Source organism: Canis aureus, chromosome 8 (genome assembly GCF_053574225.1).
Source record: "Canis aureus isolate CA01 chromosome 8, VMU_Caureus_v.1.0, whole genome shotgun sequence".
NCBI classification, from domain to species: Eukaryota; Metazoa; Chordata; class Mammalia; order Carnivora; family Canidae; genus Canis; species Canis aureus.
Window position 1 is genome coordinate 30,567,088 of NC_135618.1, and position 72,089 is coordinate 30,639,176.

Genomic DNA, 72,089 nt, shown 5'->3' on the forward strand with positions numbered 1-72,089 from the left:
AACCACTGAGCCACCCAGACATCCCTATCTCTCTATTTTTTTAAACCATTCTCTTTTTTTTTTTTTTTTAAACCATTCTCTTTTTAAAGATAATTTGTAGAGTTCCAATTATGAGCTTCAGTCTGGAGATACAGTGGTGAGAAAAAAAAACTAATATGTTTCCTAAAAGTCTTATGGGGAAGATAGACATTACACAAATAATCATCAACTAAATGCAAAAGTGACAACAAATACAAATTCAATATACTGACTCTATGCCAGATTAAGTCATATAATACAAAAAGTATATATGGAAGACATTTTTTCCATTTTACAGATCAGAAAATTGAGACAGAAAGGTCATATAATTTCCCCTAAGTCACACAGCAGAGCAGGAATATAAACCCAGGCTGTTTTACTCTCAAATCTGTGCTTTTAATTGCCTCTGAATATAAAATTGAAACTTGGATATATACAAGCAAGATAAATACATGATTGGAAAATATTTATTAATTCAAAAAAGTATTTGCTGATCTCCTACAATGTACCAGATACTATTTTTGGCCTGTAGATGAAGAAGTGAACAAGAAAAAGATAAGACAAATATACTTAACCTCGTAAAGCTTGTATCATAAACACACACATCCATGGACACACTCACATATATAAGCATAATGTTTAGGCTGTTATATGCTCAAAATTTAATACATCAGGATAAGTGATTACTGATGTGAAGGTAAGGAGGTACACTATTTCCAGAGCAGTAATGAAAATCTTCTCTGAGGAAAGGATATCCAAATAGATGTTGAATAAATGTGAGGCATATGAGCATCTAGCAGAATGCTAGAAGGGGAAAGAGCAAACACAAAGGCCACTAGGAAGGATTCTATTTTTCATTCTGTGCCTCTGCCCCACCACCCCTATCTTCCACTGCAGCAAGAATGATTAAAGGGGAGTATGTATAAGAAACAAAGTAATAGGATTATATGAGATTACAGAAGTACCTTAAAAGGCTTTAGAGGACAAGATAAGGACTTCGTTTTCCAAGAGTGATGGGAAACCAATTGAAATGTTCAAACAGGGAAGTAACATGATCAAATTTGTATCTTTTAAAGACCACACTAAAAAAAATAATAATAAATAAAGACCACACTAGTTACTATGAGGAGAATAGACTATAGGGTTTATACAGTGGAAATGAAGATATTATTCAGGAGGCTATTGCAACCTTCCAGACAAAACATAATGATGAAATCTAATAATCAGCACCTGGCTGGCTCAGTCAGTGGAGCATGTGACTCTTAAACCAGGGTTGTGATTTTGAACCCCACATAGGGGGGAGAGATTACTTAAAAATAAAATATTTAAAAATTTGTTTAAATATCTAATAATCAAATCAAACTTATAAATAACTATAATACAAAGGAAACTATAAGTGGCATAATAGAAGGTACAAAATATATAGGTCATCAAAGTTTGTATTTGCATGAAGACCAAGAAAGTCATCACCAAGGGGCTGAGAGATGCAGCATATTTAAGTATACAGAGAAGATTATGTGAATGTGTTTGTTTTTTTTTTAAAGAGTAAATACTTCAACTTTCCAATAGCATAAAGTGAATGTAAGGGTAAAACATGAATTAGAGTCAAATAAAGGAGTAACTCAAGAGATTAGGGAGATAAAATTAGTCTCTATTTTCTCTGCTTTCTTACACAGCTTCCTGTAACAGCTCAGTTACATGCTAGTTTCCATTTGTAATGTAGTTGGTCTGTCTTTTTAAATTCATTGAGGGTGTTAGGCACAGAAAATGATGTTCAAAAATGATTAATGAATCTGCTCAAAGACCACGAAAGTATACCACATCTATAATCTGACAAACAGGTTTATTTGCTGCCATAGAAATTTCATATTAGCAGAACTGTGGGTCATTTTACCATAACAAAGGTAGAGCCAGTGGGTGGTCTTCCTTGTTAGTTTGGGGGCAAGGTGGAGTTTAACTAATTTAAAAAAATACTTTTATTTATCTTAATTCCAGTATAATTAACATATGATGTTATATTAGTTTCAGGAATACAATATAATGATTCAACAATTTTATACATTACTCAGTGCTCATTTCCGTATGTATACTCTTCATCCTTTTCATCCATTTCACCTATCCCACTACCCACCTCCCCTTTGGTAACCATCAGTTTTCTATATTTAAGAATCTATTATTTCATCTTTCTTTCTTTGTTCCTTTGTTTTGTTTCTTAAATTCCACATAGGCACGAAATCACGTGGTCTTTGTCTTTCTCTGACGGATTTATTTCACTTAGCATTATACCCTATGGGTCCACTCATGTTGTTGCAAATGGAATATATCATTCTTTTTTGTGGTTAACATACCATTTTGTGTATATGCGTGTGCGCATGTGTGTGCGTGTATATATATATATATATATCTGATATATATGTGTCTGCGTGTGTGTATATATATTTTTTTATTCATTCATCTTTTCATCATCCTTTTTTTTAAATAATAAATTTTTTATTGGTGTTCAATTTGCCAACATACAGAATAACACCCAGTGCTCATCCCATCAAGTGCCCCTCTCAGTGCCCGTCACCCATTCACCCCTACCTCCCACCCTCCTCCCTTTCCACCACCCCTAGTTCGTTTCCCAGAGTTAGGAGTCTTTATGTTCTGTCTCCCTTTCTGATATTTCCTACCCATTTCTTCTCCCTTCCTTTCTATTCCCTTTCACTATTATTTATATTACCCAAATGAATGAGAACTTATAATGTTTGTCCTTCTCCGACTGACTCATTTCACTCAGCATAATACCCTCCAATTCCATCCACATTGAAGCAAATGGTGGGTATTTGTCATTTCTAATGGCTGAGGAATATTCCATTGTATACATAAACCACATCTTCTTTATCCATTCATCTTTCGATGGACCCCGAGGCTCCTTCCACAGTTTGGCTATTGTGGACATTGCTGCTAGAAACATTGGGGTGCAGGTGTCCCGGCATTTCACTGCATCTGTATCTTTGGGGTAAATCCCCAGCAGTGAAATTGCTGGGTCGTAGGGCAGGTCTATTTTTAACTCTTTGAGGAACCTCCACACAGTTTTCCAGAGTGGCTGCACCAGTTCACATTCCCACCAACAGTGTAAGAGGGTTCCCTTTTCTCCACATCCTCTCCAACATTTGTGGTTTCCTGCCTCGTTAATTTTCCCCATTCTCACTGATGTGAGGTGGGATCTCATTGTGGTTTTGATTTGTATTTCCCTGATGGCAAGTGATGCAGAGCATTTTCTCATGTGCATGTTGGCCATGTCTATGTCTTCCTCTGTGAGATTTCTGTTCATGTCTTTTGCCCATTTCATGATTGTTTCTTTAGTGTTGAGTTTAATAAGTTCTTTATAGATCTTGGAAACTAGCCCTTTATCTGATGGGTCATTTGCAAATATCTTCTCCCATTCTGTAGGTTGTCTTTTAGTTTTGTTGACTGTATCCTTTGCTGTGCAAAAGCTTCTTATCTTGATGAAGTCCCAATAGTTCATTTTTGCTTTTGTTTCTTTTGCCTTCGTGGATGTATCTTGCAAGAAGTTACTGTGGCTGAGTTCAAAAAGGGTGTTGCCTGTGTTCTTCTCTAGGATTTTGATGGAATCTTGTCTCACATTTAGATCTTTCATCCATTTTGAGTTTATCTTTGTGTATGGTGAAAGAGAGTGGTCTAGTTTCATTCTTCTGCATGTGGATGTCCAATTTCCCCAGCACCATTTATTGAAGAGACTGTATTTCTTCCAGTGGATAGTCTTTCCTCCTTTATCGAATATTAGTTGACCATAAAGTTGAGTGTCCACTTCTGGATTCTCTATTCTGTTCCATTGATCTATGTGTCTGTTTTTGTGCCAGTACCACACTGTCTTGATGACCACAGCTTTGTAGTACAACCTGAAATCTGGCACTGTGATGCCTCCAGCTATGGTTTTCTTTTTTAAAATTCCCCTGGCTATTCATCCTTTTATTTTGTGAGTCCCTTGCTGCATTCTTTTAGAGAAATATTCATTAGTAAAAACTCCTTTTGTGTTTCCTACCTTCATGTTGTCATTTTTAGGTGGTCTTTCCTTTCTACTCCAATAGCCCTCTTCAAATATTTCTTGCAGGGCTGGTTTAGTGGTCAAGAATTCTTTTAAGTTTTGTTTGTCTGGGAAACTATATCTCTCCTATTCTGAATGCCTTGCTGGATAGAATATTCTTTTCCCCCTTCAATATTTTGGATATATCATGCTGCTCCTTTCTGGCTGCAAAGTTTCTGTTGAAAAATCTGCTGATAGCCTTATGAGGTTTCCTCTGTATGTAACTATCTTCTTTTGTCTTGCTTCTTCTAATATTTGTTCTTTATCATTATATTTGGCCTTTTTAATTACAGTATGCCTTGGTGTGGATCTGCTTTTGTTGATTTTGTTGGGTGTTCTCTGTATCTCCTGGATCTGGATATCTGTTTCCTTCCTCAGATTAAGAAAGTTTTATTCCTTCAAGTAAATTCTCTGGTCTCCTTTTCTCTCTCTTCTTCTTCTAGGACTCCTATAATATGAATTTTAATGTCTGATGAAGTCACTGAATTCCCTAAATTTATTCTCATTTTGCATAATTCTTTTTTCTCTCTTTTGTTCAGCTTCATTGTTTTCCATTACTATCTTCTAGGGCATTAACTCTTTCCTCTACTTCTTCCAGCCTGCTGCTAATTCCATCAAGCATGTTTCTCGTTTAGTTTATTGAGGTCTTGATCTCTGTAATACTTTTCCTTACCTGTGTTAATGTTCTCACTCATCTCCTTCACTCTTTTCTCCAATCCAGTGAGTACTCTTATGATCATTGCTTTAAGTTCTCCAACAGGTGTGTTACTTATATCTGATGTTTCAGTTAGATCTCTGGCCATGGCCTTATCCTATTCTTCCAATGGGACAAGTTCCTCTGCCTTCTCATTTTGTCTAAGCCTCTGTGCCTGTGCCTATGTTAGGGAAGTCAGCCATAGCTCATTTTTGAGGGTAGCGGGTTTATGAGGATGAGGTCTTATAGTATGCTGCTGCATAGTGTCTGTCCCCTGTTCCCCACGCTTTGGCACTTTCAGAAATACAGCCAGTTCTGCTGCATGCACTTTGCTTTTCTATCATGGCTGCTTTATCCTTCAAGCCAATCATCTGCAGAGGTTTTCTGTCTGTTGTAGGCAATGTTTGGTCCCTGGCCTGAATGTGGCATGTTTTAACTGGGTGTGTTCTAGTCTGCTTGTAAAATGAGAACTGCCACTGGAAGCAAGATCCTATAAACTCCTGGACTCAGAGATGCTATGTTGTCAGGGGTTTTGGCTAGTTTTCTAGGAGAGGGGGTCCTCAGCACTGGGACTGAAGCATTCATGACTGGGAAGGGTGGTTCTTGCAGAGCATGGGGTGCATAAGCAAATTAGGTAAGGAAGCCAGCACTGTACTGGTTCCTGTTCCTGGCTCTGTGTTTATGCTGAGGGACAGGGAGAGGAAAATGGTGCTTGCCAATTCCTTTGTTCCCAGAGGGTTCTCTTTGTGAATGCTGCTTCTTTGGGAAATGCTCCAAGATAAACAACTAACCTCCCCACTCTTCCCCAGGCACTCTTCAGATGCCTGTTTCTATGCTATATGTCTGTGGCCTGTTTGCTTGCCTTCTCTCCAAGAGAAGCCCCAGTGTTCTCGGAGGTCTCCCAGGGCCAAGCATGCTAACCTTTAAAATTCCAGGCTTTAAGCCCCACTGATTGCAGGAACTTAAAAAATTCGGACTCTCTCACTTTCCAAGCCAAATGCTACAGGGATTCATTTTTCTCATGTGCTCCTGAGTGTTAGTCTATCTCTTGACCTTCTCCACAACCATGGCTCCCTCCCACTACAGTGGCCACGATACATTTCTCTCCTAAGCCACATCTTTGTTCTTTCTCTTTCTTCAATGTGGCTTCTTTTCTATCTTTAGTTGTGGATTTTGTTCTGCCAATCTTCAGATCAACTTCTGGAGTACTTAGGATGGTTTGGTAGTTATCTAGTTGTATTTGTGGGATAAGGCCAGCCTAAAGTCCTCCTACTGCCAGAAGGAGGCAGAATAAGTCTGCTGCCATCTTCCCCCTCCAAAACATATTCTTATTATAAGACTAATATATGTTATAATATATAGTCTTACTATGTATAGAAATTAAATTTTAAAATCTTGTAATACATAAAAATTATATATTCACATGGAGAAGATAGATACTAGTTTTGAGGAATTGACTCCTGTGATTATGGAGGCTGAAAAGTCCCACAGTTTTTCTTCTGTCAGCTGGAGATCTAGGAAAGCTGGTGATATAAATCAGACCAAATCTGAAAGCCTGAGAACCAGGGGAGCTGATGGCATAAATCCTAGTAAAGATCAGAGGTGAGATATTTCAGCTTAACAGTGAGATAAGAAAAAAGAGGTAGACTTTTCCTTCATCCATCTTTTATTTTACCTAGGCCCTCAAAGGATTGTGTGATCCCCATCTATATTAGATTAGACAAACTACTTTATTGAGTCCACCAAATCAAATGCTAATCTCATATAATACCACTTTCAGAGACAAACCAAGAAATAATGTTTAATCTGGGCATCCTGCAGCCAGTCAAGTTGATACATAAAATGAACCATCAGAGTGTATTTTTAATCATTATAGAATTAGCTTTGCTATAGTTAAAAAATATTAACCCTAAACTATTAGTGCATTTAACATAATAAAAGTTATTTCTTAATTATGCAAAGTTTGATGGGTATCCAGTAATTTTGTAATGCAGTTGTTATTGACATGGTAACTAGGTATTTTGTTATGTTTACCTGTCTGCCTATGTTTGCCTTATCTCTATAATCTCATTATGTGACCTCCATGATCACTGCTTTCACATCTACTCTTCCATGCTATAGTCTGGAATTGACACGTTACTTTCAGTAACAGCCCACTGACCAGAATGAATTACATAGTCCCACCTAAGAACAAGGGAGTTGGGAAATGAAGAACACATAGAATAACTGTTGAGCCTGATTGTGTCTGCCCAGGGGTCAAGGACAAAAGTAGCATAGCCATGAGGCTACTCCAATTTCACAAAGTTCATGGTGGCTTTGACAGAGTGGTAACAGTGAAGATGGAGAAAAATGGTTCAATTTATTATATATTTTAAAGGTAAAATCAGTATTTGCTGAATGAGGACTCACGGAATATAAAAGATAAAATCAAAATGGAGTTAGAAAAAGCTTCAGAGGGATCCCTGGGTGGCGCAGCGGTTTAGCACCTGCCTTTGGCCCAGGGCGCGATCTTGGAGACCCGGGATCGAGTCCCACGTCAGGCTCCCGGTGCATGGAGCCTGCTTCTCCCTCTGCCTATATCTCTGCCTCTCTCTCTCTCTCTCTCTCTATCATAAATAAAAAAAAAAGAAAAGAAAAGAAAAGAAAAAGCTTCAGAGACTTAAAGAATATCAAGAGCTCAGTTTTAAACATGCTATGATTGAAATTATTATAGAACATGGAGGAGGTGTCAAAGTAAGCACTTAGATTTATGGTTTCAAGTTGTATGGAGAAGAGGTACAGGCTAGAGATATAAATTAGGAGTCATCAATATATGCATGTTTTTTAAAGCCATGAAACTTGTTGATATTGCCTGTAGGATGAGTAGAGTAAGAAGAAAAGATTGAATCCTGAGAAATTCCTACATTTGGAGGTCAAAATGAGGAGGAATCAGCAAAAGAAACAAAGATAGTGACCAGAATGGAGGGAAAACATAGAAAGTGTGGTACCCAGCAGTTTTTCCAGAACATCTAGTCACCCAAACAACAGGATCCTTTGAATTGGGATCCAGAAAGGCTTCTATAACCTGTTAACAGGCTTGAGCATAAGATATGAGAGATTTAACAATAGTCAGTCATACTAGCATGAGACAACAAGGGATCAGTAGAAGGTTGTACACCAATAGATACTGGTCTGCCTATGACTATCTCACATGGTATGAGATTATACTTCCCAAATGGGGAACTTCTAACAGTCAGTAAGACCATGGGCAATACCTTAGAACAGGGAAGTCCAATAGTTTTGGCAAGTTTAGAAATGTTCAGTTTGAGGATCCCATTAATTCTCTCAACCTTGTCTGATGATTGAAGTGATAGGGATAGTGATAATTCCAAAAAGTTTTCAAGGTTTTCATTAAGGTTTATATGATTTTCCCAGTAAAGCACAGGTGTCTTGATCACTGGAGATCATGGAAAGTATACTAAGTAGGAAACACATTTTCTAACAGTTTTTTGCCACTGTGAGGACATTAATCTTAGAGTAAGGGAAATCTTCAACCCATCCAGAAAACACACATATAAGAATATTGAAAAAGGATGCCTAGGTGGCTTAGTTGGTTAAGCATCTGCCTTTGGCTCAGGTCATTATCTCAGGATCTTGGGATCGAGCCCCATATCAGTCTTCCTGCTCAGCGGGGACCCAGCTTCTCCCTCTCCCTCTGCCTGCTTCTCGCCCTGCCTGTGCTCTCTCTCTGTTAAATAAATAAAAAAATACAATCTTCTAAAATATTAAATTAAAAAAAAAAGAATAAGAACATAGTGGTAACCCATATTAAGTGACAGTTGAATGAAGTCCATCCAACTGGAGGTGATCAAAGGGTCCAGAGGGAGGTGTGAAGCCTCTTGAAAAATAAAACAAAATGGTTTATCCAGGATTATGAATGTGAAATGGTTTATCCAGGATTATGAACGTGATGAGTCAGACATTGTTGGTAGACTATGTTTGCAATTTTATAAAAGTTTTCCCAACAATGTTTATTAATAATTTGAGTCATCTTGAATGCACAAGAGTATATGCAGATGTGTAAACACCAAAAATAAGCCTTGCCTGAGAGCCAGAAAGAACTGCACAGCCATCCTGGGTTTCCCATGGCCCTAACTGTTCATTTAATTTATAATTATTGTTTCTTGTTTCTTTGATTTAGAAGCAGACTGTTGCCATGTGACAAGGACATCAGGATGGCAAAAGTCTGGCACCAAGGGGTCATTTGCTGCAGAAGTAGAATAGATTTCATCCATATGTTCCACAATCTTTACAGATTCTGTTGCTGCTGCCTTTGCATGAAAGGCAGCTAAAGCATTTCCCTGATACTCAGATTTAGTCCTTTTAGTATGAGCCTCAATCTTGATGAAAACAACTTCAGAAGATAAAAGAATAATATAAAGTAATAATGTTATATCAAGTCACATGTGTCTAGGAATTTCACATAATTTCTAGAACTCTTACATACCGATACAAACACAAGGAAGGCATGGTATTAGTTCTTATTTGACAATATTTTCCATATAATTTACCATATCAAGTAAGTGTAATTTGTTTAACAAAACCTTTGGAATGTTAAAGGAAACTTCATCTAGGACAAAAAAAAGACTATTTAGAATTTGATTTTGGTAAGTTCGTCAAAATCACACACAAAGAAAATTTTAAAGTGCTTGTCTGAACAGTATCATAGATTATTATGAAACAATAATTATCTATTAGCAAAATTTAGCTCTTTTAATATTAAGAAGACTCTGTTTTCCTAGGTAATCAAAGAACTAATAAAAACAGCAGACATAGGAAATTATTTTTTAAAACAAAATCTTTGTTTTCTTAAAAGGTAAAGAAATTTTCATAATCTGTTATCAAAAGCAGACCAAAAGTCCAACACTTTGGAATGGGGCTCGATCCCAAGGACCCCGAGATCATGACCTGAGCCAAAATCAAGAGCCAGAGACTTAACTGACTGAGCCATCCAGGAGCCCCTGTCTGTTTTTCCTCTTTAGACAACCAGGCTCATTTTAGAACAAAATTACTTTCTTTTCTATCAACAAAAAAATGCATCTTGATTTCTCATACTTTCTCTTATTGAAAATACATGCTACTTTCTCGGTATAAGGATATGTTTCATTTATTATTTCTAGTAGTTTTAATCACACATATTAAAATTCTTAACCCTTAAAACCTTAATTTGTAGTGAAAATTTTAAGTTAGCAATTGTGAACCATTATACCTGAGAGTTGTAAGTAAGAAACAAGTGGGACCAGGTAGGAAAAGACAGGTAGGGGGTTACGTGACAAGCTCACAGAAATCCCAGAAATGCTGAAGTATACAGAAACCAGAAATCAGGGAATATAATCAGACAGCCTCGTTAAACATTACTGATGAGATATTCAAAGAAGTAATCATGGTGCTTTCAGTGGTGACATCAAGAAGATTTAAGTTCCCTGATCCATTTTCTATGGATCATTTTCTATGGATCCATTTTCTATGACCATTAAAGCCCTAGTGGCAACCCATTTGGGGGCCCTCTCACTCCAGTGGGCTTTCTTTGGGTTCTCATCTTCACTTATAAACTATCACTACACCCTTTTATGTCCCTTCATAAAAGGGACATGATTCATTTTTCAACTCCTAGAGACAAGAAAACTGCAACCCTGTAACACCAGCATTCTTTAGATTGGCAAATTTATGAATACATTTCATAATTTCTAGAAGCAGGTGCCTTTTTCAATAGAGCACTAACACATCCAAATATCTTTTAGTTTCTATGTAAGAAGAGTGGAAAATAGATAAATCTATCTTCAGTAATTAATGTTCCATTATTATCTTATTAGAAAATGATCCTGAAATTCAATGAATTTAACTTAACTCATCACTTAGCAAAACCTTAAGGTTTCAAGTTACTAAGATTTGGGGAAACTATTTTTTAAATGTACCTAAATTTTACTTATTCAATCTACTTGTTCTTAACAATTCTGTTTAGATTATGCATAAAAACTTCATGAGACACCAAAGTCAACTATAATTCTAAATTAGTTTTGCTGACAAACTGAAAATGATATTACATGAATTTAATTAGTAAATAAATTTAACTAGTAGAATAAATGTTGTTTACCAGAATTATATTCAATGCTGATAACTCTAAAGACATGCTTGTTTTAATTAAACCAATGAATTTATTAAACTCACTAATTTACTGAAGATAATCCCAGATCACAAGAACTTAAAAAACATTTAGGTTACTTTCTATTATATTTCTGAGAACTTTTAGGAATACTAATTTATGTAAAGTGCCTGTTTAAGCCAATTAAGCAGAGCTTTTTGAAATTAATTTTGGCAATACTATCTGGAGGTAGAAAATACCACACATCTACAACATAGATATAGATACACGTGAAATGTATGTTCAGATGCAACAGAGATTTTATAGCTTCTGTTTTAAAATTATTGCCATGAAATTGGTGCAAAATTCACTAGTTATAAAAGCTGGATCTAAGTTTGTTTTTCGGGTAAATGGAATAAGCTAAAATTACCTGTTTAGATGGCTAAAGATTTTTGTAGTATTTGTGGAGAAGACACCTAAGATTTGTTATTTATCCTTAACAAATCAAGTTCTAAATAATCTTTTTGTTTTTACTTTTTTCCTAATAAGAACTATCTCCCCAAAATTTGCTTTTTAAAAAGATGGTCTAGATAAAAGTTTTGGAGAAGACCTTGGGTAAAACATTTATAATTCAAAGGAAAAAATAAAGCAAGATCCTCTTAGAATGTTTGTTCCCTTTGTTCCCTTGTGGCCAGAGGTTTTACAAGTTTTACTTAGAATCTTTTTGAGATAAATAAGGGTGGTTTGGGGATAGGTAAAAAGAATCAGTGCACTGCAAATCGCTTCTGGACTCACACCATTGGTCCTATAAACACTAGATTTGTAAAACAAAGGCAACTATTTCAAATTCCTCAAACAATTAGTTTGGTTGCTACCAATGATATCACAGGACTGATGTACCCATCCACCTATGTTAGAATATCTTCTTTCCTTTTGGTTACATTTAGCCTATGGGAGAATGCCTAAAAAACTTTCTGTCAGGCTCTGAAGATCAGCTTCCACTTTGTCCAAATTTCTGATCATAGTTATTAAATCCTTCCAAGTATCTTGTTAGGTTTCAGCCCTGGCCAATCAATATTTCTGGCAGTATTAAACAACCTCATGGACCTATGAGGTGTCCTCAAAGAGGGTGCAAAGATTGTATCTTCACAAGATCTAGAGTTACTGTCAAAGATAGAGAAAGAACCAATAACCTGCACGTCCCAGGCAGGCAAAAAGACAAGTCAAATTCTTAGGATGCAAAAAGTAGATAAACAAAAAGGGAATAGCTATCCTGGGAGAGAAAGAATCAATAACCGATTGGCCTGGATTTGGAAAGAGAGAGACAGTGTGAAATTTTATTTTCCTCTGTTGACTGGGCTCAGGAGGCAATCTTTTTACAAAAAATTTTGAAGATCCTCCCTGGGTTTAAAAAAATCTTAATGATAGCCCTTAGTTTGGTCTTTGACTAAAGAGTAAAAGATACCTGAAGATTACCTGTAGCATTGAGTGGTCTTAATTTAAAAGGCAACTGTTTAATAGTCTCCTCAGAATGGATACAAATATTAAAATATTTTAGGTACCTTTTCTCTCTTTAATTTTTTATTAACCTTTTGCAATGAACCTTCCACTGAAATGATTTTGGAAGTTTGAAAACTTTTGAGGACTTCTGTGTGCAAATTAAAATAAGTATCCCGTTCTACTTAATTTGGGAACCATTAATTACATGTATTCTTCTTTTCTTTTTTAAGATTTTATTTATTTATTCATGAGAGACACACAGATAGAGAGGGTGAGAGAGAGGCAGAGACACAAGGTAGAGGGAGAAGCAGGCTCCATGCAGGGAGCCTGACATGGGACTCCATCCCAAGTCTCCAGGATCACACCCTAGGCTAAAGGCAACACTAAACTGCTGAGCCACTGGGGCTGCCCTACATGTATTCTTCTTAAACGTTTCTTACCTAATTGTAGCATTCCCCAAAATGGCCATTATAATTTCTGGTTGTTTTTAGTAAAATTGTTCCATCTTGCTAGATATCTCTAACTACCAAAACTATAGTTCTGAGTCACAAAATAAGCAGGTGTGCCAGAGGCAGTGTGCTCAACTCCCTAAAGTATCCTATTTCTTTTAGCTGGGCCTTTTAGCTACGTCTTTTGGAGGCAAACTAATATATATAAGAAAGATAGGCCAAGGGGTTGATATTTGTAGGGTTTTATAGTGTACCTCATTGCATGTAAATTTTCTTGAAGTTGGCAAGTAACCTACCATCAGTCTAAACCATTCCATAACCAACTTATCCTAACATGGGAGTTTCTTGAGGTGGCAAAACCTTTAAATGCTCAACCCATGCCCACCAGTGTTTGCAGCTTTATTTCTGGTTTCTAAGATTCCATTAGCAACTAGTTTTCATTTAAAATACCAAGACCTCACATTAAATGCAGTCCTGCTCAAATCAGACCCAGTTCAATCCCAGACCCATTCTGGTTCTTAGATCCAGTCTGATCCTGAACTCAGTCTGGTTCTTAAGTCCGACCCAGTCCAGCTCTGGCTAGTTTAACATGGACTAAGCCAACAAACCCCAATAATAAAGACTGCAGACTGGAACTAGAGAAGGGATTCCAATATGGAATGGTAGTCTAAACTGAGGACTGACTGATGACCTGTTAGTGCTTCCTCTTAGTCTAGAGTGATCTGTTAAACCTGGACAAAAAAGCCAATTAGATCAGAAGCTCAAATGCAAAGCGTACAGAGTTCAAACTGAGAGGAACTCACCAACGGGCTTTGGAAACAGCTAGAAAGACCATGAATTAAAAAGGGTTCACAAGATGCTGTGCTTGTGTTTCTCACTCTCCCTGAATGTTGATGGAGATTTACTTCAGATCCCGTTGCTGCCACCAAATCTGTTAAAGAACAAAAATTCAATTGTTAAATTTAAAGATTCAATTGGTTTTAGTAAGTGATTCATAAACCAGGGAGTATCCAATCTAGCAAGTGGAGGGGAGCTCCAAGAAATAGTACAAAATAAAATGTTTTCATGGGAAGGAGAGTGGAGCAAGTTATTAGTAAAAGAAAAGAAAGGATTTTCCCTGGCAAGGTCACCTTCCCTTATGGGGGAATGGTAGGAGGGCTTATTAGGTAGCTTACCTCATCTTTATTTGGGGGCTGGAAAGGGCCCATCTGACAGATTACTTCACTGATCCTTAACAGGAAATTCCTGACTAATTAAGATTTTATGTCCAGGGGAGCTTGAAACTGTAATTCGGTTACATATTAAGCCTTGTTTCAGTGACTTGACCCAGTGATGTCATTTTGGGCCTGCAGGATTTTTTTCTTTTTAACAAATCTAAAGAAAATATGGGGGAATAAAAGGGAGACAACAAATACAAACCACTATTTCTAGGAGTTTTGCTATAAACAGAAAGAGATGGAGTGGTAGCTGGAGAGGAAGTGGAAACAAAAGCTTTTTTAAATCTGTATACTTGGTGCTATAAAATGTTGAGGTTTGGGAGAAAATGGTCAAGAAAGAATTCTTGAAATGTCCTTGGTGCAAAAAGGTGTTATTATAGTAGGAGGACAGAATCTGAGGGCAGAAAAGAGTTGCATTGGGAATGTAAAGAGTGATTGATTATATAAGACTTTTTATTCTATGGAGAGGAGGGTGATATTAGGGCTCCAGGAAATTGAGTCTATAGGTTTTTGGAGATCACTTTTTTCTTGTAAATCATTAAGACAATGCAAACTAATGGAGTCTCCTGTCCTGCATGACTGTGATCTCTATGAGCTAACCACTCGTTTTTTAATCTTTCCTTAGTTCTAGGCCAGCCAGGGGTGCCTGAGGAATGTCACACATCTTCCATAGGGGTGGGATTGGGTGGTTGGGTGTTAGCTTGTGCTTTGCCCTCATTTTGCCTTTTGCTCCTTCAATATGGGGGTAGAGATAAAGGAAGTTTCAAAAGGGACTTTTATATGTTAAAGAAGACTTATAGGGTTCTGGAGGTTGAGAGATTATCAAGCTAAGGTTGCCTTTTGCCTCTAGCAAAGTATTAACATTAAGGTAGTTGATTATCTGGAGGAAGGTCACTTTGCTTGTTCCAAGAATCTGCCAATGGCTATAGGTCACAAAGAAGTTTAATTTTTTTTCTATATTTCTTTTGCCTTTTCCCCCCCATATTATTCACTTTGCTTTTTTAAAAATCAAAATGATAGTAGCATATATACTAAATTGATTCAGTAGAGTACATGAGAAGGCAAGGGATCTACTTCTGAAGTGAGAGGTTGCCTTAACCAAGGAGCACAAATTCAAGTATAATTGATGGGTATGGAAGTCTTCAATTTTTTTCAGTTAGAATAAGAAACAAGGTTATTATTTAAAAGTAAAGGTGGAAAGAAGGTTCAAAGGGGACAGAAGAGAAAAAAATGAAGTTGAAAATTTACCAAAATCAGTCCAAAGAGAAAGTGAGCTAGAATAAAAAAAGAGAAATTGTATGTTTTGTAAACCAAGGGAAGATGATGTTTCAAAAAGAATGTGGTCAAAGGTCTCAAGTACTACTGAAAAGCTAAAATGAGAACTGAAAAAGTCCAATCAATTTAGCGATTTGGAGGTAATTGTTAATCCTAGCAAGAATTATTTTATGGACTGATGGGATCAGGAGCCCCAGATGGAAATATATTCTGGATTGAGCAGAAGGTAAAGAAATAAGGATAACTTACTTCTCTTGATGTAGGAAAGATGTTGAGGTTCAGAGTGAACAGCCAAGAAGTCTTGAGACATCTTTGGAGCAAAAAGGTGGTTTTGTTAAAGCACAGAAATAGGACCCATGGACAGAAAGAGCTGCACTGGAGTCATGAGGATTGGCCGATTACATACTTTCAAATCGAGAGGGGGTTACGGACAGTGTAAGTCTCTGAGGAATTTTGGAAGCAAGGTTTCCAGGACCTTGAGGGGACCAGCTATGGTTAAAAAAGGTCATTTATTACTGTCTAATATAACCTGAGTCATGAGACCCTTTAGATGTATATCCATGAGTCATGCTTAGGGGATGACTGCCAAAAAATATCTTGGTAGGCACAGATAAAGGACACTTCCAGAGGTATTTTTAAAAATATTTTATTTACTTATTTGAGAGAGAGAGAGAGAGAGAGAGCATGAGCAAGAGGCTAAGCACGGAGCCCAATATGGGGCTCAATTCCAGGACACTGAGATCATAAAGGCAGATACTCAACTGACTGAGCCACACAGCCGCCCCTCCAAAGGTATTTTTTATGTTTAAGTAGACTTCTAGGATTCTGGAGATAGGCAAAGGTTGCCTTTTAACCTTAGCAAAGTATTAATATTGAGGCAGCTAAGTTCATACAGGAATGTTAGCCTGTTTCAAGGGTTTATTAATAGGCTGGCTTTAAGTAGTAATGGAATTTAATTTTTCTTTTGCCTTTGCTTCCCATATCAAATCTTTAAAAGTTTGCTGTGAAGGAAGAGAATGCTTTAGCTAAAAATTAGGAAAAGAATTCATAGAACTAAATTGCAAAAAAAATATACAATAATAATTAAAAATGAGCAGAAAATCTAAGTAGACATTTTTCCAAAGAAGACGTACTGATGGCTAGCAGATAAACAAAAAAGATGCTCAACATTACTAAACTTCAGAGAAATGCAAATCAAAACCACAATGAAATATCACTCACACTTTTTAGAATGGCTATTATCAACAAACAAACAAGAAATAACAAATGTTAGCATGGATGTAAAGAAAATGGGACCCCTGTGCAATGTTGGCAGAAAAGTATACTGGTAGAGCCCCTATGGAAAACAGTATGGGGGCTCCTCAAACAATTAAAGATAGAACTACTATATGATCCAGTAATTCTACTCTGGGTATTTAGCTGAAGAAAACTAACTCAAAAAGATATGTGTATCCTCAAATCCACTGCAGCAGTATTTACAATAGCCAAGATATAGGCTAAACAACCTATGTATCCCTGAATGAATGAATGAATGAATGAATGAGTATAATGAAATATTTTGAATTATTTTTCAGAAATAAAAATTTGTGGCAAAACAGATGGCTCTCGAGGGCATTTTGCTAAGTGAAATAAGTCAAACAGAGAAAGACAAATGCCATCTGATCTCACTTATATGGGACTCAAAAACAAAAGAAAGCAAAACCAAGCTCACAGATACAGAGAATAGATTGATGGTTGCCAGAGGCAAGTATGGAAGATGGGAGAAACTGGTCAAGGGTGTCAAAGACATAAACTTCTAGCAATAAAATCAATAAATCCTGGAGATATAATGTATTGCATGGTGACTATAGTTAAAAGTTGCTATGAGAGTAGATCTCAAAAGTTTTATTCATAAGAAAAAAGTCTTGTAACTATGTATGATGAATGTAAACTAGATTTATTGTGGTGAACATTTTGCAGTGTATACAAACATATCATTATGCTGTATATCTGAAACTAATACAATGTTCTATATCAATTGTATCTTAAGTAAAAAAAAAAAAAAAGAAAAAGAAAACTCAGAAAAATAAAAGGAGTAAATTCCTTTCTCAGATTGGTTCTTCAAGGCATTCCAGAAATAGTAGAAACAGGGCCCAGGAGTTCTTCTGGCTTCATAAGAAAAAATAGGGAACTCAAAAATTGAAAGGAATGTCCAAATAGACACATGGCTAAGTGAGGTAAACTAGAGATATCAACTAAAGGCCAAAGAGGGGAAAGCTACTCTTGCCTGAAAGGGTATGCAGTGATAGAGGGGGAATTGATGAATATGAGCCCCCAAGAAACCACATTAGTAGAGGCTTCCATCACCAGAATCAAAATCAGAGTGAGATAAAGAACCAACATTTGGTCAATGAAGAAAGATACTCCCAGCCTCTAACTTTCTCTCCTACTCTGCAGTGAAGAAAATCAAAACTAAAACATTATATGCTAGTAGAGCCACAGTTTTGAGACTATGTGCTGAGGTATCCCAGGTGTCCCAGCTATCCCACAGGGGTGCTGTGGAATTTTTTTTTAATAGGGTTTGAACTCATGACCCCAAGATCAAGACTGAGCCAGCCAGATGCCCTGCTATGGAGTATTTTATATATTCAAGGGAAACAGCAATCCTATCTGCCAGACACTACATGAAACCCCAGCTTGAAATAGTTTTGGATTTAAAAATTTTTGCAAAGCTGGGTTTTGTTTTGTTTTTTTTTTTTCCTGTTGTTTTGATAAAGAACAAATGCCTCTTGAGAATCTGGGTGGAACAGGAAGCAAGGAGGCACTAAGGGATGCTGTTAAGAAAGCAAAACAAAACAACACTACTAAGACAATAAATGCACCATTACCTAAGGAAGTTTGGGAACCTCTGTGGTATCCCAGGCATCCCAAGAAAAGACAGTGAGAAATGTGCAACACAGAGCAGACCACACTCACTTCTACTCAAAGGTGGGAGAAATGAAAGCAAATTAATCTCTCTCCTCTTAGGTGAAGCCTGATATGTGAAGAGGGTAAAAATTGAGGCCTGAACGTAATCCGGAGTCAACATTTCGAGCCCCCCAGGACTATTAACTGGAAATGACTAAGAAATCATAAAATCTATTGACAAGACAAGGGTAAGACAGATTTAAGTCAGTACAACTGAAAGTAATTAAGTGGAGAGAGAAAATTCTGTCCCTTTACTATCCCGATGAGTTGTGATGTCTCAATCATAGTAGAGAAGGACCCTTAAATTTATTTTGATGGCCTATGAAACAATTCTTGACCAAAAGAGGCAGTTATAAATATTAAAGTTAATCCATTCCCACATTCATTCGCTGAACATATATTTATATGTCTATTATATGCTAATCATTTTACTGATGGTAAAAGACATGGACAAAAGCCCACAGAGGATAGTGTTTAGCGTAGCATGCCTTCTCCAATCAGTTTATCCCTCTATCCTGTCTCTGCTTTTTTTCCTTCAAAGAATATATTAATCTCTAAAGGAATTTACTCACTTACTTACAGGTTACGGTCTATCTAGACTGTCAGGGCCAAGAGAGAAAGGATTATTATCTTGGTCTTCCCCTCTCCTCCATCTCTCCACATTGGGATGCTTCATAAATCAATACTGGGTCCCTGTCTCCCTGCCTATAATACCTCTTATCTTTGAATATAAGTATTATATGTGTTGATGCTATACGTGTATCCTGTTGATACTACCAAATGTACATCCAGTTGCCTTCTTGAAACACAGACACTGAATAGGTATTTTAGCTCTAATACATACTCCTCCCTTTCCTACCCTTCACTGCAGTCCCTAATCTGGCTCCCTAGTGCCTCTTCTCATGCCCAACAGAGCATCATCATCCACCCAGACGGTGACAGTCTGAGAGGCTCAAGCCAAAACCCCAGAATTATCCTTAATTACTTTTTTTCACCTACAAGTCTATCAATTCTACTTCCAAAATGTATCTCAATTCCAATTTCTTTTCTCTATATCCACAGTTACTAAACTATTCCAAGCAATGTTTTTTGGCCAGACTACTGTAGTAGTCCAACTGTCTTCTGGCTTCTACTCTGTTTTTTGCAACTGTAACCAAAGAGAAATGTTCATGTCCAAAATTTAATCATCACACACACACACACACACACACACACGCCTATTAGAAAAATCTGTCCGTTTCCAATTACTCTCCAGATAATCAAGGCTCCAAACAAACCTACAGGGCCATCAGGGTCTGGCTTTACCTGACCTTTGGGGGTTTTCCCATGTTTTTATCTGTTTCTATTAATGTCTGTCCCTCCTTTGCTTCTCAAACAAGGCGCCACGAAAGCAGAAGTTTGACACAATGTTTACTGTAGCATCTTCAACATCTAATTAGGAAGAAAACCCAAAGCGCGGGCCGAGGCCCCGGGGTCTGCGGGCCGTGGCTACCCGAGCGCGAAGAGCCGAGGCCGAGGGGGCCTCCCCGGGCCCGCAGGCCCTCACTGTACCGGGCGGGGCCGGCTGCGCCTGCAGCTCCGGGGCGATCTCGGCTTCACCGCGGGCGGACACGAGGCGCAGGGCGGGCGGCGGCGCCGGCCGGTCCCGCTAGCAGCTCGGACGTCCGCCTGCCGCCTGCCGGCCGTGCGGCTCCAGGTCTCGGAGCGTCAGTATCCTCAGCGCTAAGACGGGGCCACGTCGGCGTCCTTTAAGGTTTCATGAGAATCAAGTATGTGAAGATCCATCTATCGATTAATTTATCCATAGGATTCTCTGGGCAGCCCGGGTGGCCCAGCGGTTGAGCGCCTGCCTTCGGCCCCGGGGCGTGATCCTGGGGTCCCGGGTTCGAGTCCCGCGTTGGGCTCCCTGCATGGAGCCTGCTTCTCCCACCGCCTGGGTCGCTGCCTCTCTGTCTTTCATGAATAAATAAAACCTTTAAAAAAAAAAAAAAAGGATTGTCTATAGTCATTAGGCTGCCAGTCCGTGAAAGGAACACTGAGCTGAGCCTATTCAACGGCTGCATGCACGACGATTCTTGCTCCTTTAGCTGAGCTCGGCCTGCGGGGAGGGAGCCCGCCCTCTTGAGGCTCCACGCGGCCCCGACGGCGCCCCGGCCCTGCCCGCGCCCTGCCCGCGCCCTCCCGGCGCCTGCCAGCCGCGGCCCGGCACCGGCTTCCGACCGACGCTCCGCCGCAGACCGGCCGCCGCGCCCACACCCTCCGCCCCGCCGGCGCTTCCGCTCCTCGGCTTCACAACCTTCTCCTTCACGCGGCCGACGCCCCCTCCTCCTCCCCTGACAGGGTTTTAAATCCCCGCGCTTCGGGATCCCTGGGTGGCGCAGCGGTTTAGCGCCTGCCTTTGGCCCAGGGCACAATCCTGGAGACCCGGGATTGAATCCCATGTCGGACTCCCGGTGCATGGAGCCTGCTTCTCCCTCTGCCTGTGACTCTGCCTCTCTCTCTCTCTCTGTGTGACTATCATAAATAAATAAAAATTAAAAAAAAAATAAATTTCTTAAAAAAAAAAAAATAAATAAATAAATAAATCCCCGCGCTTCTCTGGGGCGACGCTTCCTTCCCAATCCTGCGCCCGCTCTCTGGAATTTAAGTCACTTCGCGTTCCCACCGCGGTGCAACCTGGTCCTTCGCTTTAAGGAGACCGCCTCTGAAGAGGGGTCAGCCGCCCCCCGCCCCGCCCGGGCGCAAGTCTCGCGAGAAGGAGACCATCTATCGCGGTACTTCTTTGTTTCCAGAATCCCTAGCGCGAGGCGGAAAAACACTCTTTTCCCTCAGCCTCTGTGGCCGGGCGTGTTGTCGCTGCAAGCTCTTCTCGCGTCGCCGTCGCCGTCGCCGAGGGAAATGGCGGCTCCCGAGCAGCCGCTACCGCCCATGTCCAGGGGATGCCAGAGCTCCGCCTCGCTCTCTCCGCCGCGGGGCGACCGGACCCTTCTAGTGAGGCACCTGCCGGCCGAGCTGACCGCCGAGGAGAAAGAGGACTTGCTTAAGTACTTCGGGGCTCAGTCGGTGCGCGTCCTGTCGGATAAGGGACGGCTGGTAAGGGCGCGCCGGTCCCGCGCTCCGGAAGGCCCGCGGCTGCTGGCGCCTGGGGGGGGGGGGCGGGGGGGGGCGGCCGTGACAGCTGGAGGCCGAGCCGAGTGCGGACGTGCGCCCGTGGAGCGGAGTCGTGCCCGTCCGCGCTCACGTCCAGACGTCGTGAGGCCGCGGGAAGCTGCGGGGGCTGGCGCCTGTGCTCGTCACGGCGCTGCCGGACCGGGCGGCTGAGAGTCGGGGCCTGAGGAGGCCGAATGGCGTCTTCCCTCCCCTCACCCCCCGGGAGAATCTCCACACTCCTCCGAGTTTGAGAGCGTTTCCTTTGGACTCCGAGTACTCTCGGGGATGAGCTACAAAGAAATGTCGATTCATTTATAAGCAGCTGTTAAGACATTCATTAAAGTAGAGGAGAAAGTACAGTAGAAACCTCAGTAAACCGGGTAACAGCATTTCTACTAGATTTTTTAGGAAAAAAAATTCTTCATGAAATTTCTGACGGAATCCGTTGGAATAGTATTTTAAGGTTTCTACGTAGGTATTTACGGGTTTATTCTATTTACTTTCATATCCGAAGATGTTTTAGGTGGATTTCTCTCCGTTACTCTAGTAATGAGGATGTTAAGTTTCTGCCAGATAGTCTGTGATTGTGCAAAATATTAGTGGTTTTAGTCTTCTCACGTGGTTCTGGTATGAACCAGCGTTGAGAAGTACCGGGAAGACTGACCACTTGTGATCAAAGTGTCAAGTACACCAGCAAATACTAATATTCTCTGTCGTTAATGTAAGTACTCTTAATGAGGTCATCTTGGATCAGAGTAGACGAAATTAGAATGTGATATAATTACTCAAGCAACTTGTAAATGCTTTAATAAGCTCTAGTAACATTATCTGTAGCATAATGATTCATTTACTCTCGACTTACCTTTTTTTTTTTTCTGATGGCTTTTACACTATTTACAATTTATATTTAAAAATACATTTCTCCCATTGAATCCTTATCACAGGGATAAAGCACAAAGGAACTATGCACTTAGGAATGCTTTTTTGTTGATAAACATTTTTAAACTTTGCATTTGGCTGTACAGAAGTATGCTTAAGATCTTTAGATGTATTATAAATTAAAGATCTTTTGTATATTGTGATAGTTTAAGGGCCATCCTCTGTGTATAGTAGGGGTTTTTAAACTTCTGGTCTGTTAAACTATTTGAAAACATATATAAAACATGCTGTATAAGTGTGTACACCTTTATTTTTTTTAAAGGTTTTATTTATTTATTCGTAAGAGACACTGAGAGAGAAAGGCAGAGACACAGGCAGAGGGAGAAGCAGGCTCCATGCAGGGAGCCCAATTCAGGACTTGATCCCAGGACTCTGGGATCACAAAGTGAGCCCAAGGCTGACGCTAAACCGCTGAGCTACCCAGATGCCTCTGTGTGTACACCTTTATAGAAGAGCCTCCATAGCTATCAACTCAAGGAACTCTGATTCAAAAAAGATTCAGAACTACAGTGCTGAAATTAATGAACAGTTACAGTGATCTCGATTTTCCATGACTTTATTAATTTGTGAAATAAATGTCAGCTGGTAAAATCAGACTTCTTACGAGAAACTGAAATTGTATTAGAAATAATTTGTTCTGGATCCCGGGGTGGCACAGCGGTTTGGCGCCTGCCTTTGGCCCAGGGCGCAATCCTGGAGACCCGGGATGGAATCCCACATCGGGCTCCCGGTGCATGGAGCCTGCTTCTCCCTCTGCCTATGTCTCTGCCTCTCTCTCTCTCTCTCTCTCTCTGTGACTATCATAAATAAATAAATAAATAAATAAAAATAATTTGTTCCTTAATTCTTTTTCAGAAACATACAGCTTTTGCTACTTTCCCTAATGAAAAGGCAGCTATAAAGGTATGACTTTATTATTATTATTAAAGTTATCAACAATTTCCTATTCACTAATGTTTGGTCAAAAGTGAGACATTGTTGAACTCTGGTTTTCAAAAGCAAAAGTTTCTGTATTTCAGGAGTTTATTCCACAGACTGCATTTGGTTTATTCTCAAATCTTCCCCAAAGTTTAAGTATTTAGATGTAAGAATAGATTAATTTAAAGCAAATTAAAATTGAATTGTAATTTTATATGCAAGTAAAGATAAGTTCTAAAGAATGCAAAGATTAATAGCTCTTTAACTGCCACAGATGTTTTCAGTATTAAAAGGAACATACATTAAAAAATAAATCCTAGAGATTCGTTCACAAAGGAGGTGACATTTGAGGTAGACCTTTAATGATTAGTTGGATTTTGAGCAGAAAACAAAGGGAGATGGGCCTGTCAGGTGGAGAGAACACTAACTGAAGCTATAGAGCATGAAAAGTTATAAGAGCAAAAACTAAGTGTTGAGATGGAACTAGGACATGGAAAGTAGGTTGAATTTAAATTTGGGTGGGAGGAAGGGATTGAATTTTTAGTAGATATTACTTCCGGCATGTGCACACATAGTCACAGTTTGAGCTGCACAATATGGTCAGGCCTGTGAAAGATGTGGTAGATTAAATGTGGAAAAGATGGGAGGTAGGAAGGCCAAGTGGAAATTCAAGATAAGAGAACTCTTATAATGGCCAAGGCAAGATAAAGGATCCTAATAAATCAAGAAAAAGGCAAAGGGAAGAAGTAGGTATATACCTGATAGAGATTGAGTTTGCAGGCCTCGTGATCCCTATTGATACACAGCTTAAGAAAGGGAATACTTAAGATTTTTGGACTGAGGTATTGGGTTATTACATTAGCTGACAGGGCAGGATTTGGAGGATGTTTGCAAAGGTAGGTAATGAATTCAGATGTTAACTTTGAAGAGTCATTGAGCTACTTCTATGGAAAAATTTTTTAAAGATTATTTATTTGAGATGGACTCATAGAGCATGAGCAAGGGGAGGGGCCGAAGGAGGGAGAAGCAGACTCCCTGCTGAGTGGAGAAACCTACAGGGGACTGGATCCCAGGAACTGAAGTCAGCCGCTTAACCAACCGAGTATCCCAGGCACCCCAGAATATTTTTGATGCAGTTAAAAAATATGGCTCTATTGCTGAGATAAGGTCAAATATGAAGTATCTTCAGTCAGATGAATGGATGTGGTTGTCCAAGGGAAGATGAGCCAGGAAAGGAGAATGAGAGGGAGAAATTCAAAAAGGAAGTAGAACTAGGAAAAAGAAAAAAATCATGGTTGAAAAGAGAAGAGTTTTTTTACAAGATGAGATCTTGTGATGACACAAAATAGGGAAGAAATAGTGTATCGATAAAGGATTTTTTTTTTATTGTGAAACAATAGAAGTCACCCAAATTCTCATCAGTAAGGGGAAGGGATACCTTTATTCCTAGGCTGGACTACTGTTGGAGAATGAGGTCAAATGATTATGTATTAATAAGTAATGTAGCCTAGGTAAAGTACATGAATAAAGTTGCCACACATTATGTATGAGATGTAACATTGGCTTTTTGGAAATCCAGTAGTACATATGTTGGTTTATGCATAGGAAGAAAATGTAGCAAAGCTGTATACCAAATGGTTAATAAATGTCTTTCTGTCAAGGAGGGATTATAGAAGACTTTTACATTATATGTATTTTTTTAACATACAGGCCCTGCCCCCCCCCCCCGAAAAGATTCTTATATATATAGCGTAAGATGTTATAAATAAAATATGGCAATGAAACCCATATTGTTTTATGGTCAAGATTAACTTAGAGGAGAGGGTATGGAGCCAGTGTCTTTGGGAAATGTTTATAGTAGAGAAGGAATGAGAAGATGATAGCATCAATATGGTGTTTAGGTTACAGTGTATGTGACTGATAGATTTTTTTAAAAACCAGGGTTTAAGAATAAAGTAGCTGAGAGAATTCAGGAAATTAGTTAACATTAAAAATGAAAAATCATATATCCTGAAAGAGAATAGGTGTGATACCCATTTTGCAAACAAGAAAGTTGAAGTAATTAGAGCTTAGATGCCTTTTATTTCAGACAATCGAAGATTCACTGATAATGAAGAGGTCTAGAGTTGATTTAGGGACTTGAAAAATATTGAAACATTTTATTTTATTTTTTTTATTGAAACATTTTAAAATGAAAGAATCAAATAAGGATACATAAGCATAGTAAAACAAAATTATCGTCCCAATTAAGGCTTATAGTTCCATTTATTCAAAAATATGAAATGCTTACAATATGCTAGATGCTGCTTTAGGTCTTGGGATAAATCCATGAATAATATTTACAAAAAAATAGGTAAATAGACACTTATGTCCTCATTGGGGCTCACATTCTCAAAAAAAGATTATAAATAATAAACTTGTTTACTATTTTAGAACATGTTAAATACTGTGAGGTAAAAAGGTAAAAGAGCAATAGGATAAAGAGTAAAAGATGGGGATAGTTAAGTTGCAGTTAAGGTGTTTAGGGTCATAGTTGAGTAACAATTTGAAGGAGTTGAAGTTAGCTAAAGAAATATATGGGGAAAGTACATTCCAGTCAACGTAATGACTGGAACAAGGGCACTAGGGTAGGAGAATGCCTGTCGTGTGCAAGTAAGCCAGAATGGCATAGGCAGACAGAATGAGGGGGATGTAGTTAGAATTTAAGGTCAGAGAATAAGAGACCATTTCATGTAGGTACTCTAAAGATCCTGGATTTTATGCTGAATAAAATGGGGAGCTCTTGTAGTATTTTGAGCAAAGCAGTAACATAATGTAACATTTTTTTTTTTTTTTTACATTTTTTTAAAGATTTTATTTATTCATGGGGGAGGGGCAGAGGGAGAAGCAGGCTCCATGCAGGGAGCCTGAATTGGGATTCGATCCCAGATCTCCGGGATCAGGCCCTGGGCTGAAGGTGGCGCTAAACCGCTGAGCCACCTGGGCTGCCCTAATCTAACATATCTTTAAAAGGATGTTGTGTTGAGAAGAGATGGGAGACAGGGACGAGTAAAAACAGGGAAATCTGTAAAAAAGTTATGGTAATTTAGCTCAGAGATGATGGCCGTTTAGACTGAAGTGGTAAGAAGTGATTAGATTCTGGATATATTTTGAATGTAGAAGCAATTTCTTGATGGCTTGGATATGCAATATGGGAAAGAAGTCTTACAGATGATTCCAATATTTTTGACAGGAGTAAGTGAAAGAACGGGGTTACCATCAACTGAAATATGAAAGGCTCCAGATAGAAAACATTTGGGGGGATGAGGAGAGAACATAGTGGTTCAATTTCTGTCAATTTTGAGATGTTTGTTAGACATGTAAGGAGAGCTGTCTGGTATGTTTTCTTGGAGTTTAGGATAGGCTTGGGCTGAGGTTATAAATTAGGGAATTAGGAGCAATGTGGGCATGGAATTTAAATTTAGGATGGTGCTTAGATCACTAAGAGAGCTAGATAGAGGACCAATAATAGAACCCTGGAGTATGTCAACTTCCAGACTTCAAGAAGGCACAAACCAAGAGATCACAGAGTAGAAGCCAGTGAGCTAGGAAGAAAATTGCAGGAAGTATGTGTTGACATCAAGCAAACAACATGTATAAAGGAGAGAGCGATCAACTGTATTAAATGCAACAAAATGAAGGTGGAAAGTAGACCATTGCGTTGGCAGTACAGAATTTGTCATCTTTGACAAACAGTGCCAGTGGACTGATGATAAGACATAAGGCTGATTGAAATGAGTTGGAGACTGCATGGGAGGAGAGGAGTTTTAGGTAAAAGACTTGGCTAACTTTTGTTTTTTAAGATTTTATTTATTTGAAAGAGAGAGTGTGCACATGCATTAGAGAGCACAAGCAGTGGAGAGAGAGAGAGAAGTGGGCTGCCCATCCAGCAGGGAGCGCGGTGTGGGGCTTGAAGACAGGACTCTGTGATCATGAACTGAGCCATCCAGGTCCCCCGGCTTAGATAATTCTTAAGGAGTTTTTTGTTTTGTTTTGTTTTTTTGTTGGTTTTTTTTTTTTTTTTTTTTTTTTTTTTGTATTCTTAAGTTTTACTGCAACTGTAATTGAAAGGAGGGGAGCAAAATGGGATCAATAGATGAATAAAAACGAATTAGTATGGGAGAAGTTAGAAGCATATTTGTATGCTAATATGGATGATTCCGTACAGGACAGAAAATTAACAATGTACTTAAAAACATTCCCCAGGGATCTCTGGGTGGTGCAGCGGTTTGGCACCTGCCTTTGGCCCAGGGCGCAATCCTGGAGACCCAGGATCGAATCCCACATCGGGCTCCCGGTGCATGGAGCCTGCTTCTCCCTCTGCCTGTGTCTCTGCCTCTCTCTCTCTCTCTCTCTCTCTGTGTGACTATCATAAATAAATAAAAATTAAAAAAAAAAAAAAACACTCCCCATTCGGAGTGGAAGAGAGATTCTTGAGTAGATGGAGGGTGGAATTTAGTATACAAGTCAAACAATTAGATTTAGGTAAGAATTTGGATAGTTAATACCTTAACAACAGAAGGTAGATTCATTTGCTGGTAGATGGGAATTATGATTGCAATATGAAGTTCTCATCTGGTTATTTTGATTTTCCCAAAGTAGGAAGCAAAGTCCTAGGCTAAAAGGATGGGAAAGGAATGTTATGAGGTTAAGAAACAAGGAGAAAGTACAAAATAATATTCTAAGAGATTAGAAAAAATGAACTAAAAATGTAATAAGTATGGCATCATTAAGTTTCACCCCCAGATTTGCAGTTGTGATCATGACTTTAAAGTGAATCTAGGCTGATTATGTTTTTCTAACTGTTTTCAGTTGCATTCACTTTAAAGTGAATCTAGGCTGATTATGTATGTTTTTCTATTTTCAGTTGCTAACTATTTTCAGTTGCATAGGTGAAGAGGGGTTTGGGTTTATCCAGATTTTAGTTTTGCTAAGTGGTAGGAAGCAGTCCCTTAATAAATGACAAAGGCTAAGCACCTAGAGATTAGAAATGATTAAGAGATAGCCAGAGATATATTAGCAGTATTCACAAAGATCATGTATAAATTATTTTGGAGATATTCTCTAACAAATAATTTTTTATCATAATTATCAAATATTTACTCTTGTTTTTCCAACTAAAGGCATTGACAAGACTACATCAGCTGAAACTTCTAGGTCATACTTTAGTTGTTGAATTTGCAAAAGAGCAAGATCGAGTTCATTCCCCATGTCCCCCTTCAGACCCTGAAAAAAAGAAAAGGTATGTAGTTAGGTTTTCCTAATATTTTAAAGTGTTTTTAAATCAGTTGTATTGGGTTAATCAATTGGGTTTCATTAATTGGGTTGTTTTCATACTAGCAAGTAAATAACTTGACATAATAAATTATATATGTTTCTGTTTAACCTAGTATATTTATTTTGTTCCTAATTGTGCATTAAGAATCTGAGTGTTCATTTAATAATAAGAATTAATCAGTGGGAAGAGGGTGGGGTGAAAAGCATTCAACTTTAAGTGGAGGAATATAACTAGTATAATATTGTATTATATTATAATAAAATATAATATTATACTAGTTATATAGTATATAACTATACTTGTATTACAGACAGCAAGGTGTCATGAATAGGCATGGCCTTTGGTTCCCAGCAGTGACTCTTTGTAATTATAAAGCCTTTACAAATTTGCCCTTCCACTAGTGGTTCTCATAGTAGTCCCTGGGCTAGCTGCATTATGTAGGATCTTGATTGGAATACAGATTTTTGGACCTTACCCTAGTTCCACTGAATTTGAAATTTGAGGGGTGGAAGGGGAAGATAAGGCTCACCAGTGTGAGTTTTAACAAACCTTCTTAGTGATTTTGATGCACATGAAAGACATTTGTGTATCACTGTTGTATACCATGTGAACTTCAGGGTTGATTTTTTTGGCGTGTGTGTGTGTGTTTTTTTGTTTTGTTTTGTTTTAATTATTTTTTGTCTGTCAGTGAAATTTATCATACCATCTTCATAGGGTTTCATTGAAGAATAAAAAGAATAAATGAAAATGTGTGCCTTGTATGTCTGGAATAGAGAAGGAATAGTAAAGGTTCAATCTATTTCCCTTTCTTTTTGCTATTTGCTTGAGAAATGGTTTAAAGTTTTATTTATTATGGAACTGTTTTCATAATACTCTGTTTAAAAAGATAATATGTCTTTTCTGTATGCAATTTTTTACTCTATTTCTAAAGATAAAATCAACTTTAATTCTGTATTTTCTAGATCTGATGACCCTGTGGAAGATGATAAAGAAAAGAAAGAACTTGGTTGTATAACCATAGAAAATGGAATTGCACCAAACCATGGGTTAGCGTTTTTTCTCTATTTTGTTGTTTCTGTTTTGTTTTGTTTTGTTTTGTTTTGAGTACGTATATATAGATGTGTATATATATTGTGAATAAGATATTTCAAAGGATATTTTATTATGGCATGTATATTTTCAATATATTGATTAAACGTTTTGAGCTATTAGAGTTTATCACTGAATTTGGGTCCATTAAAATGTTAAGAGAATAAAATAAGCTCTAGTAAGAAATACCTTACTTTTCACTAGTGCAGTCAGAAAACAAGTTTCTTTTTCTTTTTTAAAGTTTTTATTTACTTGAGAGAAAGAGAATGCTCAGGCATGTGCACACGTACACAAACCTTGGGGGATGTGGGCAGAGGAAGATGAAGAATCAGACTCCCTGCTGAACAGGGAGCCCAAAGGCAGCTTGATCTCAGGACCCTGAGATCATGACCTGAGCCAAAGGCAGGCACTTAACCAACTGACCACCCAAGTGCCCCAAAGCAAGTTTCTTCTTAAATGTACTTATTTGGAATTATTAGGAACAAGGTAAAAGTACTGAATTATTTGAGCAGTTATATACTTCCTTAGGTTACCTAAAAATAAGTTATTGATATGAAACTTATTTAAAACATGATAAGCATTTTAAATATATTTTTTAGGCTGACTTTTCCTCTGAATTCATGCCTCAAGTATATGTACCCACCACCTTCAAGCACAATCCTAGCAAACATAGTAAATGCTTTGGCAAGTGTGCCGAAGTTCTACGTACAGGTAAGTAGAATGCAATTTACTTTCCAAAAATAAATGCTTGAATAGCTTGATAAGTTTTTTTCCATGCTAATTTTTATACTTTTCATAATAGTGTTTGTTAATCAGACTAATTCAGTCAGGCAATGATATTAAAATTATTTAAGGATATCTTCTCAGCTTGAGCTGCTATAACTAAGTACCGTGGATTGGGTGGCTTATAAACAACAGAAAATTATTTCTCAGAGATTGGGGCTCCGAGATTAGGGTGCCAGCAAGATTGAGTTCTGGTAAGGGTCCTCTCCTGGGTTGCAAATGGCTATTTTCTCTTTGTATCTTCACCTAGCTGAAAAGAGATGAGATAGCTCTCTGGGGTCCCTTTTATAAGAAACCCTAATCTCATTCAGAGGAGTCTATCCTTATGATTTAATTATTTCCCAAAGACCCTACCTTCTGATGCCGTCACATTGAGGGTTAGGTTTCAGCATTTGTATGTGGGTTAAGTCCATTGCAAAAGGTAATGAAATTTACTGCAGTCAAGTAAATGTATATATAAACTATGGTGTAAACGTACTAACGTGTAGTATGTTAATACTAATAAACATAAGCTAATTTGGGAAATAAAACTTCTGGCAATTTTTGTTACTTGAGCATATACCTTTAACGTGGAGATTCTTTCTTAAAGGAAAAAACATAATAGATCCCTCAGCAAATGCTTGAAAGTATCAACAGTAGTAAGATACTTTGAAGTACAAAATACAGGTGTTATTTATTTTCTTGAATGTACTTTTTGTTTCATAATTCCATAGTAATCAAGGGAAAGACAACATTTTGGTAGCATTTACATTGCAAGAACATGATATTTTTAATAATGAAAATAATGAGTATTTGTAGAACTGACAAACATTTTAGGAAGGGGTAATCTTCTGAGATATACAGGTGGTGGTAATAGCCCTTTTTTGTGATAAAGTGAGAAGTGGCCAGCCTTTGCACTAAATCAGGAGTGTTACTGCAAAGTTTTAAAGTACATAAAATCTAAGATGTGAGTTGAATTATCATTTTACTATGTGATTTCCAATGTTTTGCTGCTTTAAGGTGCTTCATCTTATGAATAAAATGAATTTGCCCACACCATTTGGACCAATAACGGCACGACCTCCCATGGTAAGAAATGTCTTAGAATTTTAAAGATTCATGGGGCGCCTGGGTGGTGCAGTCAGTTGAGTGTCTGACTCTTGGTTTCAGCTGGGATCGTGATCTCAGGGTCATGAAATCTAGTCCTACGTTGGGCTCCATCCTCACTCAGCAGAGTCTGTTTAAGGCCATCCCCTCACACACCCCCACCCCCTACCTCCCACTCCTGGTTAAATAAATAAATCTTTAAAGAAAAAAAAATTTTTTTGAAGGTTCAAAAGTTCTCTTCTGATGTGGGATTATTGAGGCTGACCTTCACAAATATTGTGCCACTAACCTTTAATGAGCTTTGAAATTAAGGGACAAATCTAAGTTATTATGATAATTATAGTTGAAGACCTGCAACTGTAGGGGAAAGCCAGAACATGAAAGAGAGGCTTTTCGTAATAGAGGCTGTCATTTCTGCCAGTGTTGTTCAGTCCTTGACTCAGAACATTTTGCTATTTTATAAAATAATTACATTTAACTTAATTATGTAAAATTTCCATTGTTGTGCTTTTATTGCATATGGAGTTTCATTTACAGAAGACAAAAGAAAGATAGCCAATAATTTTTATTAGAATATACTATGCAGATACATCAATTTTAGATGGCAATCTGTGTCTGTTATTGAATCATTCTAGTTACTATTTTGTTATAGTCCTTACTACTTGTTTAGATAATAGCAATGAGAAGGTAATTTGAGTCCTGACACTTAAATAGAAAATTTGCTTTTCTATTCTGTATTGCATATAGACTCCTTTTCTAATATATATACCATTGGCTTCATATTTTTTCTTGTATTCCCAACACCTCAATGCCTTCCTAGTACATTACAGGAATATTCATTAAGATTAGGCTAACTGCTACAAACAAAAAACTCAAATCTTAGTCACTTAAGTATATATAGCAGTATAAGTTACTTGTGCATGTCAAGTCCATTCCAAAAGTAGAGCGGAATGATATCTTACTCTTAGTCATTCAAAAGACCTAACTTTTCTTCACTATGTGCATCCCCAGATTGATGAGGGCATTACCATATATCCTGCAGATCAAGAAGGAAGAGAAGACTATGGGTAGAATTTTTTTTTTTTTTTTTTTTTTTTTTTTTTTAATGTTAGCATTCTGTTGGCTAAAACTCAGTTACATGGTGAATCTAACTGTAAGAGAGGTTTGGAGATTTATTCCAGCTAGGTGCCAAGGAAGAATAAACAAGTTTTGTGATCAACTAGCGGTCTTTCTGTAGCAGGTGTTCCCTTAGTATGTGTTGAATGTGTGAAAGAATATCATTAGGGAGAAAGATGAGAATAACCTATCTGAACAGAAGTGGTTTTTCTATCCTATAAATATCATGGATTACCATACGAATACCATCTTCTTTTAATTAGTATGAAGACTATATGCCATTGCATGCACCTCTTCCACCTGCATCTCCTCAGCCACCAGAGGAACCACCTTTGCCAGATGAGGATGAGGAATTATCAAGTAAAGAATCAGAATATGAAAGCAGTGATGATGAAGACCGACAGAGGTTTGTAATATCAAAGGATATTTGTTTAGATTCTAAGAACAGATATGAGAAAGAGATTGTTTTTGCTCTTCTTAAATTTTGCCTGTAGTTCTTCATAATTTGGGGTCATTAGAATTTTTCCCCAACTCCCCCAACCCCTCAAGCATATATAATAGGAATAGGTATAGATTAAGATCTGATGGGGGACGCCTGGGTGGCTCAGCAGTTGAGCATCAGCCTTTGGGTCAGATCATGATCCCAGGATTCAGGATCGAGTCCTGCACCCAGCTCCTTGTGGGAAGCCTGCTTTTCCCTCTGCCTATGTCTCTGCCTCTCTATCTCTCATGAATAAATAAAATTAAAAAAAAAAAAAAAAAAAGATTAAGCTCTGAGACTATGCATCCAGACCTAAGGAAAATTTTAGATTATGAGTAAGTTTTTAGATTGATAATTATGGTATTATAAAATGCAGTTGATCCTCATAATTTGTGGATTATGTATTTGGGAATTTGTCTACATGCTAAAATTTATTTGTAACCCCAAAATCAATACTTGTAGTGTTTTTATGGTCTTTTGCAAATGTGGGTATGCACAGAATGGTGAAAAATTGGAGTCACTTGGCATGCACATTCCTAGATGAGGTAGAGCAGGGTGACATTCTGTCTTCTTACATTAGCTCCCATACTATAAACAAGTATCCTTTTTGTGATCTGTTTAATACCAAGCTTTTCACATTTTTATGCTGTTTTTTGGTGATTTTGCTATTTACAGTGGTCCCCAAGCAGTGGTCCCTAAGCATAGTGTTAAAAGTGCTAACGTTTCCAAAATCAAGAAGGCTGTGATGTGCCTGACAGAGAAAACATGTTAGATAAGCCTTGTTCAGACTTGAGTTATAGTGCTGTGGATTATGAATTCAGTGTTAGTGAATCAACGATACATAAAATAAGGTGTCCTTAAGCAGAGACAGATATGAAACAAGGTGTGTGGGGCGCCTGGGTGTTCCAGTCGGTTGAGTGTCTGCCTTCAGCTCAGGTTGTGATCCCAGGGTCCTGGGATGGAGCCCCACATCGGGCTCCCTGCTCAGCGGGACCCCTCTTCTCCCTCTGCCTCTGCCGTTCGCCCTGCCGGTGCTCCCTGGTGCTCTAAATAAATAAAATCTTAAAAAAAAAAAAAAAAAAAAAAAAAAAAAGGTGTGTATTGATCAGTTGGTGAAATTCTAGAGCATAGGCTTGCAGGTCCCAATCCTGACTTTCCCCTAGGGGCATTGATTCATTATTCACTAATTATTTATGGAGATTTATAAAACACAACTATTTCAAATAATAAGAATAAGAATAGATTATATTCATATTTTTTCCAGCTTATTCCCCTAAATTTTATTCACCTCAGAATAAATTTCCAGAGCATTTCTGTGGGATTTTATACAAATCCATTCGTACTAATGCAGATTAACTTTTTTATAAGTGGTTCTTGACAACCTACATATATTTTATTTAAATATTCTGGTGGGGATCCCTGGGTGGCGCAGTGGTTTGGTGCCTGCCTTTGGCCCAGGGCACGGTCCTGGAGACCTGGGATCGAATCCCATGTCAGGCTCCGTGCATGGAGCCGGCTTCTCCCTCTGCCTGTGTCTCTGCCTCTTTCTCTCATAAATAAATAAAAATTAAAAATAAATAAATAAATAAATATTCTGGTGAAAAGCAGTAAGTTATTAATAATGTTTAGATGTATAATCCACAGCATAGCCTAGAACAGGAATTGCTAAACATTTTCTGTATAGGGCTAGAGTTTTGTTTTAATAGGAAAGCAGCTATAGGCAATACCTAAGCGAGTGAATATGGCTGTGTTTCAGCAAAACTTTCTGTTTACAAAGAGGTAAACAGAATTCAGCTGGCTAAATTTGGTCCTAGGGCTATAATGATATAATTGATATCCTCTAGCCTAGAAGACTACTCTGGGCATATGAAGGGAATCCTTTTTTTTTTTTTTTTTTTTTTTTTGAGATTTTTTAAATTTTTAAGTGATTGTTAGACCCAGTTTGGGGCTCGAACTCACAACTCCAAGATCAAGCGTCACCAACTGAGCCAGCCAGGCACCCCAAATGATGAGAATCTTCGGTAACTGTATAGAAGTCAGATACAGGAAGTGGTTGATAGGAGTCAAAACCCAAGCAGAGAATCCAGGCAATATTTACAAATAATCAGCAACAATGTGGCTATTATCTCGTCACTGTTAACTTAAGCACTGGCTCAATAGACATTCCTTTTGGAGAAAGAGTTAAAAATATAGGTGGTGCCAAAACTACAAAAATGGTGTGAATAGAGGCGTTTAGGAAAGCTGGCAGTTCTTGATAGACTGTAACTTTAACTTGTTTCTAAGTAAACAACATTATAAAGTATTGCGTTGGGTTAATTACATAATCTCTATAAATTTTACTTTCTTTATAAAAATAATGATAGTAATCAGGAATGCTTTATGCAGACTGGCCAAAATATTTTTTGTTTTGCTTTGTTTATTTGGGTTTCTGTTTAGGGATGTAGTGAGGAATTCTGCAAGTAATTCATCTTAAGTAATGAGAATAGAATCCTTGCAAGAAACAATTTCTGGTTTCATGCTTTTCTACTATCTTCTGGAAACTTAAAAAACAAAACATAATATTCAGCAAATATTTATCTTATGCTGGGCACTGTTGAGAGACTTAGTATATTTTGGGTGAGCAATTCATGAGTAGAAACATGTTTTGTATAATTGGATTTCTTCATAAAATTTTGGGTAAACCTTGATGGTTGAAAAGCCTTACAAATGTATAACGTGTTTACATTTTTTTTTTTTGTCATTTAGTTTAAAGCTTATTTTAACCAAATTCATATGTTTATATTTTTTCCTCACTTCGGTTTAAAGCTTATTTTAACTACATTCTCCTTTCTTGCATTTTGTTTGCATGTTTATTTTGCTTTTAAATTCCACAAATGTAACAGAAATAGAGCTGTGACTACTGGTTTTGAGCTTGTGCTCAGTGGAAACACTGTATCTGATTCTGTGGAAGATACAAAAATGCCTAGACAAGATCTATTTGAAATATCATACATAATGAGGACAAACTGGGTACAATGTATTAATTATCACACCTTGATAATTACTTATAAAAAGCAACTTCAGAGTATATTATTGAAAACTTTGTTCTTAAGTAAGTTATCTTGTTTGTGTATTGATTCATGTGCAACAATTCCGAAAATGCTTTAAAATAAAAATAACTTCAGCTTAGGCTCTTTTTAATTAGAATAAGAATCAAAATAATCATACTGTATTTGTGAGGTATTTTGAATATCAGTCAAGAAAAGTAATAAAGTTACATATGTTACTATATCCTGTTCAACTTTTTGGCATCAAATGCAGCCATTTTATTTGGACAACTAATAATTTTCATAATAATACATATCTTTAACAGATAAATGGAGAAGCACCTGGGTGGCTCAGTTGGCTGAGCATCTGACTCTTGATTTCTGCTCATATCATGCTCTCAGAGTTGTGAGATAACTTCTCATTGGGCTCCGGGAGGCTACTTAATATTCTCTCTCCCTTCTTCTCCTCCTGCTTGTGTTGTGCGCAGAGTGCCGCGCGTGTGTGTGTGTGTGTGTGTGTCTCAAATAAATCTTTAAGAAACAAAAATAAATTGAAACCAAGTAAATGACCAGTTCCTTTTAAAGTAAAATGAAAGTTGGCCAAGGAAATTTAGAACTTGAGCTTATTTTAAATTATCTTAATTGATGGTTTAGAAACTATACTTCTATGTAAATCCTAACTTACGATGTAACATGTATAATTTATATTTATAGTTTAATTATACTATATGCTTCTACATGAAGAATTTCTGTTTTTACTTACTCTTTTCATAATGTAGAATGACCAAACTAATGGAATTAGCAAATCTTCAGCCCAAAAGACCAAAAGCAATAAAGCAGCACCATGTGAGAAAAAAGCAAAAAATAAAGGATATGTTGAAAACACCTTCATCTGCTTCACATGGGTAATTTTGTTTTGAATTATGAAATAAGATTTTTCTGTATAATTTGTCTATTTGCTTAACTTGTGTCGTTTATAAACAATTACGGCAGACATTTTACTTGCCTGTTTGCCATGGAATTCTATGTACTTTAATAATCACATAAAATTAATATTAATTGCAATTTTAATTTCATTTAGCAATTCTACAATGTAAATTTCACTTAAACTTGTAAATAACTTCATAAATTGAGAATGGGTTTGTTAGAAATCTTTTTTCCCTTTTAAAGTAATGTCTTTAATCTGTGTTTTTTAAAATTTAACATTAAGTATAAATATGATCTATGTTTCTCACCTGTGTATGTCTTAATACTGCAATCCCATGCTTTTGATCTCTAGCAGCACTGAACAGTTAAAAATAATGTGAACCAAATTCAGTTTTCCAGTAGCCACATTAAAGGAGTAACCAAAAGAAAATAAAAATAAAAAAAATAAAAAATAAAAGAGTAACAGGAAGCAGATGAAATTAATTTTGATAATATATTTTATTTAACCCATTATATCCAAAATATTTCAGCATATAATTAATATAAAAATTATTGATATGTCACCTTTTTTTGTACAGAGTTGTTATAAGTCTAGTGTGTATTTTATGTACTTATATTTTAATTTAACAGCTATATTTCAAGTGCTCATTAGCCATACATGTGGCTAGTGGCAATTCTTTCAGAGAGATAGCTTTCTTATATAGTACACAGTACATAAAAATGCTTATATTAAACATAAAATGAATGTCTTTGTATATCGGTAAATATCCTTAAGTTTGGATTCAGTAGTCCCCAGGTACTGTTTCTGTCATTAGTGAGTGATATCCCTTAATCTTATAGTCTTCTAGTCTAAATAGTAATTTAACAGTATTCATATTAGAAAATTTGTTGGGATTTCTTGAAGTGGTAAATATAAGTTTGTGCAATGCCTATAGTATTATGAATACTTTGTCAGTGTTAATTTAAGGTAAATATGAGTAATGTTTTACTCAAGATTTTATTTGCATTTGCAAAATAATGTTGTCACTATTTATAAACAGCAGTTTACATCCAGTGCTGTTACCTTCGGATGTATTCGACCAACCACAGCCTGTAGGTAATAAGAAAATTGAATTTCATATATCTACTGACATGCCATCTGCATTTAAGAAAGATCTAGAAAAAGAACAAAATTGTGAAGAACAAAGTTATGGTAAGTATATTCTAGTTGTTTATATGCTATGTAAAAATTCTTCTCATTCTGCCTTTTTGTTAGAATTAAATTTTAAAAATACGCAGTTAGTCTTTTTTAATATGGAATACTGTCCATTTTGAACTTTTTCATATAACTAAAAAAAATGCTTAATGATGAGACCATCACTGTTGCCTTTTGCTAGTCATGAACTTCAGGGTGAAATTTAGTCTGGTTTTTGTTGTTTACACTAAAGATGCAATAGAACAATTATTTTTTTTTCATTGTTAGATGTCATATTCTGTGGCTTTATTAGTATATTTATATTATTGATAAGTAAACAAGCAGTGTGACTATTGTGTGTATTGTAGATTTAATGTAAATTTTTTTTTTTTTTTATCCAAAAGACATAGATTATTTACTAAGATACTATTCTTAAGTTTAAAGACGGTTTATTGGGCAGCCCGGGTGGTTCAGTGGTTTAGCGCCGCCTTCGGCCTAGGGCGTGATCCTGGAGACCAGGATCGAGTCCCACGTCGGGCTCCCTGCATGGAGCTTGCTTCTCGCTCTGCTTGTGTCTCTGTCTTGGTCTCTCTCTGATTCTCATGAATAAATAAATAAAATCTAAAAAAAAAAGAAGCTTATTAAAATTACAGGTATTTGTTTTAGGCATTAATTTGATACTATAGTGGCATTCGTTTGTTTAATTTTAATTTCATAAAACAGATTTCTAGAAACAGTAAAACAGGAGCTTATAGAGTAAAAATTTAAAAGGTTAACACCTCAAACCCCACTTTCCCCTATCTCACTACCATTGTTAATAATTTAGAATATAGCTATTCATTCCAGATCTTATCCCTATACATGTGTAAACACATTTTCTCTTCTTGTTTTAAATGAGCATCATGTTTTGTGTAATGTTTGTCATTGACTTAATATTGACTTATTGAAATCATACAACATAACAGCTTTGTGCTGGGCTCTAAAGGACAAGTTAGATGTGGTCTGTGATCTTTAGGAGTTTAAAGTTTACTTATCAATAAAAAATTTATACCTTATTTTTTTAATGGCTGCATTATACTACATAATATAGCTACATCAATCTTTAATTATGCTCTGTTGATAGAAGTTGAGGTTATTTCTGTTTTTTTACTATTTGAGAAACTACTCGTCGTACATTTTTGCACATATATCTTTGACCATTTGTGTGAATATGAGATTATAGAGTTCCAGTAAGTATTGCAAATGTAGCAAGTGAAAAACTAATTTTAATTTCTTTCTCATGGTTAGAATGCATTGCCTTTTCAGATAGCTTCTTGTTTTTTTCTCTTTCTTAGGGAAATAGATAATTTATTTAACAGCTAAACCTTATTTGTAACTTTACAGTATTTCGCTGTATGGTATGAGGCTGCCGTTTGTACTCTTGTCCTGGCCCTATTGGCATTAGAGATGGGCTCGGGTCAGCCATTGGACCATAATCTCCTCCAGAGGGGCAGCATGTGCAGAACCTCTGCCCCAGAGCGCAGTGCCTGTGAAGCATATGACAAATATTGGCTGTGAGACAAGATGATCCAAGTAAAAATGCATGGTGCAAATGTCTAAATATTAGCTATTATTTGTTTTTTAAGATTTTATTTATTTATTCATGAGAGACAGAGAGAGAGAGAGAGAGGCAGAGACACAGGCAGAGGGAGAAGCAGGCTCCATGCAGGGAGCCCGACATGGGATTCGATCCCGGGTCTCCGAGATCAGGCCCTCGGCTGAAGGCAGCTCTAAACCACTGAGCCACCCGGGCTGCCCTATTGTGTGTTGAATAAATGAACAGTACATAGGGCACACAGATGGCTCCATTTTTGTTTCAATATATATATATTTTTTTTTTCTTTTTGAATATTTTTCTTCATTTCATGTTAATCACCCTTAGACACAATATTTTTGTTTTTTTAAGCTTAAATTACTCAAGGGTCTAGGTGATTTTGGCAGGGTGACAGTCCTCCCATTCAACATCAGTGTCAAGTAGCAATGTTGAAGTAACAGTAGAAGCAGTCTTAAGTTTTTCTCTTATGGATGCTTTCAGGCTACAGGAAGGAGATCGGTTTCTATAACAATTTTTTAACATTATTAAGAGACTTACGATCTTAAGTGTAGCATGTATTTGCATCATGCTCATAGCTTTTTAGAGTGTTTTTTGTTTGTTTTTTGGTAGTATGACGAATTTTTCTAGTGAACATTTAACCCTATCCTTGCTGTGCCAGTTTAATTTCTGCAGTGTTTTTGAATTTTCCTAATTGAATAATTTCTTAAGTATGAATACTTGTTTTCCTTTACTACTTGTAAAGCTTTTATGAAACTTTTTTGGTATCGTCAAATGGAAATGACATGATTTCATCATAGGTCCTGATCTTAATCTTTTAATCATCTTTGATAAGATTGAAGGCTGTTTGATAATATTTTGATGTAGCATTCTGAAGTCTTCAGACTCATTGTATAAATAATCTTGAATGATGACATTCCATTACAGTAATGAAGTACAAATTTCTTTCATGTAATTATTAATAATTCAAAGTGAATAGGTTAAACAAAATATTTATTATTGACCCCACCAACCTTCATTCTGCCAATCTTGCCAATACATTTTATTTTTTTAGGTGCCCCTCTGGCACCTCAAACTAATAAATACGTTGAAAATGAATTCATTTTCTTTCCACTTTGCAGGCCCTGTAAGTAGCATCACAAAGCAGCTGTTTGGCTGTTAGCTTATTGTGTGGCTGTTTTCATATTATTATGGCAGAGCTTAATAGCCATGACAGAAACCATATGGCCTACAAAGCCTAAAATATTTGCTATTTGACCTTTTACAAAAAAAGTTTGCCTACCCCTGCTCTGAAGCATTGAGAAAAATACCGAAGTTTTAGTGCCAAAAGATACCGAATTTTTTTTTTTTCCGAATTTTTTTTTTTAAGATTTTATTTATTCATAAGAGACACACAGATAGGCAGAGACATAGGCAAAGGGAGAAGCAGGTCCTATGCAGGGAGCCCAACATGGGACTCGATTATCGCACTCTGGGCCGACGGGAGGTGCTCAACCGCTGAGCCACCCAGGGGTCCCCGCCAAAGGATATCTTAAAGTTAAAAATGGAAAACAAAGCCTGTTTTAAAAAGTGGGAATTTTTAATGGCTTATGTTAATGTTAACTTTCAGATTTGCCTGCTCCTGAAGGTGATGCCCCCAATGTAGGATTTGGAAAAATCTTCCCCAAACCTAATTTGAACATCACAGAAGAGATTAAAGAGGACTGTGATGAAATGCCATCAGAATGTATTTCTAGAAGGGAGTTGGAAAAAGGCAGAATTTCTAGAGAAGGTAACTAACTTCATGAAATGTTTATTCCATTTCTTTGATGTGTCAGAAACAACAAATTTCGTGTTCTTTATTTTGATTAAGGCATGTATTTCATTTCAACACATCTTTCCGGTTAATGTTTTTAATCACTGCTTTTGGTTTTAATACCCATATTTTGTAGGGAGGATAGTCTCTCTCAATACAGTGTTTTCAGTTTATTAAGAAAAAAAATTGTTTTCATTCCTAAAACTTTTTATATAACATTAAAAAAAAAATCAAGTGACCCATTGTCTGGAGTTTTGTGTTCCAAATACAGTGGATATATCATCATAGTTTTGTGTTTGAGATGCATGCAATGCAGTTTAAAAATGAATAGTTTTAATTATTTGGTGGTTAAAAGTCTGTGTTTAAGGATTTTATATCCTAACGTGATAGATTTTTTTACTTCTAAAGAAATTTTCTGGGCAGCCCAGGTGGCTCAGTGGTTTAGGGCTGCCTTCAGCTTAGGGTGTGATCCTGGAGACCCAGGATCAAGTCCCACGTCGGGCTCCCTGCATGGAGCCTGCTTCTCCCTCTGCCTCTGTCTCTGCCTCTCTCTCTCTCTCTCTAATGAATAAATAAAATCTTGAAAAAAGTAAAAATAAAGAAATTTTCCTGGTTTGTACTTTTTAGGAAGTTATTTAGAGATTGACATGTAACATTATAATTTTTCCCATAAAAATGGGGAATAAACTTCCAATTAGCATTTTCGCATAGAACATCAGTTGCCAGGAACTGATTATTGAACTAGCAGTAGCTATATAGGGATCCAGAAGCCACAGTTTATATGAAGTACTTAATTAGGTTTGAGTAATTTATTCTCCTGTTTGACCGTTGGTGCCTGGTGGTTTGGGAAATTGACTTTAAGTTAAACAGTGACACAAATGGTTGATAACGTACTTATCTGCTTCATTTTTTTTTTTTTTTGCTTCAATCTTAATAAAGTAAAAAGCTTTTATTGTAAAGGAGCTTCAATAGTAGATATTTTATTGAACAAATTTTAGTTATGCTAGATGGCCTGAAATTTTTAAGCTTATTTGCATATTACCAATTCAGATTTTTAATTAGTGTTTTTATTCATGACATTGCTATTAATGGTTATTATGGTTGTGACAGTTTCATAATGCTTAATTTATTTAGTGCTTGTATTTGAATGTTGTTAAAGCTTTTCTTTGAGAAAATTAATGAAAAAATCCTAATTTATATCCTCCTTTTGTTTTGTTTTTAAATAAGAAATGGAAACACTGTCAGTTTTCAGAAGTTATGAACCTGGTGAACCAAACTGTAGAGTTTATGTAAAGAATTTAGCTAAACATGTTCAAGAAAAGGTAAGTTGAAACTTGTAAATTGGCACTATTGTTTTACCTCTTTTTTCCTGAACCTTCTTACTTGTCTTTTTCTTATTAAAATTCTAGGACCTTAAATTTATTTTTGGGAGATATGTTGACTTTTCATCAGAAACACAACGGATAATGTAAGTAGGAGTCATATTCTCAAATTATGTTTTGTTTTTATCTGTTATGAATTAGCTCTTAAATCCCAGCACTTTCCCTTTAGAGATAAAAATTACAGGAAGAAATTGCTCTTATCTGTTACATGATTTTTAGATGTCTAAAGCAGTAGTCCACAAAAATCTTTGTAAATGGGAAGATAGTAACCATTTCATATTTTTATTTTATTATAGGCCGTACGGGGTCTGTTGGATCTACTTAGTTCTATCTTTGTATCATGAAAGTAGGCATTAACAATATACACACTAACATTTATGGCTGAGTTCCCATAAAATTTTATACAAACAGCGTAAATTGCAGCCCTAATCCCCATTTCTAAATTAGTGGTTCTCAAACTTTAACCTGCATAAGAATCAACTGGAGAGCTTGGTACCATTTCCTAGGCACATCTAGGTTAAGGTAGGGCCTATGAATTTATATTTCTAAAAAGCTCATTGATCATGCCAAAAATGCTGGTTCAAAGATTGCACTCTGAAAACTACTGTTTTAATGACTCATTCAGCAGTATACACAGCAATCCAGCAGAATTTTTCAGATTCTTAACCTTGACAGTAACTTCCCTTCGTTTAATTAGTCTACGTTAAGCAAGGCTCCCGATTTTATGAGTGCAAAAGATAGGAATATGATCTGTAAATGCTATAAAAGCTAATATTTAGAGTTACAGTTTTGTTCTTTAAAATGCCATAGTTAGTTAGCTCCAAAGTATATAAGATCCTTGGCCATATAAGTTAGAAGTAGAGAAAAGTAGAAAAGGTAGAGAGATAGACTTGAGTGGTGGTAAAATGGAGGAGTAACTGGAACTAGTTAGTTTTGTTTTAATCTTTTAAATCTTAGCTAGCCTGTTTATACTCATTAGTGGCAGAAATCTTTCCTTATCAGTCTACCAAAAGTTTCTTTTGCTAGGCATGCAAAATACTGGCCCTTTATTTTTGTTGCTACCTTAAATCATGATTATAAGAAACAGAAAAAAAGTATATATGAAATGTTTTACATACATAAATACATACTAGTTTACGTCTGTTTTTTAGTATTGCTGCAATTAGTATTTGAGGGGGGAAATAATTTTATATGGAGAAAGCTATATACATCAAATGATAAATTATAGTTTTCCCAAAATTTTTGAAAAATGAATAATTATGGAATAATAGAACATTATACTTGGAATAAAAAAAAATCTGGCTTGTATTTCCGCTCTAGTTTTAGCTGTCTGTATTACCTGGAAGCAGTCACTCATAATCTGTAGACGTCACCTGTAAAATGATGATTTTTGACTAGATGATCAATAAGGTCCCTTCCCTTTCTATTCTGAAGTTCTGTGTCACTTTTCTGAAGTTCCTTTCAGCCTTTCTATTCTTGGTTATTTGGTTTTTTGTCATGTGAGTAAACAATATTGAGTTGGCTGTATGAAATGTTTTAAACAGAGATATGAAATAAAGGTTTAAGTTTGCTTTTGTAGTTTGCAGTAATTTTTAAATTACATAAATACATTTAACATAGCTTAGAAGGATAGATACTGAAGGTCATTATCAAACTTTTATTACTTAGAATCAATTTTAGAACAGAATGCAAAACATAATTTTATAAAGTCTAATGTTTTATTCCGACACAGTTTTACTCTGAAATAGCAAGCATTGGGCAGCCCTGGTGGCTCAGCGGTTTAGCACTACCTTTGGCCTGGGGTGGGATCCTGGAAACCTGGGATTGAGTCCCATGTCAGGCTCCCTGCATGGAGCCTGCTTCTCCCTCTGCCTGTGCCTCTGCCTCTCTTTCTCTCTTTCTCTCTCTCTCTCTCTCTCTCTCTGTCTCTCATGAATAAATAAATAAAATCTTTAAAAAAAAATGAAATAGCAAGCATTTTAAATGTTTAGTACATTTCTATTCCCATGATCAGAATTGTTTGACATTCTTTAAATCAAAACCTCTTTTTCTTCCTTGACTTCTAGGTTTGATATACGTTTGATGAAAGAAGGTCGCATGAAAGGACAAGCTTTCATTGGACTTCCAAATGAAAAAGCAGCAGCAAAAGCCTTAAAGGAAGCTAATGGATATGTTCTTTTTGGAAAACCTATGGTGGTTGTATCCTTTAAATAATCCATTCCAAAGAAAATGTGTTTTTTAGTAGAAAGGTATACCTGAAACTAATTTTTATGTTATCTTTTAGAAATCTCAACCCCTGGTATTCTAGCTTGAGATACTCCGTTATAAACATACTTAGCTGAGTGACATGGCTGTTGTTTAGACTTTTATTAGAAAATAAAAGAACCTTAGCAGCATGAGATTATTAGAATATCTAAACATTTCATTTATATAGCTCAGAAGTACATTTTTAGGCTAAGCCTAAAAGACTAAAGTATCTACAGGTACATTTGTAGTCATTAGAAAAGATACAGTTCATTGTAGTTTTTAATGTTTTATTGTAGTATAATTCATATTTCTATTTGGAAATTTTAACAACCAAAATGTATACTTGGATTAAAGATTCTGCTTCTAGTAGTTAATGCAGTTTGCAAACTAGAAATCAGTGGGATAGATGAAGTGAAGATCCAGGTGTAAAAAATGATTATAAATAAAAAGTAAATTTTTTACTTCTGCAAATCATGGGCAGCAGACAGGAGGCGCTCAAAAAAAAATATTTGATAGATGGCTGAGAGTAGGAAAACAAATATAAGAGTTAAATTTTAAAAACTACTCCTATCCTACATTAGGAAGTTCTTATTTATCTAGAGATTACTGTCATGTTTGTGAAGAAACCTTAATTTATAAATATTAGCAATTTGCTCGATCTGCTAGACCAAAACAAGATTCTAAAGAAGGAAAAAGGAAGTGTTAAAAATTAGTAAAGGTAAGTGTGAATATAACAGAATAAAAGAACAAGACTTTCTTGAGATAAAGTTAAGGATAAACCTTGATAGAGTGGTAATTCAGGTATCTTCTGAGGTTTTTAAAAGATAAGATCAGTTGATCCATCTATCCATCCATGTCTTTTTCACTCTATGTCACTATCTCTGCAATCAATTCCCAATAAATTTCAGAATTATAACTACAGAATAAAACCCATCTGTTTTTAAAAGGAAGTTTAGAGAATGAATTTATGAGGGGACTATATGTCTTTGTCTTAAAACTTTTTCAGTTTACAGTAAAGCAATGGTTCTTAAACTTTAACATGTCTTACAGTCACCTGAAGGGCTGATAAACCAGTTTGCTAGGCTTCCCCTCACCCTCACCCAGAGGTTCTGATTCAGTAGGTCTGGAGTAGGAGCTTTGGGTCGTCAACCATGCCAGTTTTCCTGTGCTGAGACTGGAAAGCCAAGACAAATTGGTTGCTCTTAATGGGGCCTAGAAATTTGCATTACTAATTACACATGTCACAGAAATGTTTACATATTTTTTGTGGAATGAAATCTTTTGCTTTTTATAGGAGTAATTTAAATGCATATTTATGTAATTTAATGATTAAAAATAATAGAATTAACCATTTTAAACTTCTAAGTTTGTGTAATTGACTTAAGAAACGAGTAGAAATATACTTTTTGTTTTATTTTAAATCTTTCTACCTTTATAAACTGGAAAAACATGAAGTAACTCAGTCAACAGTACTGATGTTAAGCTGAAAAAATTATATAACTAAATAAGGGAAAATTTTGCTTAATGTTATTCCTTTTGTGAAATGCCTTGAATATTTGAATTTTATGAAGTATCTATACTGATTGAATCAGAATTCTTACAAGTACCTTAGTGGAACAGTTAAAATAACAATTTTCAGTGTGTGTTTAAAAATATCATTTATAAATCTAATGTAAAAATTGAGAAAAAAATTAAACTGCATTCTGCTGTTCTTCTTTAGAAGCATTCCTGCGTAAATACTGCTGTAATACTGTCATACAAAGTGTATCCTTTCTTGTTGTATCCTTTTTGGGGCAGTGTTTTCTGTTTTTCCTAGAAATGTTTTGTCCCCCATTGATTCAGATTAAGCAATATTTTTTTATAATTTATTCAGAAGATATATTTCTAAAATTATCAGTGTTGATTGGACAAATCATTTATCTCCTTTTTAGATCTGCTGTGAATTTTCTGTGCTATTCTTAGGTTATGTAATTTTTCCAGGGAAAGTTAGTGAATCAGGTCAACTTATTTACTTGGAGAATGTATTCATCTGTTTTAACACAGAATTTAGTCTTGTTTCTTATATTTATGTATTTCCTAAACCTAATTCAGTAACACATGCTTTCTGTTTTATGATGTATCTGGCTTAGGTGTTCTATATAACATGTTGTAAAATTTGGAAAAGACTTTTTTTCTTTTAAAAAGTATATATACTGAAAAAAACTGAATTTCTTTGTAAATTCCAAATAAGAGAGCAGACCTCATATCTGAGGTTTTATTATTGGTATCTCCTTTGAGATAACAAGTAGAAGTATTTTTTTTCCCTCTTTTTCTAAACAAAACTAAAGGAATAAGAAAAGAGGAACAGAGGGAAGAAGACATAATGTTGACTCAGGGTAGCACATTAAGTGGAACAAAAGAAAAAACAGTCCTGGTAGGTATATGTAGTAACAGTGGTTTCCAGACTGGTTGATTACCGGAATTCCCCGAAACCATGATTCTTAGTCATGGCCACATTTTGGAATCACCTGGGAAACTTAAAAAAAAAAAAAAAAAAAAAGATGAAATAAAAGGCTAAAAAATGTACTAATGCCTAGGTTTCTCCCCATTTTGATTTAACTAGTCTGGTGCACAGCATAGATACTGGAATTTTTCAAACCTCCTAACGTGTGACGAAGGTTGAGAACCACTGAAGAAGGATTTTTAGATAGATTCCTGGACACTCTCCTAAAACTAATAAATCAGAATTTCTGGTAATGGGACCAAGAATCTAATTTGAAAAGATTTATTTAGTAATGCTAAGGGATGACCAGTTTGGATACTAGTTTGTTAGAGGAAAATGGTTAGATACTTAATGCCAACCTAGTCATTCAACCTCCTGTAAGTAGGAAAATCAAGATTTGGAGCCTCTGCACTTCTTGCAAATCCTGCTATTGCTAATACTATGAAAACAATGAAAAATTCTGTTAGTAATTATTCACATTAAGAATACAAAAAATTACAGATACTGAAATTGCTATTTTTATAGAAGTTAAAATGTTTTATTTTTTAATGTTTTAATCAGTTTCCTTATAAGCAATTTATTTAGACAATTAAAAGTTTGTAGTACTGACATGATTCACTAATTTTCTAAATATGAATGCTTTTAGTTATTTTAAAACCAATGAACTGTTTTATAATCATTATTATTTTTAATGAATTCTTATGGTGTTTTAGGTTCCTTTTGATTCCGTGTCTTCCAACTGCTTTCCAAATTTAAGGAGAAGAAAATGACACCTGGTCTATGGAACTGTGCGTAACAGCTTTTAAAGTATATTTAAAAGTTAAAATCTATATGCATTAAATCAGTTTATTGGAGATATATTACATGTATTTTAATCATCTTCCTCATATATAATAAATTATTTTCTTTCCAATAAAATATTGTTCTTAATTTTTCTTTATGCTGTTTAATACATTTAGAAAGTATAATTTGATAATCACATAAAATTTTTTGAGGTAATTTTACAATACTAAATAGAAATTTTCTCTTATGATTACAGATACTGCCCTTTTTCATTGCCTGGATACTAATACACTTAAACATAGTCTTTTATAGTAATGTTATTTCTTATATTTATTTATGCAGTTTTATTTGGCTATGAGGCTTTTGTTTTTTGTTGTTTTTTGTTTTGTTTTAGTAGTAGTAGATTTTCCCCACTTTAGGAAATTTGTATTCCTGCCCTAATTTAGTCTTTTATTTTGGTGCTCCCAAATCTATTAGATTATCATGTAAAGGTGTAAGTGTTTCTCATACAAAAGTATTGGTATCTTAGTGAAATTAGTTTTAGCTATATGTTAATAAGAAAACTTTGCATATTAATAGTGTCCTATGAGTATATAATAATTTAACCAGAATCAATGCCCAAAGATTTGGTCTTTGTGGGAATGCTGTTGTGAATCACAGCTTCTTCCTCAGCACTGTGAAATAAGGAAATTGGGAATTTTAAAGATAGGAATTAGGAGTATGGAGAAGTGAATCCTGTAACAGCTCATTTTTAGATGTCAATATATAGACTGAGGAATAGGTAGAAACCAAATGAAAATATCTCAAGTAGGAAGGGGTGGTGAAATACGTCAGATCTGTTCTTGACAGACCTCTCCTTGACAAGCTGGTTTGATGGATGGAAGAAATGAGAGGAGATATTAAAGAAAATATTAGGAATTTAATATAGTGAGAATTGAAGACAACCGTGTCAGAGAGCAGCCTTGTTCTCAGGGACATACAGTATCAAAAAGGTTTTTTTTGTGTGTGTGTTTTGGGGTTTTTTTTAAAGATTTTATTTATTCATGAGAGACTCAGAGAGGCAGACACATAGGCAAAAGGAGAGACAGGCTTCTTGTGGGAAGCTTGATGTGGGACTTGATCCCAGGACCCTGGGATGGGCATGTAAACGGCTCATAATTTTAAAGATGGGCATGTAAACAGCTCATAATAGCAATGGGAGAAAGGAGAGATTGTGTAGGTCTAGATATTTGTAGTTTGCTAGGTACATAGTAGGGGCATGTAAAATTTACATTTTTTTCAGTGAAACACAAGCAAGGTCACAGAGGGAAGGAGTGTTGGATTGAGGAAAGAAAAGAAAGTGTAAAATAGATACTTGGAAAAGTGGTAAAGACATTCTTACAAGGATGGCTAGACAATACTTAAAGTGGTCATTGAAGTCTGTTGTTAATTTAAGTGATAGTAGACAAATTACTTTGTGTTTTTCTCCAGTTATGTTTAGCCTTGATGCTATCACTGAGTAGACAGTTGAATTTAATCAAAGTTGGAGTTTACCTAGATGAAGACAACAAAGCGGGAGAAGGGAAAGGGTGTTGATGTATTCAAGAGAGTGATTAAAAAGAAAAGACATAGAGCTCTGGGTAAAGAGCAAGGTGAGAAAATGAAGGTTGAGATACAGTGGAGAAATGATAATCATCAGTTATAGATTGTAGTATGATTGAAGATATATTGGAATTATTTACTAGAGATAGGATGTAGAAATTTGGGAGATTGAAATAAGAGAATAAGGTGACAAATTGACAAAGGTAGAGAGAATACAGTAATTAATGACGAAGTTCCAGGGTGTGAACATGGTAGTTGAGTGAAAAGAGTCATGGAAAGAGGTGAAATTAAAGAAATTGAGAAACTTGAGTATTAAAAGGATCATCTAAGTGGATTTTGAAATTATTAAGAATTATGACAGGAATAGTGAGCCAAGATCTAAATAAAATTATTCCTTAGAACATGTAATTCTGTTAGGTATGCCAAAACCCGTATTTAAAAATATCAATTTATAAAATCCCTATGTGTCTCCCTCTTTCTACAGAGACCAGCAATTCAGCCTAATTTACTGAAAACTAGTGTATGACAGTGGTTTTGTAGGTGTAGATTCTAACATTAGATCTTGTTTCTAAGGTTTATTGCTTTGTGGCCTTGGGCATGTTCTGTCAGTGCCCAAGGAGATAGTCATGATACTTATCTTAGGGTTATTGTAAATATGATTTGATGAATGTAAAATACTTAAAACAAGTATGATAATGTGTGTATGTAAGTGTGTGTAGTCAAGTTCTTTTTTTTTTTTTTTTTTTTTTTAAATTTTTTTTTAAATTTTTTATTTATTTATGATAGGCACACAGTGAGAGAGAGAGAGGCAGAGACACAGGCAGAGGGAGAAGCAGGCCCCATGCACCGGGAGCCTGACGTGGGATTCGATCCCGGGTCTCCAGGATCGCGCCCTGGGCCAAAGGCAGGCGCCAAACCGCTGCGCCACCCAGGGATCCCTGTAGTCAAGTTCTTTAGTAAGTATTAGCTCTTGTGATGGTTGTGGTTGGTTCTCAACTCATACTAATTCCAAAGGTGGTATAAAGATTTTGGTGTCTCAGACAAGATTTCAGTCATTTTTCCACTGTGGTGACCAGCACTTCTCTTGGTTCTGAGGGAGGAAAATTTTCCTTGATTATTCAAGGTTCTTTAGTCTAAAAATTAAATTGACATGAGATATAATTCATAATTTCAAGATATGTGCTTCTTCCAATAAATCTTTCAGTAAAGCACAAGAAAATATTTACTATCAGATCCAAATTTATCTTTAGTTTCTCTGCAATAATGAAGCCAAATTTGAACCTATTATGTTCAATAGTTAATGTTTGGGTTTTTATCATATTTGGAAGTGATCTATTAGACTTCCATGAATTTAACTTACCACTTAGTAAAACTTTTAGGTTTCAGATTACTGAAAAGGTTTGAGATTCATATTTTAAAAGTTTACCCAAAACCTTTACATCTACTTAATTTACTTGTTCTTAGCAGTTTTGTGTAGGTTACCTACAAAAACTTGATGAGACATCAGAGAAAGTCAGACATTATTGTAAATTTGTTTTGTTTGGGGTTGACAAATTTTGCTAGAGATAATTTGAACTTACTTTCAGTAAACCCAGGCAGAATAAAATTATTATTTTAATGCTGATAACTCTAAGGACATGTCTATTTTAATTAAACCAACAACGTTGTTAGCCTTCATACTGAATATTTTCCTAGCACACAGGAACTTGAAATTCATTGAATTGAGTTTCTTTTTTTATTTTTGAAAAATTTTATGAATTCAAAACTTTATATAAGTGCTTAATTTTCTTTAAGCCAATTAAATAGAACTCTTTTACAAATTAAGTTTAGCAATTCTAACCAGAGGTGGAAAAAATGCCTAATATCCACAATAGACATACTGACAGATGCAGAAATCTTACTGTTATTAATATTTGAGGAGAAAAAGGGCAGGAGAACCTTTTGCAGTTCGTATTTTTTTTTTTTTAAGATTTTATTTATTTATTCATGAGAGACTCAGAGAGAAGGAGAGGCAGAGAGACACAGGCAGAGGGAGAAGCAGGCTCCTCGCAGGGAGCCGGATGTGGGACTCGATCTCGGGTCTCCAGGATCAGGCCTTGGGCTGAAGGCGGTGCTAAACCACTGAGCCACCTGGGCTGCCCTGCAGTTCGTGTTTTTTAAAAAGACCTTCCATCTTTTTTTTCTTTTACTCAAGCAATTATGGGCTGTGTTTATACTTCAGAGATAGAAGATTTATAACTTTAAGGGACAGAGAAAGAATGTAATATAAGTTGTGGGGTTTTTTTTTCCTAAGAATTATAAGGTAATTGCTATTTAGAATTTACTTTCCTTAAGTACAGGATAATTTTGTTTCAGTAACCTGATTTTTTTGTAATATCTATAAGTGTTTTGAGACGAATAGATGAAGTTTTGGGATTGATAGAGATGTGGGGGGCTTTGATTTGCATTTCTGGTTTTGTAGAGATTTGCCAGGCAAAGTTGTTTCTAATTCCCACGAAGAGCTGATTTATAGCCTGAATATCAAGAGATAGATCAGCCTTTTTAGAGCAAGATTTCCAACTAATGTAGAGATCAGAAGGTTTATATCTTTGTAAAAAAAAAAAAAAAAAAAAAAAAAAAGAGGAATCTGTATAAAGGATTTTAACAAAAGCCAGTCCGGTCTTGGCTTCTATTAGCCCCTGAATATCAACCTAAGAATAAGAATGCCTAAAATTGGCAGAGCCTGATAATAGAGCTTTGGAAAGTAGGAATTGTAAGAAATAGCAAAGTAAGTCCTATTACTTGTCTTCAGTGCTTCTATTAAATTTACTTCATGAATTTTATTTTATTTATTTATTTTTTTAAAAAGGTTTTATTTATTTATTCGAGAGAGGCAGACACACAGACAGAGGGAGAAGCAGGCTCCATGCAGGGAACCCAATATGGGACTTAATCCTGGGACTAGGATCACGCCCTGGACCAAAGACAGACCCTCAACCGCTGAGCCACCCAGGCGTCCCTCACTTCATGGTTTTTAGCATTCACATGAGTAACCTGTATACTTTAAATCTAGAGTTTAGGCTGGCGTGCTCTCTCTAAATCTTGTAAGGAAGGGTAAGTTAAAACAGGCAGATGGAGCTGGTTTTTAAGAAGCGAATTTACCTTGGATGTGAACATCAGTTTTTCTCTTAAGTCTAACTTCTGTTCTTTCACCTTGTCAAGGGAGTCCCTAAGACTAGTAGATACACTAATAAGACAATTGAGCTCTGTATAAGGATTTTTTTTCTTTGAAATGTAGCTAATTTAAAGGATTTATTGTCTGACCATTGATAAGTAGGATCTTACTAAATTTTTTTTTTACATTTTTTTAATTTAAATTCAATTTGGCAACATACAGCATAACACCCATTGGTTATCTCATCACATGCCCTCCTCGTTGCCCATCACCAAGTTACCCCATCCTCTTCCCTTCCACAACCCTTTGTTCATTTCCCAGAGTTAGGAGTCTCTCATGGTTTGTCTCCCTCTCTGATTTTTCCCACTCCGTTATCTTCCTTTCCCTTTTAATCCCTTTCACTATTTCTTATATTCCACATATGAGTGAAACCATATGATTGTCCTCTGATTGACTTATTTCACTCAGCATAATACCCTCTAGTTCCATCCACATCAAAGCAAATGGTGGGTATTTGTCCTTTCTGATAGCCGAGTAATATTCCATTGTATATATAGACCACATCTTTATCCATTTATCTGTCGAAGGACATCCTGGCTCCTTCCACAGTTTGGCTATTGTGGACACTGATGCTGTAATCTTTGGGGTGCCCATATCCCAGCATTTCACTTCATCAGTATCTTTGGGGTAAATACCCAGTAGTGCAATTGCTGGGTTGTAGGATAACTTTATTTTTAACTTCTTGAGGAATCTCCACACTGTTTTCCAGAGTGGCTGTACCAGTTCGCATTCCCACCAACAGTGCAAGAGGATTCCCCTTTCTCCACATCCTCTCCAACATTTGTTGTTTCCTGTCTTGTTAATTTTCACCATTCTCCCTGGTGTGAGGTGGTATCTCATTGTGGTTTTGATTTGTATTGCCCTGATGGCAAGTGATGCAGAGCATTGTTTCACCTGCTTGTTGGCCATGTCTGTGTCTTCTTTGGAGAACTGTCTGTTCATGTCTTCTGCCCATTTCATGACTGGATTGTTTCTTTTCTGTTGAGTTTAGTAAGTTCTTTATAGATCTTGGATACTAGCCCTTTATCTGATAGGTCATTTGCAAATATCTTCTCCCATTCTGTAGGTTGTCTTTTAGTTTTGTTGACTGTATCCTTTGCTGTGAAAAAGCTTATCTTGATGAAGTCCCAATGGTTCATTTTTGCTTTTGTTTCCCTTGCCTTTTGTAGATGTGTCTTGCAAGAAATTGCTGTGGCCAAGTTTAAAACGGTTGTTGTTGGTGTTCTCCTCTAGGATTTTGATGGATCCTTATCTCACATTCAAATCTTTCAATCATTTTGAGTTTCTCTTTGCGTATGGTATAAGAGAATCGTCCAGTTCATTCTTCTGCACATGGCTGTCCAATTTTCCCAACACCATTTATTGAAGAGACTGTCATTTTTTCAGTGGATGGTCTTTCCTGTTTTGTTGAATATTAGTTGACCCTAGAATTGAGAGACCATTTCTAGGTTCTCCATTCTGTTCCATTGATCTATGTGTCTGTTTTTGTGCCAGTACCACACTGTCTTGATGACTACAGCTTTGTTTGTAACACAGCCTGAAATCCACCATTGCGATGCCCCCGGCTCTGGTTTTCTTTTTCAATATTCCCCTGACTATTTGGAGTCTTTTCTGATTCCACACAAATCTTAAGATGATTTGTTCCAATTCTGTGAAGAAAGTCCATGGTATTTTGTTAGGGATTGCACTGAATGTGTAAATTGCCCTGAGTAGCATTGACATTTTCACAATATTTATTCTTCCAATCCGTGAGCATGGACTGTTTTTCCATCTCTTTATGTCTTCCTCTATTTCTTTCAGAAGTGTTCTGTAGTGTTTAGAATATAGATCCTTTACCTGTTTGGTTAGGTTTATTCCTAAGTATTTTATGCTTTTGGGTGCAATAATTGTAAATAAGGTTGACTCCTTAATTTATCTTTCTTCAGTCTCATTGTTAGTGTGCCCAGTGGCATTTCTGGGCATTGATTTTGTATCCTGCCACACTGCCGAATTGCTGTATGAGTTCTAGCAATTTTGGGGTGGAGTCTTCTGGGTTTTCTATGTACAGTATCATGTCATCTGTGAAAAGGAAGAGTTTGACTTCTTCTTTGCCAATTTGAATGCCTTTTATTTCTTTTTGTTGCCTGATTGCTGAGGCTAGGTCTTCTAGTACTATTTTGAATAGCAGTGGTGAGAGTGGACATTCCTGTCGTGTTCCTGATCTTAAGGGAAAGGTCTCAGTTTTTCCCCATGGAGAATGATACTTACTGTGGACCTTTCATAAATGGTTTTTAAGATATTGAGGAATGTTCCCTCTATCCCTACACTTTGAAGAATAGGTGGTGAAATGGGTGCTGTATTTTTTCAAATGCTTTCTCTGCATCTAGAGTGGACCATATGATTCTTGTTTTTTCTTTTATTTAATGTGCTCTATCCTGTTGGTTGTTTTACATGTGTTAAAGCACCCTTGCATCCCAGGGATAAATCCCATTTGGTTGTGGTGAATAATCTTTTTAATGTACTGTTGTATCCTATTGGCTATGTCTTGGTGAGAATTTTTGCATCCATGTCCATCAGGGGTATTATTCTATAATTCTCCTTTTTTGGTGGAGTCATTGTCTGGTTTTGGGAGCAAGGTAGTGCTGACCTCATAGGACAAGTTTGGAAGTATTCCGTCTCTTTCATCCTTTGAAACAGCTTTGTAGAATAGGTATTACTTCTTCTTTAAACGTTTGATAGAATTCCCCTGGGAAGCCATCTGGCCCTGGATTTTTGTGTCTTGGGAGGTTTTTGTTAATGGCTTCAATTTCCTCACCGGTTATACTGCCCTGTTCAGGTTTTCTATTTCTTCCTGTTCTAGTTTGGTAATTTGTGGGTTTCCAGAAATGCATCCATTTCTTCTAGATTGGTAATTTGTTGGCTACAGCTGCTCATAATACATTTTAAAATCATTTGCATTTCCTTGGTATTGGATGTGATCTCTATTCTTGTTTGTGATTTTACTAATTTGAGTCTTTTATGTTCTCTTTTTATTAAATCTGGCTAGGGGGATCCCTGGGTGGCGCAGCGGTTTGGCACCCGCCTTTGGCCCAGGGCGCGATCCTGGAGACCCGGGATCGAATCCCACATCGGGCTCCCGGTGCATGGAGCCTGCTTCTCCCTCTGCCTGTGTCTCTGCCTCTCTCTCTCTCTCTCTCTCTGTGTGTGACTATCATAAATAAATAAAAATAAAAAATAAAAATAAAATATAAATCTGGCTAGGGGTTTATCTATCTTACTGACTGTTTCTAAGAACCAGCTCCTGGTGTGTTAATCTGTTCTACAGTTTTTCTGGTCTCTACTTCATTCAGTTTTGTTCTAATCTTTATTATCTCTCTTCTGTTTGGTTTAGGCTTCATTTGCTGTTCTTCCTCCAATTCCTTTAGGTGTGAGGTTAGTTTGTGTATTTGAGTTTTTTCTGATTTTTTTGAGGGAGACTTGTATTGCAATGTATTTCCCTCTTAGGATCGCTTTTGCTGTATCCCAAAGATTTTGAATAGTTGTATCTTCATTTTCATTAGTTTCTATGAATCTTTTTAATTCTCCTCTAATTTCCTGGTTGAGCCATTCTTCTTTTAGCAGAATGCTCTTTAACCTCCGAGTTTTGAGTTTATTCCAAATTTCTTCTTGTGATTGAGTTCTAGTTTCAAAGCATTATGGTCTGAAAATATGCAGGGGACAATCTCAATCTTTTGGTATCAGTTAAGACCTGTTTTGTGACCCAGTATATGGTCTATTCTGGAGAAAGTTCCATGTGCACTTGAGAAGAATGTATTCAGTTGCGTTCGGATGGAAAGTCCTGTATATATATATCTGTGAAATCCATTTGGTCCAGTGTATCATTTAAGGCCCTTGTTTCTTTGGTGATGTTCTGCTTAGAATATCTCTCCTTTGCTGAAAATGCCATGATGAAATCTCCTACTATCAGTGTGTTATTATCTAAATAATCTGTTTACATTGGTTATTAATTTTTTTTTTAAGATTTTATTTATTTATTCATGATAGTTACACAGAGAGAGACAGAGAGGCAGAGACACTGCAGGGAGCCCGACGTGGGATTCGATCCCGGGTCTCCAGGATCGTGCTCCGGGCCAAAGGCAGGCGCCAAACCGCTGCGCCACCCAGGGATCCCTACATTGGTTATTAATTGATTGATATACTTGGCTCCCACAGTAGGTGCATAAATATTTGTGATTTTTAGGTCCTCTTGTTGGATAGGCCCTTTAAGTATGATATAGTGTTCCTCTTCATCTCTTACTACAGTCTTTGGGATAAACTTTAATTTATCTAATATGAAGATTGCTACCCCAACTTTCTTTTGAGGACCATTTGAATGGTAAATGGTTTTCCACCCCTTCATTTTCAGGCTGGAGGTGTCCTTATGTCTAAAATGAGTCTCTTTAAGACAGCATATAGATGGGTCTTGCTATTTTATCCAGTCTGATACGCTGTGTCTTTTGAAGAGATCATTTAGTCCATTCATGTTCAGAGTAACTATTGAAAGATACGAATTTAGTATCATAGTATTACCTATGCTGTTCCTGTTTCTGTGGATTGTTTCTTTGGGCTCCTTCCTTTGCTTACAAAGTCCCCCTTAATATTTCTTGCAGAGTAGGTTTGGTGGTTACATATTCTTTCAGTTTCTACCTATCCTGGAAGCTCTTTATCTCTCCTTCTATTCTGAATGACAGCCTTGCTGAATAAAGTATTCTTGGCTACATGTTCTTCTTATTTAGTACCCTGTATATATCATGCAGCCCTTTCTGGCCTGCCAGGTGTCCTTTGATAGGTCTGCAGTTAATCTGATATTTCTCCCCATATAAGTTAATAATCTCCTGTCTTGAGCTGCTTTAAGAATTTACTCTTTATCTTTGATATTTGCAGTTTCACTATTAAATGTCAAGGTGTTGAATGTTTTTTATTGATTTTGGTGGGGGTCCTCTCTGTCTCTTGGATCTGAATGCCTGTTTCCTTCCGCAGATTAGGGAAGTTCTCAGTTATGATTTCTTCAAATATACTTTGTGGTCCTCTCTCAGCCTCTTCTGGAATCCCAATTAGATGTATAAGCTTCCTTCTCAGGCTATCATTTATTTCCCTAAGCCTTTCCTCGTGGGCTCTTAATTGTTTTTCTTTTTTTTCCTCTACTTCCTTCCTTTCCATCAACTTGTCTTCTTTGTCACTCACTCTCTTCTAACTCAGGAACCCTAGCAGAGCATCCAGTTTGGATTGCATCTAAGTTAAACTGTTTTTAATTTTGGCCTGATTAGATCTCAGTTCTTCAGTAACAAAGTCTCTGGAGTCCTTTATGCTCTTTTCCAGAGCTACCAGTAACTTCATGATTGTGCTTCTGAATTGAATTTCTGACATCTAATTGAAATCCACATTCTGTAATTCTGTGGCAGAGAGTATTGCTTCTGGTTCTTTATTTTGTGGTGAATTCTTCCTTCTAGTCATTTTGTCCAGTGCAGAGTGCAAGAGTGACCTGAGTCAAAAAATACCAACCACGACCTATGTAAAATACACCCTAGATGATTCCGAAGAGATCAGAGACGAGAAAATAAAAGAAAAAGAAGAACAGAAGAAAATAAAAGAACCACTAAAGTGAAAAAGTAGTAGGAATAAAAAAAAAAAAAAAAAAAAGGAGAAAAAGAAAAAATGGGGGAGATGGTTGTGGTGAGGAAGTGGTAGTGGAGAATGAATGTAGTCTCCCTGAGGGGATCTAGAGGGTGATCCTCTGGGTTCCAGTTGTGTTCTGTTTTGTATGTTAGAAGATGCTCAATCCTAAATTTATATAAACCAGCAATACTTATAAGAAAGCCCCTACATTGACCACAAAAACATAAACAAGATAAAAGAAGGAGGCAAGATGGGAAGGAAGAGAGAATTTAATCTCATAGAATGAACCAGCGTGGTGTTCCACTTGGTTCTGGGTGTGTTTTGGTCCTGTGTTAGAAGGTACTAAACTTTCACCATCAGAAAACAAGACAGAAAAAACAAAAACAAAAAGCCGTATCTGGTATATCTACCAAAATTAAATTGAATATGTTGAGGGGAATCCAGAAGTGCAAAATAAATATAAGATACGTAATTGTAGAAATATGAAAGTCAAAAAGGAAAAGAAATTAAAAATGCAGAGTTGGTAAAATATTGTAGTTAAGATGGGAAAAGAGAAAATATATTGGAAATTTTTAGCCTGATAAAAAAATTGAGTCATAATGCGGGGGGAAGGGCCCTCAAGGTTCTATATACTATTTTCCCATAGTCCTGGAGCTTTCCAGTGCTGTTTCTTAAGTAAACTTGCTTTTCCCTTGTACTTTCTGCAGTTCTTCTGGGGGAGGGGTCTGCTGTGCTGATTCTCAAGTATCTGTGCCTGGGTGGAGATGCCCTGCCCCTTGCCAGGTGCTGGGCTCAGTATGAGCTGTTTATCATGTGGGGCGTTTGTTCCATAGATGCCCCTCCTCTCCCAGATGCAAGGTGAATCGAAGAGGAAAAAAAAAATGGTGGCAGCAAGAGATCCTGCTCTGGTGTGGAGTTTCCAAGAGTAATTAACTGCAGTCTTCCAGTCCACACTGGCCTAGCTGCTCCTGGGGGCAGGTGTGGGTCCTCTGATCTGCACAGCTTGCGGGGTGCCCTCAAATCGAGGGCTCTGTGCCATTGAACCCATACTCCTAGGGTCCGCCTCTCCCAAAGGGAATGGAGGACAGCCGTCTCCATCGTTGCTGGGCTCTGGGGTAAAGGGAACTCCAGGAGTAACCGGTTTACTTCTGTAAATGCCCCGGAGGGCTGTGGCACTCCAGCCCTTTACTGAGATTGGACTGCAGTTTGGGGTGAGCTTTTTCCTGGGTGCCCCAGTCTTAACAGTGTCTCAGAGAATCTTGATACTTCACTGGCCCTCCTGCAATTCTGCCCATTTTCCTGCTACGCACTTTTCATCAGGTAACACTCAGGTGTGGATTTTTAAAATTTCTGTTCGTACAGGCCGGGCTTTTGTTCCCTGAAAGCATTCGCCACTCCACTTCAGCCATGCTAGTCACGGTTCCCCTCTGCCACTTCTTTTTTTTTTTTTTTCCCTTCAAAAGTTTTTAGAAGCAAAAGCTTTCCTCTCTGTAGCATTCCAGCTGTTCTCTCTTCACATCTCACAGCGAATGCATAGGTATTCAGGATGTTTTGAAAGTTATCTAGGTAAGTGTGGGACCAGGTGAGTTGAGGACCCCTGCTCTTTTGCCATCTTGCCAGTCTCCTCGGATCTTACTCATTTTAATAACAACTCAAACCAGTATGCCATTTTTTTTTTTTTTTTTTTTTTTGGAAAGACCCAAAAGCAAGTTTCTAGGCTTACCATGGAAGTAAGAGGCATCCCTGGAGAGGACATGGATGATACAGTCCCCATGATCCAAAAGTTTACTCCCAAAAATAGTCTTAAGAAAGCAAAAGCCTTTGTTACACAGGCAGTAAGTATGGGTTAGTGAAAATCGTGTCTTTGATTACCCAAAAAATCCTGAAATGCCTCCAGTCGCAGATCTACTAATGTGTGGCATAAGGTGGGTGCTACTGGAATGGGACTTTTCAGTACTAATAGGCAACAAAGGTTGAGAGCATAAAAGTCCCTTATGGACTGGTACCTCTTATTATTTACCTTTCTGAGAGCTGGCATGGCTGGACAAAGAGTGCTGCTAACAACTTTAGGTACCAAGGTGGATCCCAGTAAGTGCACTATCTGCCTGGTGGAGACCAGATAATATTTTCACTGGTCACTGGTCACAAAGCAAGTTCTCAGGACAAGGAAAAACCTTATCCAGATTTCATATGTGAGACCCACAGCAAGGTTTGTGGGAACATACTAGTCTGATAAGAACCATGAACTCAGCAGTCTATAATGTTAATTTGAACAGCAGGCATATAAGGGTCTATGCTGGTATTCTTTCCCTATAGTAATTCCTTTTTATAACAACACAAAAGACAAAAATAGTGACCATCTCTGGGTGGAAATGGATCAATAAAACCAAGATTACCAAATTTATCAGAGATGCTGAGCCAAAGGAACGATTTCCAAAAATATTTTCTGCTCATCTTAACTTAAAAAGAAAAAACACTCTTGTACCACTAGGTCTTGCAGACAATTTCCAGGAGTGTGACATGGTAAGAAATCATACCTTTTGCTAGCTGTTTGTCAAATGTCTCAGTATTTCTTAACTACAGCGATCTCAGAGTGAGCAGTATTTAGCCATTTGAAGTTTATCCTGCCAACTAGCCAACTGTTAGGGCCGAAAAAAATTTCCTTCAAGATTCTTCTAACTGGGCTAAGAATTAAATTGACATGGGACAGATTAATAGTAGGAAAAAACATACTATAATTACATGCACATGGAGGCCTAATATAAATAGTCTCAACGAAACGTCCAAGTCTTGTGCTTTTATTGTATACATTTTAGACAGGTGAACTGGGGAGACCCTGGGCCCTGAGTCCTCAACCCAGCCCATCTTGAAGGAGTCATTAAAAGTTCTCTCTCAAAAAAAAAAAAGTTCTCTCACATCTTGAGAAAGAATTCAAGGACAGACATGCAACAGTGAATAAGTGACATAAGTGTGAACGTTTAATAAAATGAAAAGTACACTCTAGAGATATGAGAGCAGGGGGGCTCGAGACAGCAAGAACTGCATGCCCTGAAGGTTCTTTTATTGACCATTGTTAACTAGAGGGTAGAATATTTATTACTTAGAGCAGGAAGCAGGGTTTTGTACTTTTTCTTCCTGTTTTGGTCAGGGTTTCTTTTTTTTTTTTAAGAGTTTTATTTATTTATTTTTTAAAAAGATTTTATTTATTAATTCATGAAAGATACAGAGACACAGAGAGGCAGAGACACAGGCAGAGGGAGAAGCAGGCTCCATGCAGGAAGCCCGATGTGGAACTCGATCCCAGGTCTCCAGAATCGCACCCCGGGCTGCAGGCGGCGCTAAACCACTGCGCCACCGAGCCTGACCTGGTCAAGGGTTTCTTGTCATGACATCCATCATCTTGGGCCTGATTTGATCAGGTTTCTTGTAGAATGCTACCAGGACAGGCCTCTGACTTTCTTAATAGCTGGCCTCCAAGTATTTTATTAGAACCTAACTGCCTACTCCAATATGAGACATAACGAGGAATTGACAGGATAAAGCAAACTTGTTTGGGAGCTTTACATAGTAAAGGATTTTAAACAATTTGGACAAAGATTATAAATTATTAAAATTAATAGGCTTATTTACATAACGTTCTTACCTCTGAGTTTCCTGTCTTGTGATAAGGATATCTTAGGGAGAATGCCTTTCACGTGGGAGATTTATTTCCTGCTTTCTGGAAATGAAGTGGGAAGGGGAAGAGCATTCTTAATCAGTATGCCAAAGTGGCACATTTGGGACTGTCTATGCTCAGCCGCTACATTTCCTTGGCACAAATGGACCATGAAACTTTAACAAGGGTAAGAATGTTGGTGTCTAGGAATTAACTATTCGTGAATAATGCAAAACCATTGCACTCTATTTCATAAATTGAGAATGTGACCCAAATAGATCCAATTAGAGGAATTTCCAGGGCTTGTACAGATTATTATTTTTTTTTTTAACTAGGTAGAGCTATGCCTGGTGCTGCTAATAAACATTATCCTGATAATTAGGATGACAGTTCATTATCAGTTTTTTAAAAAAATTCATCGTGGAGAAGTGCTAATAGCTTAAACCAACAGCATAAGCCCTAACAGCTAGTGTATCATGGATTTTTTTTTTTTTTTTTTTAGTTTAAATGAAGTAAACTTGAAATAAGTTTTTTTTTTCTTTTGCTGGAGGGATTTGGCATAGGCTAACTATGGGTCATATATGTCACCCTTACGGTATAAGGAGTGAAGTTTCATATGGACCACGTGAAGTGAGAGAAAGGCCTTGTTCCCCAAAGGAAAAGCATAGAGCTATTAAGAGAAAGTAGGTACTACACAACCAAAAACAAATGTGATACTAAAGTATATAATATATAAAACACGTATTTCCATGTAGTGGTTTTTCATTTGTGCCTTCTATAAGAGCTGGGAATGGTATGAGGCAAGTGAGGCACATATAGTATAAAATTTAAGAAGTAATTGTGAGAATAATGCAAGTGCTCTTCATCCCAGTCTAGCATGGCTCTGCCTCCTATACTGTTAGTAACATGAATAGAATCAGCATAATACTGATTAGATAAATCAAACAAAAGGCATGCTAATGCTAATTCAGGTTGCTGCTTTAGATGATTTGGAAAGTATTTGCTATGCAAATGAAACTCCTTTAAAATCAGTATCAAGAAATATCAAGGCTTTTAAAGAAAGTAAGGGAAAATATTTATTAAGCACCTAAAAGTCAAAAGGCAGTGTACTGAGTACTTGTAGCAATTTGATCTTAACCACTCTATAAAGAAGAGAATACTTCCATTATGAATAATGGAGTTTTTTTAATAAACTTTATCTGTAAGTTAATAAAATACTTGGTTATATTTATAACTTATTAATTCATATGAAACAAAAAATATTGACCTTAAATGATTGTTTAGGATTGATGAGAGCCAACCACATCACTTAAGAGAACTGATAATTCCTGGAAGAATAGTGTTCTCACTCCAAGAACTTAAGCTACTTTATATCCTACTCTGACATTTCCTAAAAGTAAACTATTGTAGAGGTATAGCATTCACATAAAGGCCAGTAGGTAATCTAAACAAATAAAACTCACTAAATTTTGAAGAAGAAAAAAATACTAGGAAAGAGAGACCCTGTAGTCAACAAGCATAATCTTTAATGGCTTGAGGTGAAGCTAGGGGATCAAACAAAACTTCAGAACATCTGATTAAAAGGAGTTATATCTACTAAAACATTACATCAACTGAAATGAGAAAAGGTATTTGACTACACAGAAGAAATTTTAATTTTTTCAAATGATGTAGCACTTATCTACCAGGATACTTGAAAATCTTAAGAATTCAAGAAGAAAGTCTGAATAAGAGATTATTGTATGAGGCTTCTCAGAGCTTAGAAAAAGATATACAAAGTACCATTAAATATTGTTTATGGAGACATTTAATATCTTGCTGTGTAAGAAACGGATGGAAGGGAAAGAAAGATTGAGGTTTAAGTGGGCAGCTCTGTATATATTGTACATTTCTTTAAAAAAATTATTTGAAGGATATTTTGATAAAATGTTAACATTAAATCTGGGTCTTGGGAAATGGGGCTGATAATTTTGGGAGGCTGATAAATTTTTCTGTATGACGTAAATCACAACTTGAATGAAAATAAAATAGTGGAACACCTCTAATCCAGTGTTTTGCAGCTATGTTTTCATATTGTCCCCCAAAGGAACATTTTTAGAATTTTTTTCACTACTTGCTCTACATGAAATTTTAGTATCACAGTGTATTTTTTTATTTTGAACTGTATGTGTATCTGTCTTTTTGGATAAAGATAGGAAGATTTTCTTCCACCCAAGAACTAAACGGTGAATACATGATTTGGTACCATAAGACATTAACAATTTCAGATCATATGTTCTCTGACCTTAGCTGAACTAAATTATAAATTAGGTGTCAGTAATACATTTGAAAAATGTTTAAATTTATGAATATTAAATAAAATTTCTAAATAACATGAAGCAGGGCAGAATTCTTAAGGGAAATTAGAAAGTTTTTAAACTGAATTAAAGTGAAAATTCATCAAAAATTTATGGAATACACCAAAGGAGTGTTTAAAGGGAATCTGCTTATATTAGAAAAGAAAAGTCACAGATTGCTGATTCAACTTTAAGGAACTAGAAAAAGAAGAGCAAATTAAACCCAGAGCAAACAGAAAAAGGAAGTAAAGCATAAGTCAATGAATTTGTAACCAGAACAGTAGAAAATATTGTAAATAAAACTAGTTCCTGAAAAGATTGATAACATTGAAAAAGTTTTAGCCAGATGCAAAGAAAAAAAACGCCCCTAAAATTGTAAGAAAATATCTGGAATATTTTGAACAAATGTATTTATATAAATTTCTAACTTTGATGAAATGGGCTAATATCATAAAAGTGACAAACTACCAAAGCTTGTTTGAGAAGTAGGTAACCTGAACAATCCTATGCCACTTAATAAATTTACTTTGTAGTTAAAAATCTTCCTGCAAAGAAAACTTAAGGCATAGATAAATACTTTCACTGGTGAATTTTGCTAAACATTAAATGAAAAAACCAACAATTCTACAAGACAGTACTTCCAAATTCATTTTATGAGTCCTGTACCCTGATGCTGAAATAAGGTAAGACACAAGAAAACTATTTCTCATGAAAATAAATGTAAAAATCCCATCAAAATATTAAGCTGAATTGAGTAATATGTGGAAAGCATATTATAAATCATGATCAAATGCAGTTTTTATTGGGATATGCAGGCTAGTCCAACCTTTGAAAATCAAATGTAATCCATAGCAACAGACTAAGGAAGAAAAAGCATGTGATCATTTTAATAAATGAAAGCATTTGATAAACATTCCTGATAACTCAATAATACAAGAATGGAAGAGAGCTTTCTTAATCTGGTAAATAGTATTTACAAAACTTACAGCTATCCTAATGGTTAAAAATGGAATGTTTTTCTACAAAATTGAGAACAAGTTAAGAAAGTGCACACTAATTCCTCCTATTCAACATCTACTGACAGCTAGTACATAAAACAAAAAGCCATTGTAATTGGAAATGAAGATGTAAAATTGTCCCCATTCAGAGATGACAATTGTTTATGTAGAAAATCCCAAAGAATTAAAATGACTCCTGTAACTAGTAAGTGAGGTAAGCAAGATTGCAAAATAAAAAGACAATAACTGGATATTGAAATTTTTTTCTAAAAATAGTACTTGCAGTAATACCAAAACAAACCTATATAGTCTACCAAAATGTGTACTAGACCTGACACCCCTTCACCAATTTTGATAATGAAAGGTGAAGAAGATCTAAGTGGGAGAGATACTGTGTATGAGTCAGAAAACTCACGATTTTTAAGAATATCAATTTTTCCAAATTGACTCATTACTATTTAAAAATCTTAGCAGTATAGTATTTTGCTTTTGCCAAGCTGAATTAAATTTCTCTGGAAAAGCAACAACGAGAATAGGCAGCACAATTTTGAAAGAAAAAAAAAATTGGATGACTTAGACTACCTAATTCTAAGACTTACTACAAAGCTAGAGTGATCAATTGGATTTGGTATTGACAAAGAGATGGACACATAGAACACTGGAATGTAAAAATCCAGGAATAAACCCACACATGAACAATAATTTTTTACAAAAGTGACAAGGCAATTGGAGAAAGGATAGTCATTTTGACATATGCTAGAGTAATTGGATATCTATATGCTAAAAAAAATAAAAGAAAAAACCCAGTATGTTGCTCTCATGCAAAAACTTTCAAAAATGAGTCGTAGTCCTAAGTATAAAGTGTAAAAGTATAGAATCCGAGGGAGAAAAAAACAGGATAAAGTCTGCATGACCTTAGACAAGTTCTTATATACAACACCATTAAAAATAAATGTGCCTTCATCAAATAAAAACCTTGAACTTTTCAGAAGACACTAGTAAATTGAAAACGCAAATCACACAGTGGGAAAAATCTTTGCAAAGTATGTGTTTCAATTTTATCCAGAATATATAAAGAACTTTCAAAACTCCGAAAATAAAAAGGACAATAAATTTGAATATAATTTACCAAAGACTTAGAGATAGCCAATAAGCACGTGACAAGATGCCCTAGCCCATTAGTCCTTAGACAAATGTAAAACAGCCACAATAATACAGCACTACACACCTATCAGAATGCCTTAAAGTGAATTCTGACAGTACCAACACTTGTCAAGAATGGAGCACTACAGTTTTCATGCATTGCTAATGGAAGTACAAAATGGTACAGCTGCTTTGAAAACCAGATTGAAGAAGTTTGTTAAGGTTAAAAGGTTAAATATGACACTTATGTGTGACCTAGCTATCGCACTTCGGAGTATTTAAGAAGAACAATAAAAAAAAAAAAAGTTCACAGAAAAAAAAAAAAAAAACTTGTACGTGAAAGGGTACTGGGAACATGGCATAGGAAGTGTCAGGAATCCATTAACCCACCTAGATAACAATTGCAGTGGTAGAATTTATTTGATGTAATTATTTTGGAACTGGAGTCATATTAAGGCTTTGCAATTCAACAGGGAAAAGCTTGGACAGTAAGTTGTTAATTTCATTCAAATTTGGCCCTTAACACAGCAGCTACCCATTTCCCAACTTCAGCCATGTAGTAGGCAACTGTGTGTGTTCCTTAAAGAGCTTGCGCACAGCCCATAGGAGCCAGGGTAGGCAAAAAGAACCTTCAACTCCAGATATTGGGAATCCGTGCTGATAGCTGACTTCTGCATTCGATTACAGAGGTGCAGAGTGGGAAACCATGGTGGTTCTACCTCTTTCCATTGTAACCACACACCCCTACACTTTGTGAAGTGACTTCCAAGGGTATAAAAGGACTGACATCCCCTTTATTTCCTTTCGGTTTCTTTTTTCTTTGGGGGGCCAGACATTAAAGGCCAGGCCATTCAAAAACAACTGCACATATGGGAAAAATTAGAAATTGAACATGAATGTCCAGGGAATGATCCAAACAAGATCTGAGAACTTGGGTTTTATACCTTTGATGATCGTTAGCACAGAGGGGAAAAAAACAACCAGCAAACAATAGGGTGCCTGGGTGGCTCAGTTGGTTAAGCATCTCATTCTTGATTTTGGCTCAGTTCATGATCTCAGACTCCTGAGATCGAGCCTTGTATCAGGCTCCATCCACACTGGGGGTGAAGCCTGCTTAGGATTCTTCTCTCTCAGCCCCCTCCCCCACTCATGGGAAGGCATATGTGTGCACTCTCTCTCTAAAAAAATAACCCAAACAGCAAACCCCGGGAAAAGAAAAAAAAAAATCTGATTTCCAGGATTAAGATATTGTTAAAATGTCACTTTCAACAGAAAACGATAACAAAAACAGGAATATATGACCCATTCAAATGGGAAACAAAAACAAACCACCTGAGATAGACCTGGTGGCATTTACTAGACACATAGACTTTTTTTTTTTTTTTTAGATTTTATTTTTTTTATTCATGAGATACACACAGGCAGAGGGAGAAGCAGGCTCTGTGCAGGGAGCCCAACTTGGGACTCAAACTTTGGACCCTGGGATCATGACCTGAGCCAAAGACAGATGCTCAACCATGGAGCCACCCAGGCGTCCTGACAAAGAGACTTTAAAACAACGTATAAAGATACTCAGAAGACTACAGAAAGATGTTCAGAAGGCTAAAAAAGCAAAAGGAATTCTGTAGCTGAAAATAAATGAAAAAAAAAAAATCCCTAGAAGGGCTCCAAGAAAGATATGAGTAGGCAGAAGAAAGAGACGACATTATTAAGTCTGAAGAACAGAAGCAAAAAAGATTGAAGAAAGGTGAACAGAGGCTGAGGGACTTATGGGACACCATCAAGCAGATGTGTACACATTGTGCGGGAGTCCCAAAAGGAGAGAGAAAGAGAATATTTGAAAAACTAATGGTTGGGAATTTTCTGAATCTGATGAAAATTATGAATATAGAGATCCAAGAAGCTGAACAAATTTCCAGTAGGATGAACTCAGAAACCCACATTCAACACTGTACTCAGACATTCAACAGACAAAGACACACTGTACTCAGACATTCAACAGACAAAGAATCTGGAAAACAGCAAGAAATAATTGACTTGTCACATACAGGGGGATACTTAATGAGATTATCAGGAGATTTTTTTTTTTCGATCACAAACTTTGGAGAACTAGAAGGAAATGGGATGATAGTTACAAAGTGGTAAAAAGGAAAAAAAAAAACTGTCAACCAGGAATCCTATAAGCAAAACCATTCTTCAAAAGTGAGGGAGAAATTAAGATAATTTCAAAAAAAGTTTGAAAGTTTGTGAACATCACATCGGTTCTGCAAGAAATACTCAAGGGAGTCTTGCAGAGTGAACTTAAAGGACATGACAGTAATTCAAAGATGTTTGGAGAAATACAGATCTCAATAAAGGGAAATATATGGGCAGTTATAAAAGTTAATATCGTAATAGTGGTTTATAACTACACCTGTTTTCTACATGACTGAAGAGGCTTATACATTTTTTAAACAATTATTAGTTTTTAAGTCAGAATTGTGATTGTGGCTAGTAACTTTATCTGTTGTTTTCTACATAATTTGAGACTAATGACATTTAAAATAATTAGTTTTATGTTTTGGGATACACATATATGAAGATGTGATTTGGGGGACTTCAACAATGAAAAGAAGTGAGGACATCAGTTAAGTCAGAGTTTTTGTATATTGAAGTTAAGTGTTAAAGCTCTAGGGTTGCTAAACCTAAACCTCATGATAACCACAAATGAAAGAGCTACAGAATAAACACGGAAGGAAATGAATGAGAAAGTAAACATGTCACAACAAAAAAATAACTCAGCATAAGACTATAAGGCAGGGAGTGAGGAACAAAAAAGCTATAGAGCATATAGAAAACAGGCAAATTGGCATGAGTCTCTCATTTTAAGTAAGTATAAATGAATTTAACTCCTTGATCAAAACAACTGGCAGAATGTATGAAGATACTTAATTCACCTACATGCTGTCCACAAGAAACACTTTAGATGGAAAGACAGATTTAAAGTGTAAGGATGGAAAAAAGTTTTTTAAAAAAGTGAAAAGATAGGAAAAGTTACTGCATGCAAAGAGTAATCAAAAGAAAGCAGGGGTGGTTTTACTGATATCAGACAGAAGAGTTTAAATCGAAAAGATTGCAAGAGACAAGATTTTAATAAAAGTTTCATTACAGCAAAATAATGTATTTATGAATTATAAACAAATTGTAAATCTAGAAATACGTAAATTGTAAACATTTATGTGCCCAATGAATATGAAATGAATGAAATACGAAGCAAAACTGAAGAAGAGTGAAATAGACAATTTTAAATAATACTTCAAAACTTTAGTACTCCTTTTATGATCATGGATATACTGAGATAGAAGAGAAGGTAATAGATGGCACAAACAATAGATTAACCACATCTAACATATACAGAACACTACCTAAGAACAGCAGCATACACATTCTTCTCAAAAGCAAATGAGACATTTTCTAAGACCTCATATCAAGCCACAAATTAAGTTTCAGTAGGTTTATGAAAAGAGGCATACAAAGTAGTTGCCTAACACAGTAGGATTCAGTTAGAAATCAATTAACAAAGGAAAGTTGGAAAATTCACTTTACCATTAATATTAGGCAACATTCTTGAACAACCAATAGGTGAAAAAAGAAATCACATGGGAAATTAGAAAATACAACTGAAAATGAAACAATGTAACAAAACTATGGAATGCAGCAAAAGTGGTGCTAAGGGGAGACAAAGCTCCCAAACCAACAAGCTAAATTTTACAATTTAGGAAAATAGAAAAAGTAAAATAATTAAATCCAAACCTAGTAGAAGGAGGAAATGACAAAGATTACAGACAAATGAAATAGAATAGAAAAATAATAGAAAATCACTGAAACCAAAAATTGTGTGAAAGCATCAGCAAATTTGACACATTTAGAACTGGATGAACTAGTAAAAAAGACTCAAATTACTGAAATCAGAAGTGAAGGTGGGTACATTACTACAGATCCTACAGAAATAAGAGTGTGAAGAACAATTCTCAAATTGGATAACTAGATGAAGTGGAAAAGCTCCTAGAAATACAAAACCTACTAGGACTAAATTACACACAAAAATAGAAATTCTGAATAGACCTATAACTAGTAAGGAGATTGAATCAGTAATCAAAAATCTGACAATGAAAAATCCTGGAAATGACAGCTTTACTATTGAGTTCTACCAAACATTCAAGGGAAAAATAATACCGATCCTTCCTTTAAACTGTCCTAAAATTTGAAGAAGGAATAAAAGGAAACTAGGAATAAAAAGAAACTACCTCAACATAATAAAAGCCATATATGGAAAATCACAGTGAACATCATACTCCATGCTGAAAAAGTAGGGAAATGTTTTCTTGTGCAATAAGGAGCAGGTCAAGGAATCTCACTTTCACCATTTCTCTTCAACCTAGTTCTACCAAAATTTTTGTATTTATGTCATCACCAGTCTCATTTAATCTTCTACTCTCTAAGTTTGACTTCTTCCCTCTCTTTTTTTAGATTCTACTTACAAGTGATACTATACAGTATTTTTCTTTCTCTCTGGCTTATTTCAATAAGCATAATGTTCTTTAAGTCCATCCATGTAGTCACAAATTACTGGCATTACCATATGGTAATTCTGTTTTTACTTTTTTGAGGAACCCCCTTAATGTTTTCCATAGTGGTTGTATTACTTTACATTCACATCTACAGTGTACAGGTTCTCCTTTTTCCACATCTTTGCCTGCATTTGTTATCTCAGATCTTTTTTATGATAACTATTCTAACAGGTGTGAAGAGGTCGCTCTCTGTGGTTTTGATTTACATTTTCCTGCTGTTTTGTGATATTGAGTACCTTTTGTATAGCAGTGTCCTATTTGTATTTCTTCTTTGGAAAAATGTCTAGTTAGGCCCTTTGTCCACTTCTTAATTAAGATATTT

At 36.3% G+C, this 72,089-nt stretch overlaps 1 protein-coding gene across 5 annotated transcripts; it reads left to right on the plus strand.

Moving 5' to 3' along the window:
- The first annotated feature begins 21,090 nt into the window (after positions 1–21,090).
- On the plus strand, positions 21,091–48,557 carry RNPC3 (RNA binding region (RNP1, RRM) containing 3). 5 transcript variants are annotated; one of them, XR_013384571.1, is made up of 17 exons: positions 21,093–21,403; positions 23,255–23,302; positions 28,480–28,598; positions 29,597–29,680; positions 30,323–30,434; positions 31,506–31,574; positions 32,972–33,114; positions 36,995–37,120; positions 38,183–38,334; positions 41,517–41,678; positions 42,930–43,024; positions 43,112–43,170; positions 45,151–45,283; positions 45,978–46,049; positions 47,052–47,095; positions 47,659–47,744; positions 48,527–48,557. XR_013384571.1 is itself a non-coding variant. In XM_077905651.1 (15 exons), exons 1-14 carry the CDS (start codon positions 21,209–21,211, stop codon positions 46,035–46,037), a joined length of 1,554 nt encoding a protein of 517 aa, XP_077761777.1. In that variant the 5' UTR covers positions 21,092–21,208; the 3' UTR covers positions 46,038–46,049; positions 48,527–48,557. The 5 variants fall into 5 exon arrangements, 4 of the variants coding, with proteins under 4 accessions (XP_077761778.1, XP_077761777.1, XP_077761774.1 ...); XM_077905651.1 differs by lacking the exons at positions 47,052–47,095; positions 47,659–47,744 and having other exon boundaries at positions 21,092–21,403; positions 38,186–38,334; XM_077905648.1 differs by lacking the exons at positions 47,052–47,095; positions 47,659–47,744.
- Positions 48,558–72,089: the final 23,532 nt, after the last annotated feature.

Excerpts from the sequence above, each read along its gene's own strand:
- RNPC3 (XM_077905648.1), top strand. The coding sequence starts at position 21,209 with ATGGCGGCTCCCGAGCAGCCGCTACCGCCCATGTCCAGGGGATGCCAG. Across the intron at positions 29,681-30,322 it reads GGAATTGCACCAAACCATGG|GCTGACTTTTCCTCTGAATT; the intron begins GTTAGCGTTTTT and ends TATATTTTTTAG. Across the intron at positions 41,679-42,929 it reads AGGCAGAATTTCTAGAGAAG|AAATGGAAACACTGTCAGTT; the intron begins GTAACTAACTTC and ends TTTTTAAATAAG.